The 60,948-nt window shown below is 39.1% G+C and overlaps 3 protein-coding genes and 1 pseudogene across 7 annotated transcripts; 1 reads left to right on the top strand and 3 right to left on the bottom strand.

Annotated features, from left to right (window-relative positions):
- Positions 1-2,094: 2,094 nt before the first annotated feature.
- Positions 2,095-5,622, bottom strand: LOC104612523 (stem-specific protein TSJT1-like). Of its 3 annotated transcripts, none has more exons than XM_019200290.2 (6): positions 5,328-5,622; positions 4,821-4,910; positions 3,454-3,694; positions 3,260-3,380; positions 2,747-2,856; positions 2,095-2,483 (listed from the first exon to the last, which is right to left on the bottom strand). In XM_019200290.2, exons 1-6 carry the CDS (start codon positions 5,528-5,530, stop codon positions 2,448-2,450), a joined length of 801 nt encoding a protein of 266 aa, XP_019055835.1. In that variant the 5' UTR covers positions 5,531-5,622; the 3' UTR covers positions 2,095-2,447. The 3 variants fall into 3 exon arrangements, with proteins under 3 accessions (XP_019055835.1, XP_019055836.1, XP_010278269.1); XM_019200291.2 differs by having other exon boundaries at positions 4,821-4,904; XM_010279967.3 differs by lacking the exon at positions 4,821-4,910 and having other exon boundaries at positions 5,328-5,620.
- Positions 5,623-14,828: 9,206 nt separating this feature from the next.
- On the top strand, positions 14,829-15,766 carry LOC148800818 (noroxomaritidine synthase-like; annotated as a pseudogene).
- A 417-nt stretch (positions 15,767-16,183) lies between these two features.
- CAX11 (cation exchanger 11) lies at positions 16,184-41,461 on the bottom strand. Of its 3 annotated transcripts, XM_088904053.1 has the most exons (3): positions 40,314-41,410; positions 19,858-20,664; positions 16,184-16,320 (listed from the first exon to the last, which is right to left on the bottom strand). In XM_088904053.1, exons 1-2 carry the CDS (start codon positions 41,211-41,213, stop codon positions 19,900-19,902), a joined length of 1,665 nt encoding a protein of 554 aa, XP_088760179.1. In that variant the 5' UTR covers positions 41,214-41,410; the 3' UTR covers positions 16,184-16,320; positions 19,858-19,899. The 3 variants fall into 3 exon arrangements, with proteins under 3 accessions (XP_088760179.1, XP_010278282.2, XP_088760180.1); XM_010279980.3 differs by lacking the exon at positions 16,184-16,320 and having other exon boundaries at positions 19,755-20,664; positions 40,314-41,409; XM_088904054.1 differs by lacking the exons at positions 16,184-16,320; positions 19,858-20,664 and adding an exon at positions 27,222-34,253 and having other exon boundaries at positions 40,314-41,461.
- A 3,755-nt stretch (positions 41,462-45,216) lies between these two features.
- LOC104612542 (signal peptidase complex subunit 3B) lies at positions 45,217-58,968 on the bottom strand. Its single transcript, XM_010279984.2, has 6 exons — positions 58,708-58,968; positions 58,513-58,560; positions 57,534-57,596; positions 51,483-51,536; positions 45,716-45,802; positions 45,217-45,586 (listed from the first exon to the last, which is right to left on the bottom strand). Exons 1-6 carry the CDS (start codon positions 58,831-58,833, stop codon positions 45,461-45,463), a joined length of 504 nt encoding a protein of 167 aa, XP_010278286.1. The 5' UTR covers positions 58,834-58,968; the 3' UTR covers positions 45,217-45,460.
- Between the last annotated feature and the right edge of the window lie 1,980 nt (positions 58,969-60,948).

The raw sequence follows: 60,948 nt of genomic DNA, 5'->3' as shown, positions 1-60,948 counted from the left end.
GCAGATCGGCGAGCTCGATGGCGGCGTCTCTGCTTCTTGGTGGGCTCGTCGTTCGTGTTGCTCACCTCGGTGCTATCAGGAATGGTGTGTGCAGGAAGTAGCTCAGGCCGCTGGTGATGGCTGCGGACAGAAGGATCCTGCTTGGAGCATGCGGCCAGGATCTCGAACCGGTTCCCTAGGAACGAGGTATCAGGCTTTGAGGGTTGAGGCGACGCGGACCTGGTGAGCTGAGGTCCTCCCGGCCTGACTGCCCGCGGTGAGACCGGAGTGGCCGGTCTTTCTTGTCTGCCACGGGAGGAGGCCTGACTCTTAGGAGGGTTCTAGGGGGCCTCCTCTCGGTGAGAAAGGTGCTCCTCTTGGCGGCGAGACCTAGTCCGCGGTGAGACTGGGTGCCAAGGAGGGAGTTGCAGCTGCTAAAGCTGGGGTTGAGGCAACTGAGGGAATTGTTGCTGATACTGGTACTGGGAGACGTGGTGCAGCACTTGCTGCTGATAAAGTTGGTGTTGCTGGAGCTGCTGCACTTGGGCTTGCATGGCCCGCATGCACTGCATCAGATCGTCGAGCTGGCTTTGGCTAGTCGCCAGAGGGATGACAGTCGGTTCAGCAAAGGTCGTTTCGACCAAGGAAGGCAGGGGAACACCCATAGGCGCCGTTGCTGGCGGCGTGTTCAGGCTGGGGACTCCGTCCACTGAGAGGGGAACGGTAAACTACCCAATACAGACCGAGGGGTCCTGGGGTTGTTCCCTGGAGTTACCCATCTCCATGCTTCGTCCAACGTCGCTCTAGGAAGCCATGAGCGCCGAGTTTTCAGAGAAGGTTTAGAGGAAGGCTTTTAGAAGCGTTTTCCCACAGACGGCGCCAAATGATGTAGCGCGATCTGGTCACTCCTAGCTGGCACTCGGATGGCTCTTGGAAGATACCTGAGAAGAAGAAGAATCCCGGGGGGAGTTACTCGGCGGGAAAACTCCGATGATTAAGTTAGTACTCGATAGGAGAAGCAAGGAGAAGATGAAGGCTAAGAGTGAAGATAGCGTGAGTGTAGAAGATGAAGATACATCTCCTCCCTGATACTATGCTCCTTATAGCAGAAATCTGTTACCTCTGGCCCATTGGCCTCTGACAGGGCAGGTATAACCACCACTGCCAACCTGCCACAGCCGTTATTGGCAGGGCTGAAGTGGCACGCGCGGGGCCGTCACCGCTGGGTACGTGCTTGTCAGGTGTAAGACACCTTCTAAATGTGACAGGCACGATGCTGCTTGACGAGGGACATGGCTGTCCCCAGACTTGTCGGGTACGGCGGTCGGGCAAGAGATCCTCTTGCCCTCCTTCACGCAGCTTGCCGAGCTGCCACATACCGGGCTGCATCGAGGCAGATCGGTCCTTGCCTCGAAGCACCGAGATGCTCCCTCCCGGGGGGGAGCTTGGGGTTCCTTAGGGGGGAACCCGGGCTCTCCGAGCTAGGCGAGAGACTGACTTACCGAGATGTTAATCCTCGGTGAGTTGTCAGTCTTCGACCTGGCGTTTCCTTCCCGTTGAGTCAAGATCACACTGTCTGACTAAACTGTTCACCAAGCCAGGTCATGCACACGTGTTCTTAGGCCCATGGGGTTGGGCCAAACTGTCCTCTATCAAAAACCATTCAGAGATGGTGGAGTGTTGATTAATATGGCTGGTTTTGTTTTTAAAAACAAAAATAATCACATTAGCAAATACAATACAATTTTATTGATGTGGCCATTAGCCATGAGTCTGGATCTGCTGACCACAATGCATTGTTGGCCACACTCATCCAGTTGCATGTTGAAAATATTGGCGATATAAGATACAACTGATGCTCCAGATGTGCAAATGGGTGAACGTGGCCATCAATGTGTTGTGATTAAAACCCGAACTAGTTAGCCATATTGTCCAACACCTTCTAAAAGGGGTACGCATTGTTTCAGAACCAAGCAATCCACAGAATATTCCACAGTACAGAACACCTCCCTAGAGGTCCAAAAAGTCCATCCCTGGGTGGAGCATTTCTAGTGTGTTCTTAAACCCAGAAACATCAGTAATAAGAACAAAGCTAAACAGTAAGACTAATTAGGATTACCAGTTACTAATTAAAGAGTTTATTATGAGTAGAGAGAGCATAACAACTGTACATTGATTAAAGTAACTAGGAAAGATAAGTCAAGGATTAGCTCTGAGATAACAACACTCGTACATACATCCATCCATGCTTACAAATTAATGTGGTTGTCACTTGTTGCATTCATGACTTTTCCTCAGCTACTCTACCAACTTCCTCACCAACTCTCACTTGGGTATTTACATTAAAACCACTACACGCTTGTATTAACAAGCTTATGCAAACAACCCCTCCCCCTTCATCTACCTCCGAATGGATTGAAAAAAATAAAATAAAAAGCCCTGTGCATTGGTTGAAAAATGACAATTGTCTACTTCATTGCTGCAAGAACTGTTGAACCTTCCACCTGCAACATTACCCAAAGGATTCTTGACATTAGTAGAAGAAAATGGGCACAATTTTGGTGCATTGTATCTAATATTCATTAATCTGGTAAAATTAACTAAGGTTATGTTTGATTTAAAGGAAAAAGTAGGGAAAAGAAGGGAAAGATATGAAAACCTATACAAGATTTTTTAAGGTTTTCCTACATTCGCTTTCCTTTTTCTACTTTTTCCTTCAAGCCAAACAAAGCCTAAAAGATCGCGTTTTGTTTTTTATATTTCTCACCATGAATTTGGCACCCCAAATCTCTTCCTCCGCAGCTGGGATGGCAGTGATCTTGTTCTTCGGGTTCTCAAAGCTTCTGATCTCTCCCAGTGCGGTAGAGTAGAAGCATCCTGTAATTCGTTCATGGCAAAAACAATCAGAATTAGAGAAACAAGAAATCCAATCAAAAAAATAAAAGAAAAAGCAAGGCTCCGATAGTAGATTCCTCTAGATGAAGCACTGGTGCCCATGACATGTTTTTGAAAGCAAAAACTCTGCAAGCACGGAATCTAATTGCACATCGAGAATATCTCCTGTACATGTATTTTAAATTCATGAGAAGATGTTCTCAATGTGTGATTGGATGCTCATGCCTGCAAATTATTCAATACCCGTTATATAAAATAGAAGAGATGTTCCAAATGTGCGGATGGATGAATATAACCAGCAATGTATTGTAGTTAGTAGATCCGAACTCTTTCCAAATAGGCCAATGTAACATAAAGATTAAAGAGTAGGGATGAAGATGATTACCCTGAGGGAATGATGCAAGAGACTTGCCACATGCACCTTTCAGTAAATTGGCGTCATCTGCAAAGGCAACGTACCCATCTGCAGTGATTCCCCAATATAGAGGCACCTTCCCAAATTGATCCTGTTACATTATATCATTGTGTTTAGCCAAATTGTTCGTAGAGATGGTAATGATGATGATGATTACTACTTACCGAAGCAACAAATAATGTGGATGTCGACTTGTCAAACAGGACGAATGCAAAGTTTCCGATGAGATGGCCCACCACATGACTTGGTGGATATGGGGCCCGGTCTCGAAGGGCCTTGTAGGCCTCGATCACTAGTACTACCTCATTTGCAGACTTTGCAAGCCCATACTGTTGCCTCAGGCTCCCCAAATTATTCAGCACTCCCTCAAACATGCAAAATATCTCATCCTTTACAGCAAATGATCTGCACTCATTCATCAAAAAGAGAAAAAATAAATAAAATGTTATCCGGTTCAGTCAGATAGTCATAATCGGGTTGGCTTGAGACCCGTGAAGACCATATAGAGGTTTACTCAATAAATATTTTTGCAACTGTATCAAAAAGTTACATTTTTGGGTCGTTTGGTAAATTTTTTTAGAAAGATCTTCTAATAGTTCTAATAGTTAAAAGATGCATTTAGTTTTTGTATGAAAATGTGAATAATTCGAAGTAAGTTTGATTATCGCATGTCCTTTTAAATCTTTCTATACGAGAATAAAGCGAGAAAAATGCAAAAAACTCCATTTAGAGTTTCTCAAAATTAACCCAAAATGGGTTTCTTAAGTCTTTTCAAGATATTGCCTTTTAACAATTAGATCTATTATGAACCAAACAGAAAAACACTGTGACATAATTTACCCATCTTATAAACAACCAAAAAACCACACAAAAAGACGTGTCAGAAGCCTTAATCTTTTAGCAATGGAAGATGGGATATTTTTAAGGGACATATCTCAAAAAAAAATTTCTAATATTTAAGTTTTGTTTATTTATTAGTATGATAAATTAGTTAATCAGATAATTAATCATTCTTGCATTTTTATGCGGCTGTATTAAGTTTAATAAACAAATTTTTTAAAGAGTATCACTTATTCAAAACACTAATCCCCTCTTGCCTCTCTCTCTTTAAGCAGATAAGTGAAAATGCACACGCATACCAGCATCGAAGCTATTTACATAATTTCTGCCCATAATACTTGTCCCGTTGTTTGGATAAACCCACTTAACCAGTTAAGTGAAAACAAACAGGGCATTAGTGTGCCTACCTGATCCGGAACAAGAGTCGGATCCACTGCCCATTTGTGGTCGGATCTGGGCCGGATCTACTTGGACACGAATCAGGACCGAATTGAAGCCATATAATTCAACAAGTAGTTCACTAGACTAGACAAAATGACAAAATGTGGCCTTACAAAACAAGAGGAGATTGTTCTGTCAGGGTTGTCGGTTGCCGGCTGGCACTCATCAAGTGGGGCCAGCCATATGCCAATGATGTAAAGTGGGTCCCATATTCTACTAGGCATCTAGCCGTCAATTATAGATAACACACATGGATGGATGAAGGCCTGTACGACTCGCGCGAGTGTGATCGCCGATCCTCTCACTCTCGTTTTGGCTCAGATGCTGCACGTCCCTGAAACTAGGACATCTCTAGCGTCAAAACGGAATATTGTTTGTAAGATCATTACCACCTAGATTGTTTCCTACTTTCCAAAAGACTTGGAAGGTTTTAAGCGGTTATGATTAACTGATCGGCATATCGGGGTTAAAAAACACCGATATCCTACTGTCCTACGCATCAACACGATCGACTGATCCAGAGCATCTGATCACTGTACGTTCTTCGACCAACTTTCCTGAAATTGATCAGACGTTGAAATCATTCAATCGTGCTGATTTTTGGCGTACTGACTACTGATCATCTGGGTTAAAAAACAAATTAAAATTTCACCAGATTCTTAGTGACAGGCGCTGGCAAGTGCCGCCGCCCGCCGGAATTTGAGGTCCGACGATGTGGAACGGCCGTTTCGAGAGGCGTTAGTCTCTGGATTTTTACCTGGGCTGTAACGCCGACTCGTTTTGGTGTGTGTACGCCAAATGAACATGGTCCCCGATCTGTAGCGACACGGCGGAGGTGTTACTCTCGAGGAACCGATTCACTAACGCCGTCGAGGATATCTTCGGCGATGGCGTCCGGCATCCGGCAGCCACCAGCTCTTCAGGTGGCGTCACGATAGCGCTGCTGAACACACCCAACATGATTTTTTCCTCCTCTCAACTCTCTCTCTCTCTCTCTCTCTCTCTCTAGAAATGCAAAGAGCTGAAACACGGGAATGAGATTGGCTAAGAAAAGAGGCGCTTCCATTTATAGCAACGTCACGAGGGTATTAATGTCCATTTGCACCGACAAAGGACGAGGGCATGTGGAGTGCGGTCCACACAGGAGATGATTCTTGAGTGTAAAACGAAAAGGACAGGGGTGGCCCCACATCCGCTCGACCTACGGAGCTACCGGGGCCTCCGGCCTTGTGTGTCAAGCTGTAGCCTCTATATTTTTAGGGATTTTTTTTTAAATTCTTTATACCTCTTTCTTGTATTACCGAAAAAGAAAGACAGAGAGAATTTTTTACACAGATATTTAGGAATCCTACCGTGGATCGCAAACAGGAAAGATGAACATAGTCCATCATCAATGAAGGGTGACACGAAAGCCACCTCCGTTAGATTCAACGTCAAGTTGCATCAAAGTGAGTTGTCTACAAGTCAACTTTGATGAAATGGTGCTGAGTGGCACACGCGTGCTACACACGAGGATTTGGGCAGACAATGATTATTAGCGAGGCATCTGGAATCTGGAGCACATGGTCTCAAGAGTCAACCCGATCTTTTTGACCAAAACGACCTGACGGGACGGCCATGGGATATGGAGATAAGCCAATAAGGAACCGTCAGATTGGAATACGAAAGGATTCAGGAGTTGGACGGTGATCTTATCCAGTCCATGAGATCAAGGGTCCAGCTTTGTCGGTTGTTGTAAGTTGCAACTCCCATGGGTTGTTACTTATTATTATATGGGGGTATTTTCGTCTTTTAAAACAATCATTTCTGACCTATAGTATTAGGAGTGTGCCGCTTTATTAAATAGGGTAAATGCCCATTCTATCACATCCGAACCATCATAGAATTTTATAGTCATTCCATCTGATTGGAGAGGTGTGGGACCCGTTGAAATAGGGTGTGCTCAGATTCCTACACGTGGAAAAATGTTTAGTATATTATTGGCCTGGACCCACATGCCAGCGGCTAAGATGTTCCACGTGGCAGTGCTGGAAGTCCCAAACGAATCGAATGTTCAAGCAGTCACTCACCTAGGGGGTCTCTCCGCCACCCAAAGGATCCACTTAAATTCCAAAAAAACATAAAATCAGGTAGTGGGTGCAACGCGGATCTACCCGATCTGCTAGGAGCAGTGGGACCAACTATTATGGAGCTAGGTCTGATTGTCTGATCACTTCACCTTGCATCCAGATATGCATCTGCTACCAACAGCACGCTCCCAACAATTCGCTCGGTCGCACATTTGAAACATCTCTGTTAAGTGGCTTGGTTATGGGTCGGATAACCCGATGGGCTGGCCCTGACCGATCCGTTTTATGTCAAGCTTAAACAAATTTTAAACCCTTGGCTAGAGTTCAGGCTCTAAAATTGAGCCCAATTATTTATCAGGTCGGGCTTAAACTTTTCCAAATAAGTTTGGCTTGAGTTCAAGTCGACATTATAATATATACATAATAAAAAATATAATATTACGTAATAATAATATTAATAGCAAAAATGTATTATATAATATTTAATATAATAATAATATATAAATAATATATTACGAAATATCTATCCAAATTGGGCTTCAAGCTTTATATAGGTCAAGATTAGGCTCAGATCTAATCATTTCTTATTTATAAAGAGGTAAAGCCCGGGCCGGCCCAAACCCGGCCTGTGAACAGATGTTCAACTATAATGGCTTGTTGAGACAATATTGGGTCTGAACTTCCTCACGTCCATGCATGCGCGTACAAAGTACAATATAATATTTTTCCTCCCTAACCTGCGCATTTGCGCTCCATTTTGCTGTAGTACAATAGAGATGCACAAAAGTCCAAAAGCAGCTATATTATATTATTTTATATATATTATAGCAACAAAGAAGAAATTACAGACGGGGTCCAAGTGGGTAGTCTTACAAAATTGCAAAACTGTGGGTGGAACCAAGTTTTGCGTGTAATCTTTCTGACGGTACGTGGTAACCTGAACCTACTACAGTCTACAGTACTAATATGCCTGGAGAGACGAACTACAAATTAAAATATCGGGTATTCGTGTCGGAGGGGAACATGGTGCCTTACCCCCGGTACGTTACATACTTATTAGTTAATACCTTAACAATTATTTATACCAAACATTAACAAATAATTTTATTTGTTTTTACTAAGTGGAGCTCCTTCTCGTGCTAAAATTATATTAAAAAATACAGAGAAATACGGAAATATCCGATGCAGAATTTTGAATTCCAACCCCCCTATTACTAGCCTGTTTTTTCCCTATAAATCACATCTTGCCGGTAAATTTAATATTAATTCACGATTAAGATGCATTCTCCCTGTACTTTGGGGCTATAAAATTTTGATCTGAACTAATTAGTCATTCTCCCTAAAAAATAATACATCAATAAATACTTAATTAAGCCCACGAGCCACTCAAATAATTTGCAAGTATTCGGCAAATCGGATTGACTAAATCATAAATCGCTTATACCCCTAAGCCCCACCCCGATCGACTCCCCAGTCCCCAACGTCCATCATGACCGCGATTAGGATCGGGGATCAACTGTCCCATATGTAACCCCATCATTGATACAGACAACTACTTGTACAAGTGTGGGCAATAATATGGACCCATTTTGCCACATGGAAGAATGACGTGGCAAAATGGGTGCGTATACTGATGTAGAAGAGTATGGTATCCAGCAAAACTACTAGTGGAGGGACCAGGAAGGTGAGTGGAAATAAGAATCCAAAGACAGAAGAGGATGACGTGTGTACTGATGTATGCATCAGTGGAGTGGATAAGCATCGTAGGAATCTGTTCTATATATATAGATAGAAACTGTGACGCCCCCGGTATTTGACCACGGCCCAAGGTTTGGGAGATTGTGCGCGGAATCTTTCTTCAATCTTGAATTCTATTCGTCTAATCTTTCACCATCGCACAATCCATCATCAATCAATCATGCTAAAAGTGGGGCCCGCCCATGCCTATTGATGTGAGTACCGGCAGCTCCAGATCAAAACTCTAGACTACTGTCCTAGTTGGCCTTTGGCCATAGCCGCCCGATCACGATCAGGTGCTGCAACGTGTTAGGGTCGATGACATAGTGATGGATTTGATAGTATCTTAATTCGATTCTTTTATTTCTGATATATACAGTAAAATAGGACCCCGAGAATCTGACTGACGTCGTTGATGAGGCAAACCCAGATATGTATATTGTAGAAACACATAAATAAGTAAGAAATGCATCGGGGTCGATGGGTCACAACAACTGCTACTAATCTACTACGGTTCTACTAGCAGAGATGGATTAAGTAAATATTTGTGTCGTTTTTTAATACAAGCTTGTTCCGTTTAAGGAAGGAACATTAGGGGTGGATTCAAGCCAAACTGAATATTAGATTATTCTAACTTGAAACCGGCTCAATTCAAAATTTTGTAGGTTTGAATTTGCCTCAGCTTGAGCTCAACAATGAATCAGGCTTTATGTAAATTATTAAAAGTTATATATATAAAAAAGAGTAAATTTCTTAAACTATCCTTATAGTTTAATTAATTGACTAAGTGTACCTTTATTGTTTGAAAATTGATTAACGCTATTCTTACTGTTTCTCACAATTGACTAACTCTACCCCTATTTATACATGTTGTTGATTTCAGCACTTACATCCCTGTCATTTTTGTACCTAAAAACCGCTTTCATAACATCGGATTCTGCCTGCCGGAGAATCTACAGTTTGCCGCCACTATGAGACTCTTGTTCTCCTTTTTCAAGTATTCCCTTTCAAGATCAAGTAAGTCCAATTGTCATTAATTCCCCCGGTTATTTTCTTTCTTTTTATGTTTCTTTTTTATTTTTGCTTCCGATCATTTTGGTATGAAGTAACTGGTATTGAGTAGTCACCGAAACCGGTGATGAAGCTTTCATAAAGCTATTTTTTGGTGATATTCTTAAAGTCACCCCAGATCACCAAACTGTATTGTGATTTGATTAAAATCTTGTTTTTTTTTGGTGATTTCTTCAGCGTTTCTGACGACAAAATCATCGCTACTGCTCCATTCTCAGAAAGAAGAGTTGTTTGGCCCGAAGTATCGCCTGGAGGAGTGACATTGCCGCTGTTTTTCATTCGAAGGAAGTATGGGATGAATGAGAGAGAATGACTGCGGCCATTGCTGTTTTGCCTGAATACTGCTCGGCGAGGCGACGAGCCCTTCGTTCTCTCTCCCTCTCAGCACAACCGTCGCAAGTGTTGAGTCACGTGGTCTTCATTAGACCAAGTCTATTTGCTGTCAAGTTTATCGTTTTCTCTGTCCTAGTATTTAGGAAGTGGTTATTAGTTTGTTTATTCTACATTTGTTTTACTTGGTCTACGTAGACGTTAATAGTCCAGTTGTAACCCCTAGCTATTTGCTAAGTTGTTAGATGTACTGCCTATATAAGGCACTTTTCTGTTCAATAAAATTATCAAGCATCAAGCATTCAAATTTTATCAGTGGTATCAGAGCTTGGTTAATAAAATAGTGAGTTTTTTTGGGAGCCATTTTCGAAAGTAAAACCCTACCTGACAAAAGTGAGGAAGAGTAAAAAAAAGGAAAGAGTGTAGGTGAGATAGGAGTGCGTACAACAGTAGCTTTGTTTCTATTTCACCTGTTCCTTTGTGTAGTATCAGATGGCTTCCGATAGTTTCGTGCAGCCTGCCATTCCACGTTTTGATGGTCACTATGACCATTGGAGCATGTTGATGGAAAATTTCTTGAGGTGTAAAGAGTATTGGAATGTAGAGTCTGGTGTAGCAGCACCTGAAGATGGTCGAGCACTCACAGATGCCCAAAAAACAGAGTTAGAAGGACTGAAGCTTAAAGATTTGAACGCAAAAAACTACCTCTTTCAAGCAATTGATCGTTCAATCTTGGAGACTATTCTCAACAAAGAAACGTCCAAGCAGATTTGGCATTCTATGAAGAAAAAATTTCAATGATCAACGAAGGCAAAAAGGCAGCAGCTTCAAGCACTTCGCTCAGAGTTCGAAATGCTTCGAATGAAGTTAGGAGAGTCCGTGTCTGATTTTTTCTCAAGAACAATGGTGATTATCAACAAGATGGGTGTCCATGGTGAAAAGATTGAGGACATAACTGTTGTAGAGAAAATACTACACTCAATGACACCAAAATTCAATTATGTGGTTTGTTCAATTGAAGAATCAAAAGATCTTGATAAATTTTCAATTGATGAACTGCAAGGATCTTTGTTGGTACATGAGAAGAAAGTTAATCAACAAGAAAAGGAGGAGCAAGCACTGAAGGCCTCAACCGAAAATCATTCTACACCAAGTAGAGCTGATAGAGGACGTGGTAGAGGCAGAGGCAGAGGAAACCATGATCGTGGAAATCAACAACAGTACCAGCACCAGGATAATCAACCTCAAGGAAGGAGTAGAGGAAGAGGAGGCCATCATTCAACTACTTATAAACCAAAATCCGCAGATAAGTCTAATGTTGAGTGCTAAATGTCATAAATATGGGCATTATCAGCCAGAATGTCGAACTAATTTGTCCTATGGACATGGTGACTAACTTTGCATAAAAGGAAGAAGAAGTATCAGTGTTGATGGTTTGTTATGCAAAGGAAGAGACCAATAAGAATTTGTGGTACCTAGACACAGGCTGCATCAATCATATGTGTGGAGACAAGTCTGCATTCTCTACCTTAGATGAATCCTTTCGAGATAATGTGAAGTTTGGAGACAACTCTAAACTCTCGGTCATGGGCAAAGGGCAGGTAACTTTTCGAACCAAAGGAGGTGTTACTCAAACAATTTCCAATGTTCTTTTTGTTCCAAATTTGAAAACCAACCTGCTAAGTATCGGTCAATTGTAAGGAAAGGGATACGAGGTGTCTATTAAATGTGGAGTTTGTCAAATTAGAGATGAAAAGTTGGGCTTAATTGCTCAAGTCAACATGACCATGAATCGAATGTTCCCACTATATCTCCACAATACTGCTCATTCATGCTTATCTACAAGATTGATAGATGTGGCATGGCTATGGCATTTTCGTTATGGGCATCTAAACTTTGGTGGAATCAAGACATTGCAACAGAAAAATATGGTGACCGGGCTTCCTCATATTGAATGCCCTCAACAAGTTTGTGAAGAATGTGTTAGCAAACAATACTGAAATCAATTTCCGCAAGGAAAATCATGGAGAGCAAAGAAAGCTTTGGAGCTGATCCATTCTGACCTTTGCGGACCAATAAATCCATAGTCTAATGGAGGTAAAAAATACCTAATCGCCTTTATTGATGATTTTAGTCAAAAAACATGGGTGTATTTTTTACAGGAAAATTCTGAACCTTTGGCAGCCTTTAAACATTTTAAAGTGCTTGTCAAGAAAGAAGTTGGCAACCTAATAAAAATACTTCGCACTGATTGTGGTGGGGAATACAACTCACATCAATTTTAAAATTTTTGTGAGATCCATGGAATCAAGAAGCAACTTACAGCAGCATACACGCCTCAACAAAATGGAGTTTGCGAGAGGAAAATCACACTATTTTGAATATGGTGCGAAGTCTTTTGCTGAGGAGCAACATTCCAAAGAATTTTTTGCCCGAAGCAGTCAATTGGAGCATTCATATTTTGAATAGAAGCCCCACAATTGTTGTTTAAAATATGACACCGGAGGAAACATGGAGTGGACGAAAACCAACAGTTGATTATTTCAGAATTTTTGGGTGTATTGCGTATGCTCATATTCCAGATGAAAAGAGGATAAAGCTAGATGACAAGGGAGAAAAATGCATCTTTCTTGGTGTTAGTGATCAGTCAAAGGCTTACAAGCTATATAATCCTAACACTAAGAAGATCATTATCAGTTGAGATGTTGTTTTTGATGAAGCAAAGTTTTGGCTTTGGAGTGACAACTCAACACAACAAATTCCAACAGATTTTGATGGTGAAGATGATGAGAAAAGGTAGTAGTCTATTGCAAATGTGCAACAACCAACAACCAATCAAAATGTTCCACCAGATGTTCATAGTCCACCTGCAACAACAACTGAAGTAGATGAAGGTCAAAGGCCTCAACGTGTACGAAGAAGACCTACATGGATGACTAATTATGAAGTAGCTGGAATTGATCAACCCGAGGACCCACTTACACACTTTGCTCTATTTTCAGATTGTGATCCTGTAATTTTTGAAGAAACAGTCAAAGAAAAAAAGTGGCAAAAGGCAATGGATAATGAAATTGCATCCATAGAAAGAAACAACACTTGGGAGTTATCAACTCTTCCAAAAGGTCAAAAAACAATCGGTGTCAAGTGGGTTTATAAGACGAAGTTGAAGGAGAATGGTGAAATTGACAAGTACAAGGCACGATTGGTAGTCAAGGGCTACAAACAAGAGTTTGGTGTGGATTACAAAGAAGTTTTTGCTCCTGTTGCCAGACATGATACAATCAGATTAGTGATTGCATTGGCTGCTCAAAACTCATGGCCAATCTACCAACTAGATGTGAAGTCGGCATTCTTACATGGAGATTTGCAAGAGCACGTATTTATTGATCAACCCCCTGGCTATGTAAAAGTTGGTAGTGAACATAAAGTTTATAGATTAAAAAAGGCTCTATATGGACTAAAACAAGCACCTAGAGCTTAGTATAGTCGTATAGATGCTTATTTCCATAAAGAAGGCTTCCAAAAATGTCCATATGAGCATACTTTTTACATAGAAAAGGAAGACGAAGAAAAATTGCTTATTGCATGTTTATATGTAGATGATTTGATTTATATAGGAAATGATAAAGCCATGTTTGAAAATTTTAAGAAGTCTATGATGCTGGAATTTGCTATGACTGATCTTGGACTGATGCATTATTTCCTTGGCTTAGAAATAGTGCAATCTGTTGATGGAATATTTATTTCTCAAAAGAAGCGAGACATTCTAAACAGGTTTCAAATGGGCAATTGCAATCCTGTTACCACACCATCAGAAGTTGGGTTGAAGCTTATGAAAAATCTTGAAGGAAAGAATATTGATGGAACTTTCTACAAACAAATTGTAGGAAGTTTGATGTATTTGACAACAACAAGGCCAGATATCATGCATGCTGTGAGTCTTATTAGTAGATACATGGAAAATCCAAAAGAACTACATCTCCTAGCTGCCAAGAGGATCTTTCGATATTTAAAGGGTACTGTTGATTTTGGGTTGTTCTACAAAAGGGGAGAAAATTCAGATTTGATCGGGTTCACTGATAGTGATTATGATGGAGATTTAGATGATCGGAAGAGCACTTCTGGTTATGTTTTTATACTGGGATCAGGGGTTGTTTCATGGTCATCAAAGAAGCAGCCAATTGTTACTTTATCAACTACCGAAGTTGAATTTGTAGCTGCCACTACATGTGCCTGTCAAGCCATCTGGTTGAAGAAAATACTTGAAGAGCTCAGCTTCAAGCAACAAGGACCTACAATGATCTATTGTGATAGCACCTCTGCTATCAAACTCTTTAAAAATCATGTTCTTCATGGTAGAAGCAAACATATAGATGTGAAGTATCACTACTTAAGGGAGCTCACAAAGGAAGGGGTCATTGATCTTATTTACTGCAAAAGTGAAAATCAAGTTGATGATATTCTAACCAAATCCCTCAAGACGATTACGTTTGTGAAGCTAAGGAAATTACTTGGTGTTTCCACTTTGGAGAATCCTGCTTAAAGTTATAAGTTGCATCATTAAACTAATAGCTTACAACTTTCAGTTTAAGGGAGGGATTGTTGAGTCACGTGGTCTTCATTAGACCAAGTCTATTTGCTATCAAGTTTATCGTTTTCTCTGTCCTAGTATTTAGGAAGTGGTTATTAGTTTGTTTATTCTACATTTGTTTAATTTGGTCTATATAGACGTTAATAGTCCAGTTGTAATCCCTAGATATTTGCTAAGTTGTTAGATGTATTGCCTGTATAAGGCACTTTTATGTTCAATAAAATTATCAAGCATCAAGCATTCCAATTTTGTCAGCAGGTGACGACAGCCACCGACCAAAGGCTCCCTCCCTCTCTTTCTCTCTTCATCCCTTCGTTCTCTCTCCCCCCATTCACCCTCATCCCTGTTTCATCACCGTCGCTACAACTTGCACGCACTCGGATACAGACGACGACTGTTATCAGAGCTCTTCGGGCATTCCACCGGACAAGGAGGAGGAGGGAAACTAAACTGATCCCATATGCTCGGAGATGATATCTTCACTTTGGACGACGATGAGTGGCGAGCTCACAAGAAGATAGCACACATCGTCTTGGCTTCCAAGGAGTTCCGGAGTTTCACGGCCAGCATGAGCAGGAAGCTGGTGGGTGATGGACTCCTGAGCCTGATGCTTCAGGCTGCTAAGCATGGCAACGTCCTAGATTTGGAAGATGTGTTCATGAGGTTTGCATTCGACGGTGTCTATACGGCTGTCCTCGACAGAAACCCGAACTTGCTCTCTTTGAGCTCTGCTGCTAATGAGATTACTAAATCCATCGACGACGAGACGGAAGGTGTGTTCCATAGGCACATCATGCCCAGGAAGCTGTGAAAGTTGTTGGGTTGGTTGGGGATCGGGAGTGAGGGGAGACTGGCCAGAGCTCGAAAGATCATAAATCGTCACTTGTTAGAGCACATTTCATTGAAAAGAGAAAAGCTGCACAAAGGGGTGCAGGGAAGTGATTTGATAGCTATGTACATGAGTTCTCAAGCTCAAAATGGAGAAAGCAAGGCTTATAGTGACCTGTTCCTTAGAGACACTGCATTGGGCTTCCTGTTTGCTAGGCGGGACTCGATGGGAACGTCTCTCACTTGGTTCCTCTGGTCAGTTTCCACAACCCCTCGTGTGGAGGAAAAGATCCTGGATGGATTGATGCAGTTAAAGAAGAAGGAAGCGGAAGGTGTTGTCAGAGATCAAAAGCAGCCATGGGTGTTTGATTCAGAGATCTAAAGGATTTGGTGTATTTCCATGCAGCCATGTGTGAATCCTTGAGGCTGAATCCACCACTTCCTCTCACTAGAAGAGCTGTTATCAAAGAAGATGTGCTTCCTGATGCGGAGGGGGAGGGGGAGGTCTTAGAAGAGAGAGAGAGTGGGGGCTCAGGGAGGGCAATATTGGGTTTTAAAAAAATTATATAGGTCACGTGGGGTCATATGTGCATAGATTGTGACGGAGCATTAATGAATGTTAATGACAGGGGTAGAATTAGTCAATTGTCAGAAACAGTAAGGGTAGTGTTAGTCAATTTTCAATTAGCTAAACTATAAGGATAGTTTAAGAAATTTACCCTAAAAAAATAAAAAATATTTTATACAAGTTTGATTAAAGTAGCAAATTTCATGAGCAGAACTTCATACTACTTCAACTCGGCTCGAAATTTGCTTTAGACTGAACCAGATTAAACTTTTAGCGAGCCAAGCTCGAATAACTTACGAATAGCTTAAATTATGTCTACCTCTAAAGCTAACATTCAAATTGGAAGAGGAATGAGTAAGAAATGATCGGTCCAACTGGAAATTATGGATCCTGATGCGACCCCAAGATTGACCAAATCCAACCCAAAGGGGTCCAGTAAAGAACTTGCTGAATTATTCTGACTAGTTATGAACCTTGGGATGTATCGATCAATCCAATTTGAAATAGGTTGATTTGGATGCGCCACCCACCGCCACTTTCAAGCGTATACATTCATCTGAAAATCAGAATTAATAGTGGAATCTTTGAATCAAAGCTAAGGTCTCAATCAGCATAAGTCATTTTCATTTCTCCCGATCACAAGACAATAAATAAATTATAAGTTTAAAACACTTAATAATTCGGGGTAACGACTGGGGCACCTTACATCCTTTTCTTTTTCATTTTGAAAAAAGAGGCAATATCATATCCCTATTCCCTAGCGAAAAAACAACTAAATATGGCACTGTTATATTTTTGCATAGCTGAAAACATTAGATATGCTCATCTTTGGAGTTTGGACTGTGTAGAGAGATATTTAGATTTATGTTATCCATGCCTAGGGGTGGATTCGAACCGAGCCGAGCTGAATATTACAAGGCTCGAGCTCGGCTTGAGGTAAAAACTCAAATTCAAGCTCGGTTCGGCTTGAGCTTGATTTTGAAAAAAAATGTTTTATAAAAATAAAAAATTATACATATAAATATTTTTATTTGATATTTAAAAATTAAGAATTATAATATTTATTTATTTATTTATTCGAACCGGCTCGCGAGCCTCATGAGTCGAGCTCTATTAGGCTTGAGCTCGGCTTGTTTTTTAATCAAGCCTATGAATTGGGTTCGAAGTTCGGTTGAAACCGAACCGAGTCGAGCTTTTCACGAGCCAAGCTCAAGTAGCTCGTGAAGAGCTCAACTCGTTGCCACCGCTATCCACACCAACCCCAACACTTTGTAGCTGTGTATTGCAAACCAAGGTTCAAAATATTGATACACCACAATATGTACAAAGGAGTGTATTGATATTTTGAAAATCATCGGAAAAGATTAGAAAAAGGAATATTAGTAAACAAAAGATGATACGATACACCTAATATGGGGCATATTGCATTGAAATTTTGAACTTTATTGGGAACATTTCCCCATAAATAACAATATACAAGTTAGGGGTGCAACTCGGGTAGGTTGGGCCAAGTTTATGGTCAACCCAGGCCCGACCCAAAAATTTGGGCTTAAGGCCCGAGCTCGAGGTCAAGCCCAATTTTCCCAACCCACCCTATAATTTGATGCACTCGGGTTGGGATCGGGTTGGTCAATGAACCCACTTTAAAATTATACATATATAAATGTATTTATGCAAATATATATGCATATATTTATGTATGTATGCAAAATATATATACACGTGTTATATATATATATATATATATATATATATATATATATATATATATATATATATATATATATATATGTATATATGTATATATATGTAAATATGTATGCAACATTTACATATATACACATATATATGTATAAATGTATATAATTGGGCATGGCTCAGACCGGGTTCGGGCTACCTAAGGGCTAGGCTTTGGGCCCAACCCGAGGACCGAAAATCCAAACCCATCCTATGCAAAATTCTGGGTTGGGCCAGTTCTGGCTCCGGTTGGGCCTGCCCAAGTTGTAGCCCTAATACAACTAGGAGAGATGTTTCCAATGTGCGTTGCAACTTGTTGTGGAGAGCAAACTTGAGTTCTAGATTTACCCATTTAACCAAAAAATAAAAGGAAGATGTGGGCAAATCTATGTTCTGGAGCAAACCGGAGTTTTATGAAAGTTCTCTTATAACCAAGGTTTTTAAAACCGAAACGGTTAGGGGTTTGGTCCCCTAGTCAAATGGTTCAACTGTTCAAACCAAACGAGTGGCTTGTTCTGAAAAAATTAAAAAAATAAAAAACAGCCAAAATTGTTGGATGGTTCAAGCGGTTTGGACGGTTCAATCCTCCGAGTCAACGGTTTGCTAACCAAATCAACTGTTTTTGGCGAAATAACGGTTCTAGGGTAAAATGGAACCGGTCACCTAACCGGTTCCTGATTTTTCCAATCCAATCCGATCCGATTTTGAAAACCATGTTTATTAACACTTTTATGAAAGTATTTTTATAAAAGTACTTTTTATGAAACCACTTTTTTAGAAGTACTTTTACAAAAGTATTTTTATAAAAGTACTTCTATCAAAGTACTTTTATGAAAGCACTATTATAAAAGTACTTCTATCAAAGTATTTTTATTCATTCACTTTGGATTGAATATTCTGAAAATTTGAAAGAAAATGAAGGACAAAAGAGTCACAATTGCTTATTGGAGTAAAAGACCACCAAACGCCCACACTTGAAAAATCTGGGTGCCAAATGCAAATAAGTGCTTATTTGAATAAGCACTTATTTTTAAAATAAGCACTCCAAAACATGGCCTAAATAGGTGATAAGGGCAACAGCCAATTGAAAATTTGACCTTGTATAAGATAAGAATGAAAAAAGAAAAAGTGACGTTTTCCTCCTCTTTCCTCCTTTTGTTTTTTTCCCCTTTACCTCTTGGCTCTTGCTTCTCCTATCTATCTTCTTTCTAATTTCTACTATCAGAAACTGTAAAATACTACCATCTCAATACACTAAAAAGAGAGGGGAAGCTTTTTGAGGAGAATGAAATGTCTTTTAATAGTTCAAGTGTTCAACCAAGGTGCATTCACTTCAATATTGACTGCAAGTTAAATCCAGGTCTCAACCAATCACACTAAAATGTAGTCGCCTTTCACAAATTGTACTTTCATGCTTAATAAGGTATACTAACTATCCTGTTCAACCAATCATATCTTTTACTGCATGATACAGAAGATGCACCATAGATTTTGTTGTGTTTTAAATAAAAGGCAAATTTGGTTCCAATAATTTTTTTTCTCCAGCTCACCATTTTTACAATTAGTTTGTAAACAGTAAACACACCCCTGAATTTGTCAATTTACCAAACTTGGTCATTTTTTCATCCAAATACAATCAACCAAGGGTCAGTAAACCAGCTACCATCTAGGGCGATTATTAGTAATACTAATAGGGTAAGGATCCATTAATGATGAATCAAATTTTAGATGGGATTTTAGTTTTTTTGTTTTTCTTGATGCAGCCAAAAGAAAGAAAGAAAATTAGATGTTAACATATCGTTGGGCCTACTCTTCTCTAGAAGATGTACCCTCAAATTGCTTGTGGTCTAGAAAAACCCTGCCACCGACAAGATGTCACTGTCTAATCCCATGAACTGTGCTCCGAGTTGGGGTTTGGAAGTACCTGGATTTGATTTAAGGGGATGGCAAACATAAAAAAGGTCCATCACCATCAACGGGCCCAACCCTCCATGTATCAACATACATGGATTCACGACCCACCCAGTTCAATTATTTGGCATCGTCTTCATCTAAACATGGGCTCAAGACAAAATTCTGTGATGTTCACATGATGATGGCCCCAAAACCTGTAACTTGGCAAGCCTCTGCTCGTAAATCAATTATCAGTTTCAATTTTTTGGGAAACTTTCTGGGTTATCATGACAACATTGCCATGGTTGTGTTGTTCCTAACTCGTGTTAAATTTCTAGTTTCCTTCCTACTAAACTCAGCTGAATGAATGAATTCATTTAGGTTTGATTTAATACAGAACAAATATTTTGGTTAAAATAATGGCAAAGGAATAACAAATATACGTATGTCGCAAATTATTTACCTGTGGGTCAGAAATCCCCCTCCAGAGGTTGGTCCCTCTCCCTTACTCCGAAAACTTGGCAATCACTAAGCTAACCATTATAAAGAGACTGTAGAGGCCGATTAAGCAGAACCCCCAGAATCTTGGCACCCGGAATCTAAACCAAGTAACTACCAACAGAGACCCCATCAGACTGGACAACAAGAACACAAAGGCAACCACAATACTGATGTGAAACCGGAGCTCATATGCCAGTGGATACACATCTGCTGTTTGCATCACTAATGCTGTACCCAACCCAACTAGCATGTTGAACATAGGCCCAGCGAAGCATCCTGCCATTGCCATTGCAGGCTGTCCTGCCTTGGCAACAGCAACGTCTGCAACAAGGTCTCCCACTGAGTTGCCCCAAGCAAGTACTGTCAGCCCAAGAAGCGCAGGAGGTAACTCAAGAATAGCCCCCACTGCTGCTAGACAGTCCAGAAGTTCTCCTGCAACAGTGGATATCCAAAACACGCTCATCATGAATGCTACAAGTACTACGGGCATCTGCTCAGTTTCTGGAGGTTCCTTTTCTATTACATAGTGCAATACTGCAAGAGAGGAGCTTGCAACGAGTACAATCAACCATAGAGGAAAGTGGGTCTGTGGAAGGAGAAATACAATTTTGTAGTCCAACGGGATGATTGAGCTGCATGTGTATAGAAGGGCTAAGGGGCACAATGCTATGTTGGCCGAGAGGTAGAATCTGCTCCACTCAGAAGGTGCTGTCTGTGGAATTGTGAGCTTGAGAAGAATTGAAACTGGAACTTCCCATACTCTTGATATCTGCACAGGCAACATGAGCAGAAATTAGGTCATCTTTAACATGTCAGAAATATTCTGATTATTAACATACAGTCACATTTAATAAAATTTCCAGATATAAAATACTCTTAGTACCGCATAGAACAACGAGACTAAATTCTGGTGACAATCATGTAACACCAGTGTCATTCCTAACTTTTTCTTAACTTTCTTATCCATGAGATGATAGAAGAATTACAACAAATGTCAGAACTCCATAAAAACAAAATACTTGGTTAAAAGATATTGTATATAAAATACTTGATTAAAACATAAAAACAATCAACAAAATCAAACTTCATGGGATCTCTCCACTGGTGAAAGTCAACAGAAACACCAATAATCAGTGATCAGTCCCCAAGGGCCTCAATAATCTTGAGATATTTTTACTCCCAATTAAAGAATAATTTCTTTGAAATGGATCCTTAATTGAATTTGCAAAACCTAGTGTTTTTTTTAAGGTAAAATCAAGTGGTATTGTTATGTGCTTATATCTTCTAGAGGAACATATTCCCCCTCCTTTTGCAAATTGCCCCTTATAATATATGTGTAATGATCAGTCACCTGCTAAACTTCAAGTAAACAACTAAAGATGTGACATGGTTGGTAGTTTGGTATTGATGGGGGATATTTTGCATCCCCACCGTAAACCCTGTTACCCCATCATTCTATGCTAGTGAAAGATGGGAATATTCTAGAAGAGGTTTGCTAACTACTGACAAGTGGATATACATGGAACAACAAGGTTTAGTTCTCAGGGTTGATCTACACAAAATTTATTACCATATTGCAACTTTCTAGATGATTCTCAAAAAAGAATATTTTAGTTTTGTACAAAGAAAATGGAACCATTCTCTTTTGACTTGTTTCTTAGTACACATCTTAATGGTACTAGTAAACCCTTTCACCTTTTTTAGATGCCTTGGAATCTTTGCCTCTTTGTTGTAGAAACTGATTTCAAAAGAAAGAGTGAGGAAACTGAAACAACTTGAGTTTCCAAGTTTGCAAAAGTGGGTTGGATGTTTTAGGTTATTAACATGATATTCTTTTTAAAACACAGTAAGGATAGGAGGTTCCTCATTCAAAAAGAAACCTGGTATCCTCAGACCCAATTTATCACACTCCAAGGATGTCTTATAAATCCATGTCAGTTTTTTAGAAGGTATTTGAGATTTATGCCTTGATGTTTTCTTTCAGACAAGGCTCAAGGGAAATATCTACAGATCATGCCTAAACGTAAAAGGAAATGCCTCACCTGGAGATGCCTGATCTTAAGGGCATCACAACCATATCTTAAATGGAATAGGATTGCTATAACAATGCTTAGTTAAAAGACCAAATTTTTACTTTGGGCAAATTTCTTAAACCACCCTTATAGAGCTAATTGACTAACTCACCCTTACTGTTTACATATTGTCTTAAAGTACCCCTACTGTTTCTGACAATAGTCTAAAACCTCCCCTACCGCTAACTTTCCGTCATACTCCGTTCACATGTAACTGATATGTTTTTTAAAATTCCTAAAATAACCTTTTATAACATCAGGTCTCTGCAAATCCCGGTGGGAGAAAAATCAACAGCCAAGAGACTATGAATACATCGACATCATTTTCACCAGAAGGCCCAGAACTCGTTACATTGTGGAAGGGGACTGGAGGAAAAATGGTTGGATATTCATTTTTTTCCTGAGATTCAGGTACTGTAATTCATCAATTCTTTTATGCTATAATTTTACTTCAATTCGTTTTGGATTCCTTCGTTTCGAAACTGAATCTAACTGCCGAATAGTTTCTTTGTTTTATTGGTTTATATTGAACAGTCGAGAAGGGATCAAGATTAGGGCTATTTGGACATTTGTGTTTGGATTGGATTTGATTTTATTCATATTCCAGTTGATTCAATTCATACCGGCAGAGAGTTGGCTTGGAGGCAATTTTGTTTGGAGAAGCTATGTGGCCCAGCCTTCTCATCTGCGGAGGAAAGTGAAGAATCATGCACCCAAGGAATTGAATGTGCCACAGCTTGTACAGTAAATTCAAGACAAGCTCACCAAGGGGCCTGTCGAATGCATGATCTGTTACGATATGGTCAGTTGTCAATCTGTACAGCGATTGCCGTTTACTTTAAGAAATTTCCCAGAGTAAAAGCACCCTGATTGCCAATCTGTACAGCTCCTTCCATTCCAAACCCCAAAAGCCTCATGGGTTTTGTTGTTACAGAAACCTCTCACAGAGAGATTCTTCTCTCTTTATCTCTCTAAATGTGTCTGCTTCCGTTTTTTTAGCAGATCAGTTTATTCTTTTACGTTAAGTCATTGTTAACATAGTTTGAGAATTAAGTTATTTTCAGGCTTGGACAAATGGAAGGACTGATGAAGTGTAATGGTGGGAAAGAGAAAATCATTGGGATCTGACTACAGAGTAGAACTGAAATGACAATGATGAGAATAACCTAAGGAGAAATGGGCAGTGGTCCAATGGTTGTGGTGTGATTGGTCTACATCTTCTCAGTAATACTGGTGAAAAAGTGGGGAAATTAATTGTTTTTGGGTTTGTTTTCATTAATTCATTATTAAGTGGTGATTTTGGCTTGTGGCTTGTGGGTTTTGTTTCCGTTAATTCCTTTGTTAGTTATAGTTTCCTGAGAGTCTCCCATGTTAACCGGTTATCATCTATTTTACAAATGCAGCTTGAGAAGGTTGCTACTGAGGTTTGAACGAGAGCGGCAACGGCAGGCTTGGAGTGGAGGGCGGCCTCTTGCTCCTTGTTGATGGGCTTTCCCTGAGAAATGCCACATAGATGACAAAAGGGAAAAGAGATTACAGTTCTTCAAAATTTTCATCAGTTAAGTTTTATTTTGAAATTTTGATGAATAGTGGAGGGCAAATTCAACATTTCATTTTTTTTCATTAGCACTTAATGACAATGTCAATTGTTAGAAACAGTAGGGGTACTTTAAGACAATATGTAAACAGTAAGGATAGAGTTAGTTAATTAGCTAAACCATAAGGGTAGTTTAAGAAATTTGCCCTTTTACTTTTTCATATTTGTTAACTAGTTTAAATTAATGGTAACACTTATCGTGTTTAACAGTCTCAACCCCTTTCAAGGTTTTGTTTTACATCAAGAGCGTCTCTAATAGGGTTTGAAAGGTTAAAGACTGCAATATTCCAATACTTTTTAACTTTTTTGAAATTGAAATTCATGATTCTTTGGTGTAGATAAACAATATAGCAAATACTAACCAGGGCACTTTCTGTCTTAATTACTTTTGTAACAATTTAGTTATTTCTATCTTCCCTACATAAAAAAGCATGGCCAATACTTCTTAAATATCTTCTTCCGTTTTATCAACAATGTAAAAGGTATTGCATCAAAGTGCAAGTGTAAAAAAGATACATAATGCAAAGCCCCAAGACTAAACACAGAAATGTTAATTTGAGGACGCCCAACATCCAGATTTGAGTCCCATGATTCCCTCCAAAAATATATACAAAAATTTGCATCCTCAAGATGGCAATGGAATATCAAAGTACAATTACACTCTATGAGACCTCTCATAAAGCTATTGGCTACCAGCTGGCTGATATAAGAATCCAATGGAATGAAAGGTTCACTCTGAATACCCAATACCAGATTTCAGTCCCATCAACAAAAATGTACCCAAAAAATATCCTCAAGATGGCAAAGGAATATCGAGTTGAGATCCTGCTCCATGAGTCCTCTCATAAGGCTACTGGACAATAAGTTGGCTAGTTTAAGAATCCAATGGAATGAGAAAATCAATTGGTATCTTGCCTTTCTAATATGGTGGAACAATGGAAGAGCCTCTAAGGGCCACTAATAATATTCCTGTCCCCATCCATCCTACGTTGATTTGATCTCCCCTAACATTCATCATAGTTTAACTTGGAGTTCACACTAGGAGAGGCACAAACAGTCATTGTCTACAATAAAATAGAAGATCCAATAATAGAAATATATTCTTTGATAATCAAGCCTCTCATGACACCTTTGAAAATCTCCAATATCTAGAACCACTGAATCACTATTAACTAGTACATTGCTCATCCATGACTTAACAGGGCCATTCCTTATTTTGAAAAGTTTGTCCATAACTTCTTTCCTAAGTGCAGCAAAATATTGGATTCAGAAGGCATCTCCACATTATCTTACCCCTGGCACTAAGTGCCCATGGGATGGAATGCCATTTCCTAAAGATATCTTGAATATCCTGGTGGATAAAGAACCAATAACCAGAAAAATAATATAAATGTTTTCATATTGAGACACATAACAAATAAAAAGGTGATTTGCTGTCTAATGTAGGACAGGAAGGAGAAAGTTCTATTGCAGGGAACATGGTGGTGAAGGAAGGAGAGTTGAGAATTTGAATTATAAAAGAAATATAAAACAAAACTAATATGTTTTTTTTATTTCATTAAATTCAACTCAAAAATGTTTGTTTACAATGACTCTGCTTATAAACCCAAGATAATATATATATATATATATATATTTTTTTTGTCTTTGGATGGTCTGATGGACAAGCATATCCAGAAATATACTCGTTTTCTAGTTTCTGTTTGGAGAGCCCATCTTGTTATTATTTTAGTCCTTCACTGTATAACTTTTTTGGGGTTTCCAGTTATATATAACCCCTTTAAATAACTTTCTCAAAAAGAAAAGGATAAACCTAACATAATAGTTCACATCTGTCTTTATAGAATATAGACACCATATTCAACTAGGAAACTAATGGCCCGAATTTCCATCATATCCTGTCCTGTGTTCTCATCCAAGAAATTTATAGAACAAATTGCCTTCATTCTAGCTATGAAAACATGAAGTGGTCAATGAAATCTCTGCCTTCTCAATTGAATAAGCTATTCAATAAGGAACCCAAGGATTGTAACTGTCTCACCAACGGCCTGAACTTCCATGGTAATTCTGTCCTGTTTTCTCATCCAAGAGATTATAGAACAAACTTCTTTCATTCTAGCTGTAAAAACATGAATTGGTCAATGAAATCTCTAGGCCTTTCAATGGTGCCATCAGCATAATATTTGATAGTACCCACTTACAGCCTACTGGATCCTTCCCTTCAGGCAAATCAACCACTTCCCAAGTGTCATTCTTATGCAAGGCATCAATTTCTGTTTTCATAGAATCCCTCCATTCTGGAATAGTAGAGCTTCTGACACAGACTTGGGAATTGGGTTAAAAGCAACAGAAGAAAGGTAGGCAAAATATGAAGGAGAGAGCAAACTCTAAGAAAGGTGTTTGGAAATGCAATGTTCAATACACTTCCTTTTTCCTTTCCTAATAGTAATAGAGATATCAAGGTCTGGGAAAGAAAAAAACAGAAGAGCTTCTGACACAGACCTGGGAATTGGGTTAGAAGCAATAGAAGAAAGGTAGGCAAAATATGAAGGAGAGAGCAAACTATAAGAAAGGTGTTTGGAAATGCAATGTGCAGTACACTTCCTTTTTCCTTTCCTAATAGCAATAGAGATATCAAGGTCTGGGAAGGATGGCTCCAAAAGGGCTGTATCAGTACATATTGTCTCTTCTGTGATTGGAAGTGCAGGAGGCCCATGTGTTGTAGGGGAAACAATATGCTCATTTATGGTTCTCTGCCGTTGGTACAACCTGGGATTAAAAAGAGGACAAGGAGGTAAAGGAGGAGGAATAAGAACACTTGAATGAGAGTGAAATGACTGATCCTCCCTTGACTCATTTGAAGGAGGAAGAGTCTCAGCAAAAGACTCAACTGGGAGATGAAGGGGAAGAGCAAACAATTGTGACAAATTCTCCCCCTTTGGACAATGCCTCTCCTGAGAAGAATCATAAAAGGAAGAGAGCTCATCAAAGGTGACATCCATTGAGACATACCGAGTGCCAGTCTACGGGCCAAAACAATAGTAACCCTTTTGTGTGGGGGAATAACCCAGGAAGATACACTTGTGGGCTTTTGGTTCAAATTTATGTCTCTAGACACTTGGGATATGTGCATAACAAGTGCAGCCAAAGACACGAAGAGGAATAGGAAAAATATCCTTGTCCGAATGAAGAAGACTGAAATAAAACTTAAACCCCAAAACCCTGGATGGCATACGGTTGATAAGGTAGGTTGTAGTGAGAACAACATCACCCCAAAATTTTGTAGGGACATGTGAGGCAAATAGAATACTTTTTGCAAGTTCAACAATATGCCTATTTTTTCTTTCAACAAATCCATTCTATTCTGGGGTCCTAACACAGGAGCTTTGGTGAATAACCCCCAAATCAGTGAGATAGCAAGTCAAGTTTTTCCCAAAATATTCTTTTGCATTGTCGGATTTGAAAATTTTAATTCTGGTATCAAACTGGGTTAGGACAAATTCATGGAATTGCCTTGCAAGTCTGGGAACTTCATCACAGGACTTCATAAAAAATATCCAAGTGAACCGAGAAAAGTCATCAATGAACAAGATAAAATATTTGTAGCCACCCATAGAAGGTAAATGGTAAGGCCCCCACACATCAGAGTGCACAATATGAAAATGAGAAGATCTTTTATTACTCGGAGGATAATTATTTCTACAATGTTTTGACAATTCACACGACTCACAATGAAGACTGGACAGACTAATTCCCTTAAACAATTCTGGGAATAAATGACTTAATGCAGAAAAAGAAAGATGACCCAAATGAAAATGGCATAACATGACTCGACCGATGGGCTCTGTAGATGTAGACCTAAAGCAGCTTTTCCAGGTTGTTCATGGCTCTGTCCAGGAGTGTCCAGCAGATATATTCCATTCGCCTTATGGCCACTCCCAATCACTTTCTGAGACTCCAGATCTTGAAAAACACAGTAAGAAGGAAAGAAGGTTACACAACAGTCCAATGACTTAGTTAAGCTACTTGTAGATAACAAGTTTGTATTTAGCTTGGGTACATGAAGAGCATAAGGAAGTACTAAGGAATATGTAGCCTTGATGGTTCCCTTGTCGGAGATAGGAGCAAGAGAGCCATCGGCTAGGGTGATTTTGTCACGGGCAGGAAGTAAATCATAAGAAACAAACAAAGTGAAAAGGTTGGTCATATGATCAGAAGCACCAGAATCAATAATCCAAGGGATCCTACGATTATCTAAAATAGTTGCATGATTGGCAGAAGCCCGTATACCTGAATGAGAAAATGCAAAAGAGGTTGAATTTCCTGGAGGGTTGGAAGAAGAGGCCATACCCTCTAGGTGACTGATCATCCTCCCAAACTTCTCATATTCTACCTTCATAGCTGCTAACTGCTCACTAGTCGTCATCTCTTCAGTTTGGTATCTGTCACTATCTGGACCAGCAGCAATATTGGCACTCCCTACCTTCATACTATCAGACTTCTTTTGAAACCAAAGAGGAAGAAGCTCAGGATGCAATTTCCAACACTTGTCTTTAGTGTGTTTTGGCTTTTTACAGTACTCACAAATAATCTCTTTCTTCCCTGAGCTACTTGAAGTCCCTGCAACTTCCTTGGGTTTCACTCCCATATTAGCAAAGTGATCATTTAGACCAGCCCCTTGGACCGGGACAAGTCTTCTGCTTTCTTCACTACTTACCAAGGCATAGGCTTGAGACAATGAAACACTATCCTTGGATAAAATATTTTGCTTTGTGATGTCATACTCTGGATTCAACCCTGTCAAGAACTCAAATACCCTGTTTCTCTCAAGAAGTTTCCTATAGGTCTCAGCATCATTAGTGGTGTCCCAAGCTACAGCTTCTATCAAATCTATTTCTTGCCATAAAAACTTCAGTGTTGAGAAATATACAACTAATGTTTTCTACCCCTGTCTCAAATTCTTCACATCACTTCTCAGCTTGTAAACCCTGGCCACATTTAATTTCTGGGAATAGGTTTCAACAACACTATCCCAAATTTCCTTTGCAGAATCCATCCACAAATAGTGTTGACTAATTTGTGGTTTCATTAACTTCACAAGCCATCCAATAACAATATAATTTTCTTGCATCCATTTTTCATATGATGGATCATCTTCGGAAGGAGCCTTCTTGCTCCTGGAGACAAAACCCCATTTGCCTCTACTGCAGATATGATTTTTTACTGATTGTGACCAAGCCAGATAATTAGTTCCATCCGACTTGACTGTGGTCACAGCCAGTAGAGAGTCTACAAAGGCTCCCGGAACCTGTCTGAATTCAGCAGCATGCTTGTTTTCAACTTTTGAAGGGTTCATCTTCTTAAATACTTCAAAAATAACTTCTAACAACTTCGAATAACAACAAATGAAGACAGAACAAAAACTATGTTGTGGGCCAACCTCTATGCAACTGTACCAGCTACCTGCGTCACACCGGGAGAAACAGAGAAATCTCAACCGCTCCTTGTAGACTTCACAGAACACCAATCCACTTGATTCGATCTTCAAGATGAAGGATGAGAAGGCCTTCGGTCACTGAGCGCCCAGGTCAAACTCCCTGTGGGGCCCACAATCAGGTTTCTCCAGAAAATTAGGGTTTCGAACAACACACTTGAATATGTCAGGAGGACGACAAAACCAGTGCCCTTCTCTCCAGAAACCACTAACGACTGGGCTGAAATAGGTTTCTTTAACTATTCATACGATTCAGTTCTCCATACACACTGTGTTTGGGAAGCAAGAGGTGAAAAGAGGGGAAAAACGAGCTTGCTCTGATACCAAGAAGAAAAACAGCCTTTTGAAAAGAAATGATTGTTTAAAAAGTTGCAGAAAATCAAAAGAAAGTAGCAGAAATCAGGTTTCAAGAAGAGAGAAGAAGAAGAAGAAGGTAGCGGCAACTAGGGTTCAAAGAGCATTCATAAAAAAAAAAAAAAAAACTAGGGTTCAAAGAGAGAGATTTTCTAGCATAACCTTCTCTCTTACACCCCTAATTCCATTTCATTAAGTTACACTTCAATAATTTACAGCAAAGAACATAAAAAACAAAGAAGGATAAACAACCTATGGGCCATTCGGCCCATCTTCTCTACAATTTGAAATTGGTTTTCTTTCCTTTTTGGTTGCAGATGGTCTTCTCCTGATGGTTCAGAAGGATTGTTTAGCCCTTTTGTCTTTAGCTGCACTAAAAGGAGGGGTAGGATCTTGGGGGGATGTACGAGTGCAGCAATGCTTTGGACAGTTTGGGAAGAAAGAAATTTAAAAATATTTGAAGGGAAAGGAGCAAGGAAGCCTTGGTAGAAATCATAACCTTAAGAGTGGCACACTGGGCAAAAAGTTTGAAACTTTTTTCAGGCTTCAAGGTTGGAGACTTCTATAGGGGGACTGCTATTGCTGCCTCATCATCTAGAAGACAAAAATCTATTGAGAAGTGATCACCTCCATTATGTGGCTGGAAGAAATTGAACTTTGATGGGAATTGTTTGGGTAATCCAGGCCCCTCAGGTATAGGGGGGGTCATTAGGGATGAGGAAGGAAACAGCATAGCCTTATATTCTGGACCTTCTGAACATGGTGATGTGGCAATTGCAGAACTATTAGCTGCAGTATATGGGGTTGAGAAGGCAAAAGAGCTGGGCATTCATAGACTAATCATTGAGGGTGACTTGAGAACTGTTGTGAAATGGCTGAAGGAGGGGGAGGGGTGACATGGCACTTGAGGAATGAATTCAGGCGATTCAAATGGTTATCAAAGCACATGACAATCAGAGTTAAGTGGATGAGAAGAACTGCCAACAGTTTGGCAGATGGTCTAGCTAATCAAGGAGTACAAAAGTACAAAGAGTTCAATTGTTGTGGGCACAATTGTAACATTTGGGTTTGGTCAGCTTTTCTACAGCTGTGTTTTCTCTTGTTTTTCAGAACCTCTTTTTGTATACATACCTGATTTTTATTAATGAAACCAATTCTGTGTTGCTGATAGAAAAAAAAAAAAATCCTTAGAAGAAAATAAGATTTACACCAAAATAGTTGCAAATAAGATTTCTTTATGTAAGAAATATTTAGTTGGTTGTTATTTTCAGGTTGGATGTATTGGGTCTGTCTTCTTCCCTGGCACAGAATCTCTTTGTACAAGGTTTTCTCTTGTAATTAAATTTCTTATAAGTGAATAACTTTACCTTTTTTTGTAGTAGTAGATCAAGACTACAATAAGTCTTGAATCAAAAAGAAAAAAAGATTTTGATGGAGAAAAGAAGAAGAAGAAGAAAGAAGGAAGAAAAGGAGAAGAGAAGTACACAAGGGTTTTAGAAAGGAGAGAGAGGGGCTGAATTAATGAATCTGCCGCCCCACTCTTAATATTTATAAGTTTACTAACTGTAGAAAAAGGTAGAATTGCCCTTAATGCTTACATGGAAAATAAACTAATATAATAAGCTGAAATAACAAGCTGCCTAAAATAACTACCAACTACCAATGACATAACTAACAAAGAGTACATGTTGTGCTGTCATACGAACACAGTGGGGACCACAGCCGTGGGGCCCACATGTTGGTATGCCTCTAACTTCTTCCTTGGAACAGCCTTGGTGAGAAGATCTAAGAGATGCATGCTAGAGGTGATATACGGAAGACACACTTCTTGAGATGAAACCCTTTCTCTAACAAAATGTCAATCAACTTCGATGTGCTTAGTTCTGTCATGCTGTACCGGATTGTGAGCTATATTAATAGCAGCCTGATTATCGCAATACAGCATCAAGGGCTTCTCATAATCAATTCCCAACTCTTCAAGTAATGACCTTAGCCATAGGATTTCAGCCACTCCATTAGCCATCGATCTATATTCAGCTTCAGCACTAGAACGAGAAACAACACTTTGTTTCTTACTCCTCCAAGAGACAAGGTTACCTCCTACAAAGGCACAATATCCAGAGGTAGACCTCCTGTCATCAGCACTCCCAGCCCAATCAGCATCTGTATAGACCTCTATCTTCATGTGATCATTATTCTTGAATAATATACCTCTACCTGGACATCTCTTCAAGTATGCTAATATTCTCTCAACTGCAAGGACATGGGTAGTTCTAGGAGAATGCATGTATTGACTGATAACACTGACTGCATAACTGATGTCTGGTCGGGTGAGACAGAGATAATAGGAGTTTTCCAACCAACCGTTGGAACATAGCTTTGTCTTCAAGAGGCTCTCCACCCTCTACACTGATCTTGTGATTCTGTTCAATAGGTGTATCTACAGGCTTGACACCGAACTTTCCAGTTTCTGCTAACAGATCTAGAACATACTTCCTTTGGGAAATAAAGATCCCATGTTTAGATCTAGCAACCTCAATACCCAAGAAGTATCGTAGTGCACCTAGATCTTTCACCTCAAACTCTTGATGAAGAAGTTGTTTGAGGGACTCAATTTCACTATTATCATTCCCTGTCACCACAATATCATCCACATATACAGCAAGTAAGGTTAAAGAAGAGTCCACTCTTTTAATGAACAATGTATGGTCTGATTGGGCCTGTACATAGTCAAATTTTCCAAGGACTTGTCTGAATCTATCAAACCAAGCTCTAGGGGACTGCTTTAGTCCATACAGGGCTTTATTTAGCCGGCAAACCTTCTTACCTGTCTTTGCATCATAGAATCCAGGGGGTAATTGCATGTAGACTTCCTCCTGTAAGTCTCCATTTAGAAAGGCATTTTTAACATCCATCTAGAACAAAGGCCAAGAATAACTCGCTGCAAGGGCTAACAGAACTCAAATAGTGGTCATCTTTGCCACTGGGGCAAAAGTCTCCAAGTAGTCTATACCACAAGTCTGAGTAAATCCTTTTGCAACTAACCGGGCTTTATACATTTCAATGGAACCATCAGCATTATGTTTCACGGTAACTACCCATCTACATCCAACCGGTTTCTTTCCTTTGGGTTGGTCAACTAGCTCTCAGGTATTATTCCTCAGAAGGGCATCCATTTCAACCTTCATTGCATCTTTCCACTCAGGAACTGACAAGGCTTCCTGCACTGTTCTGGGGATAGGAATATCAGCAATGGAAGTGAGAAAGAACCTGTAAGAGGGAGACAGGCGATCATAGGACAGAAACTGGGAAATGCAATGAGCTATGGATGTGGTGCAACGCCGTTTCCCTTTACGAACTGCAATAGGGAGGTCAAGGTCATCCGAAGGAAGTGATGAAGTAGCAACAGTGGAAGGTATCTCAGTGGAACATGGATCTGATAAGGGGACTGTAGTACCTGGATCTAGATCCGCAGAAGGAACTCGGGCTGGCCTGGACTGCTGATGACCGAAATCAACCTGCCTCCACCGCCTGTGATAGACTTTTAACTCCTGACACCTCTGACAACCCTCCCCATTACAGCCCTCATCACTCAATGGAATAGGTAAAGGAACTTCAGATGAGGTAAACCCCACTCTCACTGCTCTCCCCCTGAGAAAAAAACCCCCCATTCTTACTACTCTCCCCCTGAGGAGAAACCCTAGGGTAATAGAGTACCTCCTCAAAAAAAGTAACATCTATCGAAACAAATCTCCTCCCGGAAGTAGGTTTATAGCAGCAATAACCCTTTTGAGTTTGTGCATAACCGAGAAAAATGCATTTGGAGGCCTTAGGGTCAAATTTGTAATGATGAGGTCCAAGAATCTGAACAAAGCAGGTGCAACCAAAGGTTTTAAAGGGAACAGTAAATAATTCTTCATCTAGGTATAGAAGGGTAAATGGAGGCTTCATGTCAAGAACCCGTGAAGAAACCTGATTAATGAGATACACTGCTGTGAGAATAGCATCACCCCAGAAACGGATAGGCACATTGGAGGTAAACATAATGCTTCTAGCCACCTCCAAAATGTGTCTATTCTTCCTCTCAGCAACCCCATTCTGCTGTGGTGTATAAGGACAAGTGCTCTGGTGAATAATCCCATGATCAAGTAAATAAGAGGCCAGTGGCTTGGTAAAGTATTCTTTCGCATTATCAGATCTGAGGATTTTGATTTTGACCCCGAACTGGGTTAAAATCATCTGATGAAAGGTCTGGGTCAGAGCAGGAACCTCATCTCGGGAACACATGAGGTAAACCCAAGAAAAACGGGTATAGTCATCAACAAACAACAAGAAATATCTATACCCCCCCCCATAGAAGGGATGTGATACGTACCCCAAACATCGGTGTGCACAACATCAAAAGAATTACTACTTCTTTTATTACTCAAGGAATAAGATGTTCGACAATGCTTTGCAAGCTCACAACTCTCACATCTCAAATTTGACATTTGAACAGACTCAAACAAATTAGGAAACAGACTCTTCAAAGACCGAAATGATAAATGACCTAACCGATTATGCCAAAGCATAACCGGACTAACAGACTGAGAAACAAAAGACTTCTTATCTTCATGATCTTTCCAATGAGAATTCTCTCCAAGCAGATAGATCCCATTCGTCTCACGGCCAGTCCCAATCACCTTCCTCGTCTCCAAGTCTTGAAAAACACATCGGTCAGGGAAGAAGGTTACTGAACAGTTATGATGTTTTGTCATACTACTGACTAAAAGCAAATTAGTATCAAGCTTAGGGACATTCGTCTCACGGCCAGTCCCAATCACCTTCCTCGTCTCCAAGTCCTGAAAAACACATCGGTCAGGGAATAAGGTTACTGAACAGTTATGATGTTTTGTAATACTACTGACTGAAAGCAAATTAGTATCAAGCTTAGGGACATGCAAGACTGAGGATAAAGAAATGGTATTAGACAACTTGATGTCTCCCTTGCCAGAAATGGGAACAAGGGAACCATCAGCAATGGACATTTTATCTCTACCAAAAGATAAATGATAGGTAGTGAACAATGATGGCAAGCTAGTCATATGGTCAGATGCACCTGAGTCCATTACCCAACAATGTTCAGTGTTACTTGGAGCTGAAGCATGGTAAGCTGAGGCCCGAGTACCTAAATGAGCAAAGGCTGATGTGGCAGGAGCTGATGATGACTGAGATGACTGAGTTGAATTACCAACCTCCTTTTCCAACTGTATTAGGGCAGCCTGAACAACAGCTAAGGTGTCTAGAGGCGTGCCCTTTGTGCCCGATGAGGATGCAGAATCGGTGCTAACTGCCATATGAGCATTACCCCTTTTGTTCCTCAGTTTTGCTAGGACTAGATGAGGGTGCAGCTTCCAACATATGTCTTTAGTATGCTTGGGTTTCTTGCAATGTTCACACACTAGATCCCGCTTATCTTCCTTCTTCATATCCCTTTCTGTATCACCCCCAGACTTAAGTTTAACTGCTGCCAGGGCTGGTGGGAAGGGTTGATGTTGCATCATAACCTTTCTCCTAGTCTCTTCACTATGCACTAAGGAGTAGGCTTGGGATAAGGTCACACTGTCCCTTGTTAGTATCTGTTGTCTCACAATATCATAATCAGAATTCAAACCAGCTAGGAATTCAAACACCCTATTAGTCTCAACTTGCTTTCTATGAGTTTGTGCATCTTTCTGACTTTCTCACTCGAGCGTTTCCAGATGGTCAATTTCATGCCACAGAGATTTCAATGTAGAGAAGTAAACGGAGACTGGTTTCTCTCCTTGCTTGAGGTTATTAACCTCACACTTCAATTCATAGGCTCTAGCAACATTAAGGGGTTGGGAGTAGGTTTCTTTCATGACATCCCAGATCTCCTTGGCTGTTTTTGCCCACAAATAGTTTCGGCTTATATGTGGCTGCATAGAGTTGCACAGCCATGTCATAACCAAGTAGTTCTCCTGAACCCACTTGGTATACATTTGGTCCTACTTGGATGGTTCTTTCACATCTCCCAATAGGTAGCTAAGTTTTCCTCTTCCCCCAATAGCCATCATGGCTGATTGGGCCCATTCTAAGTAGTTGGATCCATCAAACCTCACAGTTGTAATCTGAAATGCAGTTTCAAACATATTACCAGAATTGCTAGTCCCAAAAACACCTTCCCCCTGATTCTTGAACTCCATTCTTGGTTAAGAATCAGTAATCAAAAACTGTTAGAGCTACTGTAATAAGAAAAACAGCACTTAAACAACTGATCATAATCAGCCTAGGTCTTCCACAAACAAAGGAAACAGGATTCTGTGTGAACTCAGTTCGAATCTGATCCGAAACCAATCGACAGTTCTGAATTTGAGGGTGAACCTAGTTCAGATCTGATCTGAAACCAATCGACAGTTCTGAATGTAAGCTGTTCCAATTCTTGATGAAGGTTCTCACCCCCAAAACAGGCTTTGGAGCCGAAACAAGCCTAGAACTCACTTAAAAAACAGTCTGGAATGCTGAAACTGATTTAGGGTTTGATCGTAGGGTTAAGGAAAAAACCCTAAAAAAATCAGAGAATTCTGATTGCCTCTGAAAAATAAAGGAGAGCTCAGTCGCTCCTCCTAGATAAGTCTAACAAACCCTTGACTGATGACGATCTCAAGGAAAGATAAAAACTTACCCAGAAACTTCTTATCGCCACCTTCAATCTTGGCCTAAACCCTAATATCGATCCTTTGAACCTTCTCTGATTCTTCTTGATTACCAAAACACTCTCCAAGCCTCTACAAGCCTTCGGACAGCTGCTAAACCCTTCTGGTAACCTCCAAGAATCAGCCAACGAACAGTTCTTTCTAAGCTTCCAGCCCTAGGCAGTTCTCATGTGGTTGGCTGGACTAGACACACATGAGAAACCCTAGATTGCCTCTGATACCAAGTAGTCGATCAAGACTACAATAAGTCTTGAATCAAAAAGAAAAAAAGATTTTGATGGAGAAAAGAAGAAGAAGAAGAAAGGAGGAAAAGGAGAAGAAAAGTACACAAGGATTTTAGAAAGGAGAGAGAGGGGCTGAATTAATGAATCTGCCGCCCCACTCTTAATATTTATAAGTTTACTAACTGTAGAAAAAGGCACAATTGCCCTTAATGCTTACATGGCAAATAAACTAATATAATAAGCTGAAATAACAAGCTGTCTGAAATAACTACCAACTACCAGTGACATAACTAACAAAGAGTGCATGATGTGCTGTCATACGAACACAGTGGGGCCCACATCCGTGGGGCCCACATCAGTGTTCTCTACATTTATAAGCATAAAGAGAGAAGTCTGTCAGACAACCGTGCGATCATCTCAACCATCAAGATGACTGAGAATGATCCTCTACCGCTCTGGAGACCCAAACCATGAGCTCCCAGCTATTAATCATGCTCTGATCACACATATCATGTTTGATTACATGTCAACAGCAACCAACAGAAGAATATGTGAAGAGGGGGTGCCTTGTCATGTCAATAAACAGGGGAGGTTAGTACCTTTTTGTGTCAGAGGAGGTATAAGAAATTTTCCCTTCCTTTTTTATTTAGAGCCATGGCCCTCTGCAAAAGGCTATTGCTTGATGCAATGGTAAAATATCAGGCTGACAAGTGTGAGAATGGGGGGTTAGGTCTGACAGAAGCCACTTTGCGCAAAAAATGCCAAAGGTTAGAGCTGTATCCATTTCAGCCCTCCCAAGACCCCAGAAAGCAAGGACCCAAGATACAGTAATGGCCCTTTTTAGGGCCATGGCCTTATACCAGGATTTCTAGAGGTTGATACCAAATATCCATCCAGACATGAATATCTGGAACTCAATGCCACATACCAAGGTAAGTTCACAATAATTCATTGAAAATAGAGTTGTCTGTGGAGGAACCATCTCAAACAATGATGGAAAGCTTCTAAGGTTTGGCTAGAATAGTGTTTTAAAAGTGAAAGGCAAGGCACACACCTTTTTGAAGCAAGGTGCAAAATTCTTAAGAATTTTCAAAAAATGAAAAATTTTAAAAATAATATTTATTAAAAAATACATACTTAATTTTAAACCAAATGCTTTAAAAAGCCTATTAGCTCAAGTTAAAATGCATAAATATAACACATAAAGCATATAAAAGTGGAAATGTAAAAATAAAATTAAACATATAAAACATATTCAAGAACTCAACAATTTAAGCATGTGAAACTTTGAAGCTCTTTATTTCTTTCCCAATTACATTACTCTAATTCTATGAGTTGCTTTTTACTGAGCCTCCAGTCCAACCACCATGCTTAAAAAAGTACAAAAAGCATCAAATTTAACAAAGGCACATGCCTAGGATGAAGCACAAGGCACACTAGACACGGAACTTTCTAAAGTGGCTGTGCTTGAGCCTGGAAAAGGTGCAAGCCTTGAAAAAAGCCTCACCTGTGCACCTAGGCACGCCTTTTCAATCACTGACCTGGATAGCCCGAGATACATGATGTGGAAACTAAAGCCCTTTTAGTTAGTGTGCCTCTATGTTATAAAAAGCATAGTTGTGTAGGACAAGGAAAAGGTAGCTAGAACATAGATGGATGGATGGATAAACTGTCTCCTCCTTGGATACTTTTATATACCTTCCAAAGATTGATGCTTGTCTTGCCAATCAAAGATTGAGCTGAATATCAATCTCTTTCCCCTTTTCTTAAGCATGCAATTGATAAACTATTGGAATAAAATAAAGCAAAACTTTAATGATTTACGTAAAAATTATAGGCTATCTCTATTTGCATTACCTCCTGCTAAGGAATGTCATTGACAGGAAATGTGGAAAACGGGACCTGCTTTTAAAAAATTCTGCTGTTTAACAATGATATTTGGATAATATAACAGTAATATTTGCCTAATATAGACATGTATTACGAGGCCAGTTATGTCATTAATAGAACCCAGGAATCAACATCTGGATAAGGATAGATAAAAAGCTTTTTATTTTGTGCTGACTTGTTAATTACAAAGTAGTTGTAAGATTCAAATAGTAGGAGTTTAGTAATTGAGTGGTTAAGACTGCAACTTGGGCAGGCCTCAGTTGAGAATTTGTTAAGTTTTAAATGTGGAAAAAGGCCAATTTTGAGAAGAGAAAAAGAAAAGGAAAGGCAAATTGTATCAAAAGCTTTGACACCTCTTATGTTCATCATGTTCTGGATGCCTTGTTTGGTCTTCTCCATCTCTTCTCTTAGTTCCCTACTGTAGGTTCCAGAATCAAGAACATCCTCACACTTGGAGTCTATGTAGTTGGTTGTAAATTTGATATTTTCTGCCAACCTTTTAATTCTATGGCTGGAAGAAGAGGACATGGGAGGGAACCCCGAATGCTAACCAAGAAGTCCAAGACAGAGAAATAGAGAACCTACAGAAGCAACATTTTAATTACTATTACATTTATAGCAACTTCAGGCCATAATATAAGTCCTATGAAGACACTGATTATCTTTTTTATGAAGATATAGGAGGGAACCCCCAATTTCCTCAAATGTTTGAAGACACTGATTATCTTTTTCTATGGCAATTTATCATAAGATAAATCCCATGAAGAAAAGCACAGCAACTTTAGGCTTGTGCAAGTCGTTGACACAGCACAGGACTTATGAAGGCACAAATACCTAATTTTGTACAACAGAAGCTAGAAGGTGTAAGCGTCTAGGCACTAGCTAGTCAACTAAAAGAAATGTATATTCTAAATTTAAGATATTGAAGCAATCTCATATACAATTAATCATCATTATCAACTGAGCCTTGTCCCAACCATATGGGGTTGGCTTTTTTTATCAGAAACAGTAACTTTCATTAGGAAAATTAAGAGAATACACTGTTTGGCTATGTGAATCTTATTTTGCACTTCTGTTCTGTTTAGTGCTATATACATTGGTTAAATTATTACCACTTAAATTATTTCTTACTATAATTCGTGTCCTTTTTGGTTGCCCTAGCCCTTCTAGCCCCTTCAACTAGCAACATGACACTTCTCATGTAATAAAAGGCGATATAGAACAGTTTTTGTTTGCAAACATAAAAAGGAAGGCTGGATAGGGAGAAATGGATAGTTCAGTCATTGTTTTTTAAAGGAAAGAGTGCAACCTTGACTATTTGATGTGGTCCCCTGGTTTGTTGCAACTCCTTACTAGCATATCACTGATCAGAAGAACACTCAAGGGAACTCCCCTTCTACTGTTTTTACCTTTTTTGAATAAGGTATAACTTCTCTTCTACTGTTCTTTTGTTTTATGCCTGATTTCTATTTCATATACCACCACAAATGCTTAAATCCACTGGTATGTACATTACAAAATATACATACCATATATGATATCATTATAAATAACAATAAATAAACAAATAAAGCTTTAAAATAAGTTTGAGGTTCACTAGGTCAACTAGTCATTAGTTTACCTAGTCAAACCATTCTTTCTATGTTTAGCGATGTAATTGGTTTGGCCCTCATAAGTCATAACATAACCGGCTTCCTAACTAAACAAAAATTCTCAAAACATTAATATTCAACCTTAGTTTAAAATTTAGAAGGACAAAGTCAACTAAATAAACTCCCAACCTAACATTCCTTATATGCTAAAGACTTAAACAAGTAGTTGAGTACATCATAAACAATTGATTTAGCACAGAAACATACAAAAATGCAAATCTGGAACCCTAAAGGAACTTATTGCCCCAGGGATCACATGAAAACTGAGCCAAGGCTAACGGCATAACAGAAGACACATTTCAAATTTTCTAATGATAGATCTCAATAACATAATCAGAGAAGCCGATCTAATAGTAAATATGATTTAGAAACTTATAAACATGAGAAGCAGAAATTGCAAATTATGATCTCAAACATACCTTTCCAAGAGCTCCTAGAAGTCCCAAACTCGGCTTTTCTCTCTCCACATTCAACATCACTTCTCCATACTCGCAATCTGACCTTATCAGACCCTTCTGAACCTCCCCAACTAAGCTCATCTCAGCTTCATCCCCCTTCCTCCCTCTTTCGATCCCCACATCCATCCAAAACACGAACCCCACGAAAAAAATATAAAACCCAACAAACCCAATTGCCTGCCAAAGAAATATCTCCGCACTCAAATACACAGAGAACAACCAAAGTGCCGCAATCAAATAGAAGAAAACATCCCTCACAAATGGAGCTGGATCGACGGAGAAGGGAGCAGCATAAATTGCAACAAAACCAACAACAAAGGCCGAAACGAAAGTACCCGCCGAGAGAATTGCACCGAAACCCGTCCGTGGGTGGCCGCCGCGAACGGCAGCAACCGATGCGAACACATCAGGCGCACCATTGCCAAGAGCAAGAAGGGTCACTGCGCCCATGCTAGGAGAGAGATTTAGAAGGGTGGCTAGCTTTGTAACGACGATGGAGAATCGATCCTGCGCCGTCTTGACAAGGATATAGAACTGGAGGAGAAGAATGAGAGCGAGACAGGGGATTGAAAGAAACCGATTCTCTCCGAAAACGCAAAAGTGGAGAGAAGAATAGTTGAAGAGGCCATTGGAGTCTCCACCGCAGTGTGAGATGGAGAAAGAACAGCGTCGATGAGGTGGGATTTGGAGGATGGAAGAGCAGGAAGGAGATGATTGGTTGAGGAGGGATCTATGGGGGATTATTGAGGTTGGGTGGGGTTGGTTATTGAAGGGGTGAGGGAAAAATAGGAAGAAAAGAAGAATGGAGAGAAGGGTAAGGGAAGCTGCAAAGTTTTGGATCGAGGATGAGGGGAAGGCCATGCCATTACAAACAACACGGTTGTTTACTCTGTAATGCTTGAGGCTTTCTGGGTTCTGACCAACCACCACCAGTGTGTCTGAGTAGTGTGACCACCAATGGTAATGAACTTCCGCGTAGTATTATTCTGTCTGTGTTTTGTCCTTTTTGGAAATTTGAAGAGCTTTTTAGGTCTTTATTTTTTAATAATAAATAAATAAATAGAGCAGAGTGAGCAGAGACCGACCGAAGGAAGCCGAAGCCCGACAACCAACACAAAGAACAAAGAACTGAAGTGAGGAACAACCAATTCCGGATTACTGTTCGCTCTCGCCCCGCTGTGTATTGAAGTATTGAACGCTACGTACACGCCAGTGTTACGTGTACATGCCCCACCCCCTGATGCACAGCGGTGCGCGGATCACCTGCCAACAAAATTCATTACAAGCTATCAACATAATCTCACACCGCACATCTCAGGTTCCACTGGGTCTCAATCTCATGATAAGATAAGTATGCAGTATTAGATCAAGCTGGTAGAGAGTTGGAACTTATTGTATTGGCAAAAGATCAAGTTCAAATCAACCCCCACAAGAGGCACCCCACAACATCCCACATCACATCCCAGTGGTGTATTGAGAAGTGAGAACATCTCCCCATGATGATACATGAAATGATAAATCATCATTGGGAGATGTTCCCAATACACGGTTGGGATGTGTTGTGGGACGTTGTGGGCATCTCTTTGTGGGGGCTGATGTGAGCTCCAAAAAATCCCAATTCACAAGTGGCATATTCGGACTTGGAACAAATTCCCCCCTCTAACTCGTTGGGTTACAAATAAAGAGTTTGTGATCTTCTCTCAAAATAAAAATAAAAAATAAGGGCCAGTGACGAGTTCGGCTTCAATCAATGTAACCTGTGCCCACACCTTTCCAACAGCCTCTTACAATATTGCATTTCAAATATCTCCTTATGAAATAAAGCACATAAATACGGAGATATTCCTAATGCAAGTTTGTAAAGGCTGTTTGGATGGGCTTTGCACTGATCAAAGCTGAACTCCAATGACAAAAATCCCCTAAACTTTCATTTGGCCTCCTTGAACTTTTACTTCACAACAAATACTCTTGCCTGTTAATTCACTAATTTAGAAAAACAAGAATCTTTAAATTCTTGTTTCATTTCACTAACATGAATGCTCTTCATCTTAAAATATAAAAATTATTCACTAATTTCTCTAATAAATCAAGAAAAACCAAATGAAACCATAAATCTATATCTATCAAAAAGAAACCTCTACCATTTCATTTTAATATTCAATCTAGCCATTGTATTGTAAGGATCTATTGAAGTAAACAGCTGAATGAAATTCTTTTTCAAAGTTAATTGAAAGAACTTTAACGGAGGGGGCATTTGTTGCAAAGTGAAAATTTAGGAGGGTTTGTCACATTATCACTGACCCCCATAGTGAAGGGGGCCTTTGTAATTTACCCAAAAACTCTTCCAACATGTTTTTTTTTTCTTTTTTCTTTTTTCTTTTTTATCAGTATACTCTTCCAACAAGTTCCAACATTATCAATGCCCATACATCTAAAACACATTCCATCAATTAATGTGTAGGGGTATTTGTTACAACTTAAAGTTCAAGAGGGTATTGTAACATGGGTAGGGGTTTCGGACAATACACTCAAAAACCAATAAAAATTTGTAAGGGAGAGCAAACCATAAAGAAAAAAAAAAAACAAAAAAGGGTAAATTATAAAGACATCCTTATACTATGGGGTTTATGTCAAAGACCTAAACTTTCACTTTGCGACAAATACCCCCTTATTTTCTTTTCCTTTCTCTTTTCTCTTAAACCCTAATTAACTAAAAATGCCTCTATTTTCTCCAAATGAAACCATCTAAAATTACAAGAATCACTTTGTTAGTATAGACTTTTTTTAATTATTGATTTATTTCATTGACATGAACATCTCTCTTCATCTAAAATATAAAAATTATTCACTCCTTTCTCCAATAAATCAAGAAAAACCAAATCGACCCATAAATCTATATCCATTGAAAAGAAACCTCTACCATTTCATTTGAATATCAAATCCAACCAAAAATCTGTAAGGATCTATTAGAGCAATCGATAAGACTTCAATGTTATATTTAGAAAACTAATCTAATCATAAATCATTCAAATAAATAAGAAAGGGGTAGTTTGGGGCTTAAACATTTTAAACATCTGAATGAGAATCTTTTTTGAAGTTAATTGACGAAACTCTAACGAAAGAGATATTTGTTGCAAAGTAAAAGTTCAGGGAGTATTTATCATTGACCCCATAGTATAAGTGGTCTTAGTAATTTACCCCAAAAACTCTTCCAACACGTTACAACATGATCCATGGCCCTTGAAACGTGTTGAAAGGATATTTTTGCTGGGAGAAGATCCAAAGTCCTAATATTTGTAACCCTACAAATTGAGGGGGAATTCATTCCATTTCAAGTCCAAACCTGCTAGTTGTTGCTTGCATTGTCATATATCTCAAACTATCACATGTATACAAAACACTAGCATTGGTTAGAAGTATCTCCTCTTTAAGAGCCTTGTTGACAATGTTTCTTGGTGCTTGAGTGCCCATTTGGGAGCTTTCCAGATGTGGCTTATGGAATTCCAAGCTGAGCCCGACATGGCGATGCTAGAAATTGTGTTTGGTAAAAATCCAGAAAGTCAAATGCCTAAACCACTACTTAAATATGAAGTTATTTCGAATAGCTTCTCCACAACACTGTGCTCAACAACCGTAGTTTCAATAACATACCCCAAACGTAGAAACCCTCTCACTTGGGATCGGATTTGGTCCTCACATGACTATCTTTTATACCGTCCTCAGCCTTTTTTGTAGTCATGCATTGGGAACTCCAATATTTGCAATGCACAGCTGCGAGTAGGGGTGAGCATGGGTCGACTCGATTCGGTTCCATAGCAGAATCTAGAACCGGAACCTACCTTGTAAAAATCGGTTCTGGGGTTGATTCCAAGGTCTATCCATGGAACTTGTTATTTGTTTACTCCCCCTCTTAAAAAAGTGAAACACGTCTTTTAAAAAATTGATTTTTAACAATGATAATATATACCTTATAACAAATTGGGTAAGGTCGGTTCCATTGAGTTCTGAGTAGAACCTACCAACGATCGAGCTAAGAGCTACCTCTGTGAGAAGATCGAGCTAGTTGTTCCCTTCTTGTTGCCATGGGAAGCAAAAATACCAAGAAATTAGCAAAAAGAAAATCTGGCTGGACTGTTCCAACTAAAATAAAATATGAGACTTCCGAAAACTTTATGGCCTGACCTGAAACTCTACTATACCATTCAAGCCTCTCCTTAACATTCTCATGGCTTATATTGAACTATTTCAGGATCCAGAAATCAGAACTACAATACAACTACAAGCCCTACTTGAAATGTCTAATCAATGAAGTGACATTCTGCCTTAAATTGAACTATTTCATTGGCTTGGTATATATAATCATATATTCTGTGTACCGACTACCGAGAATCTGAGAAAATTTGTGAATTATAGATCTAGAGATTCTAGACTAGCGGACTCCGGATTGTAAGGTGAATTTGGTAGTGTAGAGTCCATAACCTTGATGTTGCACTATGGATATTGCTCCATTGCGTGGTAGAGTGCACTGGAACAGAAATCTACCAATAAAAGATTTTTGCATGGTAGAGTGCACTGGAACAGAAAGACAGTTCTGTAACTTCTGTTCTATAGGATGGCAGAGAACAAATCCTTAAAACTTGATGCACCTGTACTTGACAACAAATATTCCCAACTGTTTTCCATGTTCTGAGACGTGGTGGAACATTATCTTTGAAGAGTTTCTCATTTCACATTTTGACAGCAATAAGAATGCACCTCTTAGTTATCAGATCAAAAAGAACATCTTTTTTGCTAATGATAATGCTAGAAATAAAAATTAAAGATGATAAATGATATCATGATGTGTCGCAGGGAAAGTTCAATCTAATCCAGTCAATCAACCGAAACAACATTAGCTCAATAATTAAAGGATACAGAGTTTTCTTTTCCATCTTAGAATTACTGCACAAAAATTGTAGAAAAACCAGAGAAACTTCAATTTTTAATTTTCTTTTTCCATTCCCAAAACCTAAAATTCCCTGTTTACTCCCTTACCATTCTGCCTAACTTCTTCCATATCCATCATGGAGAAAAAGATCAAAGGTACATCTCAGAAGACAGGCGCCCCATTATCTGTACTCATCTGGCAGGCGGTATCCAGTCATAACTATTTTGTCAGCAAACATCTTACCAGTCTTGGGCATGACATGCCAATGCAACGTCAAGTTAAATTCTTTGCCCCGAAGATTGCTTCCCTTTAGAAGGAAAAAGAGAATGGAAAAATAAATATTGTCATAAAAATTTTAAAGAAGGGATTAGGCACATGATTCTTATGTGCAAACATAATATTCAGCTCCACGATTTAGGTGTAAAGAAGTACCCACCTGATCTGAAAAACGATACTTGTTTGTTGTGTGGATCCAGATTTTTGCATGCTCTTTTGACGGTATGATACCATCCCAAAGTGAAACCTGTTTTTAGTGAAGTCAAAATCAGGTGAAACAGAAGACATATTTCCTCAGAAACAAAAACCTGAATATGAAGGACAACCATTTATAATGTTTACACGCCTTCTAATCTTCAAACATTTAAGTGACCAAATTCTAGTTTGCTTATGGTGGAATCCATCTTGCAGTTGACAACATAATGTTTTTTTTTTTTTTGACAGATAACAAGAAAAGTTTTATTGAAAAAGAAAAGGCTGAATACAAAATAAAGGCAGGTGTTAAGATAACACCCCCCAGACCCATCAACTACATCAGCTAGCCGCCTACATCAAAGAAGAAACAAGGAAAGAAAACATGAGAATGCACTAGCGCAGCAAACACTACTCCAGCCAAGCAGATACTATGCGCGAATTAATCTTCCGACTCATCAAACTCATCTGGACCTCCTTCCTCATCCCAAATTTCTCCCCTAACGCTTCAGGAACCTTTCTCATGCTTTCAAGCTTCCACTTTTTCTCCAAAGCTTCAGAAGCTCTTCTAGCAAAGTCTTCTCCTAAGAAGAACAAGCCCAGAGACTTGCCAATTTCCACCTCTCTGTCAACTAGAATCTTCAAGTCCACTCCTCTTTTCTCTATTGCCTCATCCCCCGCTAACACATTAACAGGAGCCTCTTTCAAATTAGATTCAGTCCAAGTTGTTTTTCCTGAACAATCAGGCTCTTTCGACTCCATTCTTTGGGAATCCACCAGAGGGGAGATCTTTCTAGCCCCTTCAGAAGAGAGAGATCACTCCAAACATGGGTTCTCAAGACTCAGGGAACTAAGTTTAACCCCTTTTCTTTTGTAAATCCTTTTATACTTATTAGTCGGCCTAGTTCCCACCAAACCATCTTTCAACCTTGAGAAAACCTTCGTAACATGAACCACATTGAGCTTGTTTTAAACTCTAGTCTTCTTTGGGATCTCCGAAACCTCACCACTTCCAGCCAAACTCTTCTCCTTGCCCCTGCGGCCCAAATCCAATCCTAGCCTTCCAACAACCACTTTGGAAACCACATAATTGGCTTTGTTCCTAATCACCTTATCTTGGAGATACAAATCAACCCCCTTCTCGCCCTCAAAATCTGATAAGCCACTTCCTACCTCAATATTGGCTCCTTCCTCCCCTACCTCAGTTTTGTTGTTCGACCCTTCTTCCGCCTCCACCCCACACTCACTTCTCGCCCTCAAAATCTGAAAAGCCACTTCCTACCTCAATATTGGCTCCTTCCTCCCCTACCTCAGTTTTGTTGTTCGACCCTTCTTCCGCCTTCTCCACCCCACACTCACTCACTTCCTTCATTACTGACTCCCTCTCCAAGACTTCCTCCTAGAGACAAGAAACAAAACCCCCATTCTCCTGACTCAGCTCCAAGCAAGAAGATGAAGAATGCGGATCTTGCTTACCTTTAGCATCATCAAGAGACAGGAAAACCTCGCCCTGCGAATCTTTAAGTGCCTCACCCAAACTCGAAAAAACCTCGCCAGTCCCTGAGTCACACCCAATAAATCAGGCATTAGAAGCATCATCCTCCGACGAAATGGTTACCAAGACCTTCTGATGGATATTGAAAGCCGTGCCAAGCCTTGCTCTAGTTCTTCACTGAATTCTCCCCTTTCGAATTCCTAACATACCTTTACCCAAGACATGGGACCCACCCTCTTAAAGTTACTCACAATTCTCCTAAACTTGTGGAACCCACTCTTAACCTGACCAAATTCAGACATGAGGATAGTTGATGCAGTTGACATCATAATGTTACTTGATAGTTGATGCAGTACAAAAACAAAGGAAAGAATCCATAGAGAAAGAAATTGGTTATATCTCTATTTCTTATCACGTGACAATTTCATAATTTCTGGGTGTTTCTATTTTTGGTCAATTTGAATCTTTTGATAGTTATTTTCTAGTCTGATGGTGTTTTAGGAATAGGGTTAGTCATTATACATTAAAGGGTCAGATTAGTTTAATAAGTATTTTTTCTGAGAAAGATAACTGATTTCATTAAAAGAAAGGGAGAGATGTACATGAGAACATATACAAGGCCCCGTCAACAGGGAAAAAAAAGGCCCATTAATTACTTGGTAATGTATTTGCAGTTTTGCACTACACAAACAGTCCCTTCCCAACCCAAGTTTTTCTAGGTTATCTGCCAATTGATTTAACTCTCTGGGAATCCATCTGAAACTACGCTGCTAGCAGGAAGAAATCTCATGAATTTCAAACCAAAGGTGAGAGAGCTTCCAAGGACCAAGGGTATGTCCAAATGCCCAATTTATGACATTCCTTGAGTCCCCTTCTACTGAAATGGATCTAAACTGCTGCAAGTCTGCAACTTGGCAACCTTGAGGCCTTCAACGCAATGTTTTAAAAGTGCAAGGCGCAAAAAATGCACAGGGATCAATTTACACCTGAGGCGCAAGGTGCAAGGCGAGGCACGCACCTTTCTGAAGCAAGGCGCAGAGATACAAAAAAAATGCTAAAAAATAAAAAAAAATGTCAGAAAATTCAAACAAATGCCAAAAAATTCAAAAAATATTAATAAAAAATATAAACTTAAATTTTAAAAAACCTATTATCTAAAATTAAAATACATAAACATAAGATGTAAAGCATATTCAAATGAGAACTTAAAAATAAAATCAAACATATAAAACATTTTCAAGCATGTAAAACCTCTATTCTCTTTTTTCATTCAATTGCATTACTTCAAGTAGCTAATGTAATGTAAAACATATTACATCCTGATTCTACGAGCCGCCTTTGTGCCACACCCCTCAAGGCAAGCCCAAACAAGTCCACGTTAGGTCTTAAATTATTAGTTTTCACACAAAAAATAATGATTTTATAATTTTAATTGCTTTTTGAGAAGGCATTTTATTAGGATGAATGAATGAACAACATTACCAAATTGGGGGTTCTCGGAGCTTCGATGAGCGAGCAAACCTGAGCGGAGTAGAACCCCCAATTTGGTAATGTTGTTCATTCATTCATCCTAATAAAATGTCTTCTTAAAAAGCAATCAAAGCTATAAAATCATTATTTTTTGTGTGAAAATTAAGGGCCCGTTTGGAAAGTCTTTTTGAGAAGATCTTCTCGTAGCTCTGACGGTCAATAGACGCATTGAGCTTTTGACATAAGATTTGGGCAGCCTGAAGACCGTTTGGCAAACGTGCGTCTTTTCATGCGTCATTTCAGGTCTTTCCGCACAAGATTAAAACGTGAAAGACACGAGAAACTTCATTTGAAGCTTCCCGAAATCAGCCCAAAATGGGCTTTGCACGTCTTTTCGGTCTTCTCGGCTTACAAACGGGAATAGACCGATTTTCGGTCTTCCCAGCTTGTAAACAGCTGAAAGACCGCACAAAAAGACGCACCAAACGGCGCCTAAGAATTTAAGACCTAACGTGGACTTGTTTGGGCTTGCCTCGAGGGGCGTGGCATGGGGGTCCGGAGGCGGAGCCCCCAACCCAGCCGCTACGTTCAAAAAAAGCTAAAAAACGTCAAATTTTCAAAAGGCGCACACCTGGGCTGAGGCGAAAGGCACATCAGGCGCACGCCTAGGCACACCAGGTGTGCGCCTTTTGAAAGGGCTGCACCTAGGACCTAGGCGAGGCGCATACCCTGAAATGCGCCTCGCTTATGCGCCTAGGCGCGCCTTTTAAATCACTGCTTCAACAAGGACTCAAATCTCTGATTCCACAACATCATTTGCCTCAGAGGGGCCACTAAATACTTAAATGAAGTCTCCATTAGATCTGCACAAAAGACCTCCAATTCCAGCTTCAGATGAACTCTCAATGGTCTTCCTGAAACTTCCATCAAAGTTTAGGATATACTCACTCTCTTATCTTGGGGTGATTGTAATAGGAGGTTGAGAATGAAATGGGGAAGTCAACATTAATTCTGACCAATTTCTTTGCAAGACACCCAGGTTGAAATCAGCAAAGACTTTACTATTCACCATCCAGATATTAAGATTAGCTTGGGCACAAAATCGTAGAGTCTCCAAGGAAGAATATTTCTCTTCAAAAATTCTCCTGTTTCTTTCTTCCCAAATATTCCACATGACAGCATGAATAGCAGCTTTCCTAAAGCATCTTCCTCTCTTGCCAAATTTGATCTTCAGCCCTTGCCAACAGTAAATGAACTCCCCCTACAGAATTTGGGGGAGTCCAGCTAAGCTCCCCCCCCCTGCAGAAGTAAGTATTGCCACAAATTTCTAGCCACTTTACAATTAATAAGGAGATGGCCTATTGATTCACCTTCACTAAAGCACATGATGTAAACATTAGGGGAGATGTACAACCTGGCTTGAAGCTTTTTTTAGATTAGTTTAAAAAATTATTAGAGAGTTAGTAAATTTTCAAAAAGTTGAAGATGCAAACACGTAATTTTTCTTTCAACCTAGTTATTTTCTAGCTTGTCAGTGCCTTAAGGAATGTGGTAAGTCACTTAAAAGTGTCAAATTAGTTTAAAGAGTCTTGTTAAAGAGTCTCAGACTGGCAAGCGTGAGAAAATGGGTTCGAAGACAAGACTGAGAGCAGCCACTTTGAATAAAAAATGCCAAAGGGATAGGACCATGTCCGGTCTACCCCTCCCGAAACCACACATAGCTGGGAGCCTGGGACTTAACATTTGGTAAAGGCCTTTTAGTCGTGTTACAGAGACGGTAAAATTTTGAATAGTTGAAGATGCAATCATGTTTTTTTTTTTTTTGATCAGCAACACAGAAATGATTCATTAGATTAAAAGGACATGTACAACAAGAAGTTGTGGGTAGACGAAAAGTCCACAGAAAGCCCACTAATTACAACACAATCCAAGCATAACCCAACAAACAAATCCACTGGTTACAACAGTCCCCCAAAAAAAGCCAAAGGAATCCCACTAAGGCACTAACTATAGCATAACCCAGAACATAGATTGTCTTTGAACTCCTTGCTTAGCTAGACCATTAATGAAAGGGTGTCAATCTTTGACTGGATTTTGGTCTTCCTACTTTTAGTCAATCATTGAAGTTCCTATTTAAGTTGTTTTAGTCCTTACTTAAGTTTCTATATGAGTTACCTATGCATTTGCCTTAGTTTTGAAGCAGTTGGAGTTGTTTTCAGTTTTTTGTCTAAGGGTATGCTCGTTTCCTCTTAACTCTTATCTCTTAAGAGGAATCTTATAACTTTAAGAGGAAAAAGGGTGTTCGTTTACTCTTATCTCTTATCTCTTATCTCTTAAAGTAGAATCTTACAATTTTTTGTTTTCTAATGATACCCCCAAAAGGCAAACAAAAATTCTCATGTATGGGGTTAAAATGGACATTTGACAATGTTCAGAATTCAGAACAACATTCTCTGCATTTGGAGTTCAGAGGAAAGAAAAAGTTCACCAATACCAATATACCTCTTAATGTAATTATTGCACTTTCAGAGCAAACGAACAGGCCCTAAATTGGAGTCTGAAAACAGAAACCCAAGCCCCTATGATACAAACACGCGCACGCACGCACACACTAACATAATATGTATGTAGTATGTACATAAATTTGCATTGGGAAAAAAACTAGCCCTATACAAAACAAAAAATTAAGAACCATAAATTTCAACCAGAATAAGAGTTAAACTTCTAGTTTGTGCTGATCTATAGGAACAGAGGTTTCTGCAGAGGTTACCTGATTCAGAGAATTCAGTGGGGTTTCATACTCAGCTGCTATAAATACAAAAACCTGCAGTATTTGATAAAAATAATATATCAAATTTCTTAACTAAATCTTAAACTCAGTCATGCAAAACACAGTACAGCATCTCTGCAAGTAGAACAGAATAAAAAAAATGTTCTATAAAGCACATGTTAAATGAAATAAATTATCCCTTGAAAGATCTAAAGCCTTGTGGTCAAACAAAGAAACTACCAGTAAGAGGTCAATGACAAGTAGAAAGTAGAAACTTTACAAAGAACCCCAAAAGATCAAGCATCACTCTTCAGAATGTTGAGTATAAAAGCAATAATATGTATATAACTCAAATATGTGGATTTGCAACAAAGCAATTATCATGGTTAAGATAAAAGGGGTAGAAAAAAAATTGGTGGTGAATCTTCCACATTTCACTTTTTTGTAAATCATTGAAGGGTTTCATATAAAGTTGCTGGACATTCTATATTCCTTTAGAGGATCCACTTTTTCAGTTCATCTGAAGAAGTTGGAGAAGGAATACCAAATTAAGCTCATCCATAGTTAGTGAGTGATTCTCATTTATGAGAAAATTCTTCTGAAGCGGAAACAAAGAAAATTAAGCCCTTAATATGTATCCTTTTTATCAGCAACTAAACAATAGCATACAAGTTGTATTTATGCCAAGCAACCCTACAATGTTTGGTCAGCCTCCACCACTCCTTTTTTTTTTATAAGTAAAAACATTTCATTAATAATTCATAAATTCAGTACAGTCATTAAATCATTTCCCCAATTCAGATTACATCATATTACAATTGCCCAAAATAGAATAGGCCTGTCAACTCCTTGTTTTGCCAATATGTCCACCATCCCATTGGCAGTTCTCCTTACCCAGTTCAGATTACATCATATTACAATTGCCCAAAATAGAATAGGCCTGTCAACTCCTTGTTTTGCCAATATGTCCGCCATCCCATTGGCAGTTCTCCTTACCCAGCTCAAAGTAGCGTTGGACCTCTTTGCAAGGGTATCAATTTCCCTAAATGTTTGTCTGTATTTCCAAGGGGCTAAATTGATTTTCTTTGTCCAAGCAATGACTAATTGTGAGTCTCCTTCAATTTCCTGTTTCCTAATTTCAAGTTGTACAGCAAGCCTCATTCTGTGTAGCAGAGACCTTTTTTTTTGATAAATTGCAGAGCCCATATTTCAGCATGAACTGAATCTCTAAAGCCAACTGGACTTGAATACAAGGCCACTACCTCTCCTTGGTTGTTTCTGAAAACACCCCCTATGCCTGCTCTTCCTGGATTGCTCAACGAACTGCCATCAAAGTTCAATTTCATCTTATTCCCAGCTGGAGGTCTCCATTCCATCCATACTTTTTCTACAAGTCTATCTGATTGCAATACTACAGTCCAAGCCCTTAATATGTCTTTGATTGGAACTCACGGAAGATTCTTTGATTGCAATACTACTGTCCTAACTGTTATGACTTCAATCGGTTCCTTCTTAGACTTGCTCCTCTCACTGAAGATTCTTTGATTTCTTTATTCCCAAATGTTCCACACCACCACTGCTCTTACTATCCTCCACATAATCCTTCCTCTCTTTCTCTGTTGCCTCAAGAAGCTGGGGTTGAACAACTCTACCACATCCTGTGGGGGAACCCATCTGCAACCAAAGAGAAAGCAAATGTATTCCCAAATACAAGATACAAAGGAACAGAAGAATAACAAATGAGGAAGAGTCTCACCACTTTCCTTGCAAAGGAAACACATGAAAGGAGATAAGCACTTATTTGGCCTTCTTTTCTGTAGCAAGTCATAGGTATTGATCTTTCTGAGAAACACTTCCCAACATAGAGCTTGTACTTTAGGAGGGATGGGTTTGCACCAGACTTCTATTACCAGGAAGTTCACTACCCTAGGCTCAGATAAAACAAGAATGTTAAAAAAATGAAGCACAAGTGAAAATGCCATCAGGCAAGGGAGCCCAAACTCTACTATCTGAAATATTTTGGTCCACAAAGACATTTTCTAGTTTTGTGAGTAGGAGAATAAGAGACTTGTATTCACCATCCCTTAGGCCTCTTCTAAAACTGAAATCCCAATTCAACCCATTTTTTGAAGGCAGTCCAAATTTAGAAACAGGTTCAGCCTTGTAATTGGATAAGGAGTAAAGTGTGGGAAATTGCAAGAGGGGCTGGTCCCAATCCATAGGTCCTCCCAAAACAAGATTCTCTCCCTACAGACCACATCAAACTGGGTGAAATTGAGAAACGCTGGTAGTACCTCTATTGTTGCTTTCCATGGGGAGTTTGATCATACCATTTCTTCTACACATTTGTCTTCACTCTATAATGGAGAATAATTAGGATTCATTAAAAAAAAATCAATAATCCACTCATAGGAGAACCATTTCCCACATCAGGCACTAATATATTTTTAGCGTCTAATTAGATTGGGCAATCATTCAAATTAAGAACAGAAGCTCATTGCTTTTTGTTTCTCTATAATTAGAGCCATAGGGCTCTATCCATTTATTCACTTGACCCAACTTTGTTTGAATTTTGTGTATGAACTGCAAGTGCCAGCTTTGCATCCCAGCCATTTTCTGCAACACCATGAATGCTTTCAATGACCCTATACCACAACCTATCTCCTACAGGGTATCTCCAAAGCCACTTTCCTAGGAGGGTTGTATTTCTTTTGATTATGTTTCCAATCTCAAGACCTCCCAACTCTTTTTGTTTGTACACTTGCTCCCATTTTATCAAGTGGTCTTTTTTCCCTTCACTTGGTCCCCACAGGAAATCCTCATGAACTTTTCTAGTTGCCTTGCTATCTTAGGTGGTATTCTAAAGGCGGACAAGTAATATGCAGGTAGATTGGCTAAAGTGAATTTGATCAAAGTGACTCTTCCTCCTAGGGATATATAACTTCTTTTCCACAAAGCTAACTCCTTTGCAAATCTTTCTACCACCGATTCCCAAAAGCTTTTTGCTTTCGAATTACTCTCCAAGGGCATACCAAGATACACTAGAGGCTAATTTCTAACCTCACAACCTACCACTCATGCCACTAATTGAATTTCTTGTTCTTCCATGTTAATTCTTGCCACACAACTCTTGCCCCAATTCACTTTCAACATTGAGGTCATTTGGAACCCATCTACTAAAGCTTTCAAGTTTCTTACACGAGATTCATCACAATCCTCGCAGAAAATGATTATGTCATCTACAAATTGTAGATGCATAACAACCTATCTGATTTTCTAGATCAGCCTTGAATATTAGTTTACTAAGAACTTCAACAACAAATGTGAACAGGAAAGGGGAAATGGGATCTTCCTATCTTAAACCTCTTTTTGCTAGAAAGAAATCCCTAGCTACTCCATTTATCAAAATTGAGAAATGTACTGAGCTAATGCACCCTTTGATCCATTTTCACCATCTTCCTCTCAAGCCAAACTTTTCCAAAAAGTCAAGAAGAAAAGACTAATCCACCATATTATAGGTTTTTCCCAAATCTAACTTGCTAATTAGACCTCTCTCCTCCAACTTCCTTTTTTTCAGCCACAAACTCATTTGCCACTAGGATTTGGTCTATAATTTGTCTCCCTTTCAAAAAAGGCTCCTTTATTTTGAGATATCATCGAGGGAAAAAACAATTTCCAACCCCCTTGTCAAGACTTTAGCAATAATCTTATGCAGGCTTCCTATGAGACTAATGAGTCTGTAGTCTTTTGGAGTTTTAGCCTCTTTCTTTTTCGGCACTAGAGCTAGGAAGGTAGCATTTGCTCCTGGTGAGATTTTCCTTTCCAATGGAATTCAAAAAAAAAAAAACAACTCAATCATATCATCTTTTATTATCTCCTAACAATCTTGATAGAAGGCTACTGAAAAACCATCAGGTCTCAAAGCTTTAGATCTTTCCATTGAGAAAACTGCTTCATGAATCTCTTTCATGGTGAAATTCCTTTCTATGAAAGTTGTTTGTGTCTCAGGCACTCTGTCCTAATCCAAATCCTCCAAATCCCCCAAATCAAGGTGTCTATTTCCTAAGGTGACAAAGATTGATTTAAAATGATTCACAAAAATCTTAACCATTTCCTCCTCCCTATCTATCACCCGGTCTTCAACCTCCCGTTTGTCAAAGAGTGAAAGGATTTTGTATTGCCATCTCCTTTCAACAGCCATTTTTACATCTCAATTTGGTCTCCAAGAGATTTCTTCCTTTCTTAAGATCCCTTCTAATTCCACCTTTACGCTCCATCTTTCCATTCTTTCATCCACACTAAACTCCCTTCTGGTTTCTTTCTAATCTAGCTCCTCTATCCTTTTAGCTATTCTCTCTTTTGATTATTATAGTCTCCCAAATTCTTCTTTATTTCCATTCCTTGATCCTTTCTTTCAATCTCTTTAATTTCATAACAAATTCCACCCCCTTTTTCTCACATTGATTCCATCGTCCTCCCATCGAGCCTTTATTTGTTCAATGAATTTTGGAAATTCCAACCACATATTTTCAATCTGAAAGGTGTGGCCCCTAGGGGAATTTCCTGATTAAGGCATAAGGGACAATGGTTATAGGTTACCCTAGGTAGAGCTTTTAGAATTAAATTTCCCAAAAACTCATCCCAATCTACTGAAAAAAAAAAGAATCTGACTAATTTGGAGAATATTTGGTCTTCCTGAAAGTTTTCAGTTATAGGTTTCCTTCTCCCTAATAAAGCTCTCCTTGCCAACAGAACAGAAAATATAAGAAAAGAAAACCTCAAAAAGAAAAAGACAGACCAGTCAGGTGATTTAACTTCAACATGGCTGTCTACATTAAATGAACTCAATTGCAAGTGTCAAAATCTGACACAAACAGGACACAGGAGGTGCTGTAATCACAGATGCCAAAAGATGGGACTCAATTACTTTCCAGATAATACCTCAATTTTCTTATTTTATTTATTATATATCATGTATAAACACATAGGCCATTACATGGTGCAATGGTAAAATCTCAGGCTGACAAGTGTATGATTGCAGATTCAAGTCTGAAAACAGTCACCTTGTGCAAAAATGTCAAAGATTGCATCTGCATCCAGTCCACTCTCCCAAGCCTTGGATAGCTAAGACCAATATTGGTTAATGGCCTCATTGTCTTTTCTTTATTACCTTTTAAAGGGTTGGTCTGATGAATTTGAGCAACTACTTGATGCAAAAAAAAAAAAAAATGCCAAAGGTTAGATCTGTATCCAGGCTACCCCTCCCAACCCCATAAAACCAAGGCCATCATTGGGAACCCTTTTATGTATAAATACATGTATTGTTCCATACAATACAAACAAAACAAAACAATCCAATAATTGATTGACAAGGGGGCAAGTTGAATGTGAAAACATAGATCAATACAAGCAAGAGCAACACAAAGCAATTAAGGCACTGTGTCATTAGCTATATCAATCGCTAAAGAACCCAAAAGTCCTTGTCGAGCAATAAATATCAATAAGGATCTTGATGGCTGTTCTAGCAAGTCCCGCAGAAATCTTAAAGGGAAGGGCATTAAAGTGCAAAATTATGATATATAAACAAAGACACCAAGTGAAACAGGTCCCTTCTGCCCAATCAGTATATTCTGATTTTTGAATAGCTAGTCCCCTTATGATTGATCAAAAAAAAAAAAAAAAAGCTAGTCCCCTTACAGGAAATTCCACTCAGCCATAATTATCAAAAACTGAGGTTTCTTTTTCATCCATATCTCCATTTCCTTCCAATCCAATCATAGCTAGGCAAAAAACATGGAAATTCATGAAGTACCTCAGATAATTATTTTCAGTATTTTTTCACTTATTTATGTAGACTAGACCTTTAAATATTTGTAAAATAGCATGCCAAGAAATGCATCACTTAAAAAAGAGATATTCTTTATAAATCATATCTCTAACTAACAGATCATACAGAAAATAAAATAAAAGAAATCTACTTCAATAGTGTGAAATAGATTAATAAACATCACAAACATAGGCAAAATAATCCCTTTTGTTTTGATTTGTAACCTGCTTTGTGTTCCATGTAAACATTGATTGCAAGTTGGCAGACATGTTCAATGTCAAGCTGACCTGCATAAGACAAATTAAAGAATGTAATATTGAATTGAATCCACACACACACACACAAAAGAATTGATCAGTGAGGAGGGCAATCCATTGGTGTAACAGTTTACAATTCATCATATCTAAAAGAAAGGCTCCTCAGCTTTTCTTTTCTTTTCTTTTTCTTTGGGGACAGGGGATGGGAGCAGCTCTGCCCCCCAGTGCAATACATTCCTCCCTATGCCACCCCTGGTAAGATTTAAGATGAACTTTTCTTTGAAGAAAAAAAAAACAAAAACAAGAGAGGGCAGACTGGTTACACCTGTTAATTTTCTATCACCATTACCAAGGAAAATAGGAACAGTTTTTAATCTTATTTGAGTTTTTAAGCAGACTCTGAATTGCTTGGCACCCACCAGTCCAGTGTTTATACGTTTGGATCCTTTTATTGTACCGAACAAGATGAATAAATAAAATACTCGTCTTTTTCTACTACAATGATATTTAATATGCTTCTCCCGTAGTGAGATATCATTAGTTCTTATTTAATATTGCCAAAACACTAGATCTTGATCGAGGTTGAGGTGAGACTTCTCAGTTGTCTCTTAATTCTTATATTCTCTCTCGGAACAGTCTTCTATATCTTAATTTCCTTCTTTTTGTTTACTTGTGTCACATACCAAGCCCTTAAATATGTCAGTCAAACATCAATTAGCAGGACTTAATTCAAAAAATAATGAAAAAAAAACATATAATCACCTAGAACTCTCATGAACCAAATTATCAAATTAATAACGACGTCATGGTGATTCCTTTGTTTCACCCCTAAGTGTGAGTTCCCAGTAAAAAAACGATATATAGATATCATCTTTAATTAAACAATACGATAAAATGAAACCAATCAAAGAAGAAGAGGAGGAGGTGGTGGAGGAGGAAAAATTACCTCGTCGTTTCCGTTTGGATGCTTCTGAAACCAATTTATGTTAAGTACCTATAGAGATAAACAAAATTGGACATGATCATGGCAATAAATTGTCTAGGGTTTTGAACCCAAAACAGATCGAGGAAGAGACAAACAGCAAGAAAGAGAAAATGGGTAGATAGGGATCTGATTTAAGACAGAGAAAGAGAGTTTTGCCTGAACTTCAGCAGTGGGAGAGGGGACATTGAGATTGTCGGAGAAAGAGGCCATTGCGCACATTACCGCCAGTATCGTAACGGCGAAAGTTAGTAAAGCGTTGGCACGGTACACGAACGAATGCATTCTCTCTGCCTCTTGCTCTCCCTCTCAGAGCTTCTCTCTGTTTCTCGCCTCTGCAGTCTTCTCCCTTCTTGCTCGGTCGCTTGATGCGACTTCGGTCGAAACTGAGGACTTGTCAGGTCCACTGAGGAAAGATCCATCCATACATTTTTCTCGTTTTACTCCTTTCTGTTTTTTGGGTAAATTACAGAGAGCTACCCTATTCTTTTGAAGTTGTTCCTCTTAGCCCTCGAAACTTTGTTTTGCGATAAAACCCCCTGAACTTTTATATTTCATTACTTTGCCCCACCATTAACATTGATTCATAAAATATTCAATTAAATTTTCTGAATAAAAACCCTAAAATTACCCTTATGGCCTTATGTTATTTATTTCTCTCAACTTTCTCCCGGCGAATTTCATAGCAAGAACCACTTAAAAATGATTTGTGCTTGCTTTTGTATGGTTATTTATAGTTTCATTATTTTGATATTTGTGGCAAGTTCATCCATAAAAATCTTGAATGGGTAATTTAGGTGTTGTTTGGTTATGTTGGAGTCACATCATTGATTATTTTAGTGTTTGGTTGGCACGTCAATAATAAAATTATTATTAAAATTGGGCTAAAAAGAGAAATCAATAAATTTCATGATTCCTTTTTTTCATGTTGATTCTGATTAATTTTTGAATGATATGTTATTTGACATGGATATGGGTAAGGTTCAAAATATTGATATGTTTGATACGTATGAACGTATCAAGTGAATCGATACAGCTTTTGGTACTTTTTTTTTTTTTGCAATTGATTCAGGGGAGCTGGTTTAGGCCTCCTTCACACCCTGAACTGGTTAGACCCCTGATACATCCATTGTAGAGGCGTATCAGAGGGGTCTCAGAACGATATGTATCGGCCAATACATATCGATACTTTGAACCTTGATATGGGATATAATTTAGATAAATACAAAGTTGATTTTAATTGTTTTTTGACATAATTCTTATAAACACAAAAAAAAAATCAATGATAATAATCACTACTAAACAAATTTATAATTATTTTTGTGAGGAATTAAAATACATGGTACGCCTCGGATGCCACCAGCTACAATTCGTTCCTAAGTCGTTGAAGACCAGTTTAGTGGGAGTACATCCTATTGGGCTGAACTTGGATTAGTAAAAACACATCTTGCCGAGTTGAGCTCACATAAGAAGAAGAAGCACACGAAACCGAGATTGATCCACGTGTGGCAAAGTGGCAAGCAACAACCACATGGATATACGGTCATCCAATTTACCTACTGTGGGAGGGAGTGGGGCCCAGGTTCTCTCCACGTGCAGTGGCAGAGCCAAGAGGGGACCTAAGGGTAGGGGTAAGCATTATTCGGTTAAAACCCAAAAATCGAACTGAAATTTTCAGTTTTGGAAATCCAAATCAGTAATATATAATATATAATATGCTATATATTTATATATTAATATATTATATATAATGTATTATAATGAAATTCGGTTTCATAATATATATTATAAGTTATAATATATAATATTTTATGTATATTAATTAAATTTGGTTTTAATCAAAATAATCAACAATCGAACCGAAAGCTGCCACAACCTTTGCCACCACCCTGAAGACTTTGTCCAATGTGAATACCTTCCTAGGCTTATAAATATCAAATAGCATAAACCCAAAGAAGAGCCACACCAACAAGCGCTGAGCCTAAGCTCCCCCAGTCGAGGTCATTGTCATCATCTCGGGCGGGATGGCCCTTAAAGGGGAAACTAGGCGTGGAAGACCTACTCCAAAGAGCTGAAGTGCCAGTACTAAGATGTACCAACGATCGGCGTTGAGCACTAACAGCGGCCGAGCTGTACAAACTTAATAAATAAAGAATTTTCTACAAGCATAGACGATCAAATGCCCGCACACAATCCAACCAAACTCTGCGCTTACCAACAGTCGTAGTGCCATGACAACCTTGTCAAAGACTCGATCGACCTATAACAGCTGAGGCCTGACAACCATCACATGAAAGACCTGACCAACAATAGACGGTCAAGGCTAGAACAAGCCCCATGACGGGCACCGTGGGAACGACGTCCCCGCCACATAATGGCAAGAGGACGGCTACAAAGCCA

The sequence above is a fragment of the Nelumbo nucifera genome, chromosome 4 (assembly GCF_055504915.1).
Source record: "Nelumbo nucifera cultivar China Antique chromosome 4, China Antique-T2T, whole genome shotgun sequence".
Classification (NCBI taxonomy): Eukaryota; Viridiplantae; Streptophyta; class Magnoliopsida; order Proteales; family Nelumbonaceae; genus Nelumbo; species Nelumbo nucifera.
The sequence above is the reverse complement of the archived record's forward strand: the minus strand, read 5'-3'. Positions and strand labels throughout refer to the sequence as shown.

Bases quoted from the DNA above. Each gene is read 5' to 3' on its own strand.
- LOC104612523 (XM_019200290.2), bottom strand. From the start codon at position 5,530: ATGTTGGGTGTGTTCAGCAGCGCTATCGTGACGCCACCTGAAGAGCTG. The intron at 3,381-3,453 runs GTAAGTAGTAAT...ATAATGTAACAG, and splicing joins CCACATTATTTGTTGCTTCG to GATCAATTTGGGAAGGTGCC. The intron at 2,484-2,746 runs GTGAGAAATATA...GTAATGTTGCAG, and splicing joins TTTGGGGTGCCAAATTCATG to GTGGAAGGTTCAACAGTTCT.
- CAX11 (XM_088904053.1), bottom strand. From the start codon at position 41,213: ATGGCCTTCCCCTCATCCTCGATCCAAAACTTTGCAGCTTCCCTTACC. The intron at 20,665-40,313 runs GTATGTTTGAGA...TTGCCTGTGCAG, and splicing joins TTCTAGGAGCTCTTGGAAAG to ATATCAAGAGTATGGGAAGT.
- LOC104612542 (XM_010279984.2), bottom strand. From the start codon at position 58,833: ATGCATTCGTTCGTGTACCGTGCCAACGCTTTACTAACTTTCGCCGTT. The intron at 51,537-57,533 runs GTTACAAATCAA...CAAATACTGCAG, and splicing joins TTACATGGAACACAAAGCAG to GTTTTTGTATTTATAGCAGC. The intron at 45,803-51,482 runs GTAACCTCTGCA...CACTAAAAACAG, and splicing joins CACTGAATTCTCTGAATCAG to GTTTCACTTTGGGATGGTAT.